Consider the following 72,089-nt stretch of genomic DNA (forward strand, 5'->3'; position numbering starts at 1 on the left):
GTGCCACACTGCCACTAAATGTCGAATCAGGCTAAAGTCGTGCTTCAAATGGCTCCCCCCCCTTTTGGGGCGATTTCAGTCAGGTTGAAAATCGCCCAGAAGTCTGTCATAGACTCCCATGTAAAATCTATTTTTTTCAAATTTCAGAGCCTTCAATACAATCTCTATGGGTGTCTGAGGGCTTGCACTTACGCGCTTTCGTCATACGTAACGTAACGTAACCATGAACGTAACTGAGAAAAGAGCGGATTGTGTCTTTGAAAGAAGTTCCTTTTTGTCGGCGAACAAATGAAGATAATAATTATAATTATAATTATAATAATATGCCATTTAGCAGACGCTTTTATCCAAAGCGACTTACAGTCATGCGTGCATACATGTTTGTGTATGGGTGGTCCCGGGTATCGAACCCACTACCTTGGCGTTACAAGCGCCGTGCTCTACCAGCTGAGCTACAGAGGACCACATAAATTGGCAACGAAACAATTAGGACCTCCCAGACCAAATTTAATAATTCAACAGGTTTCTACTAAAGGCGGAAAGTCCTACACCCGAGGATTTTCCAAAAATTGGTACGAACGGAAAAATAACATTGCCACTCAACTTGATGAGGGATACAGGCTAGCTGTCCGCCGCCACAACGATGAGGTTAGTGTTGATAATCACAAGTTTACTGGAGAACTGAGACCAAGTAGAGACTTTGGACAGGGTGGATATGGTATAATAAAGGCAGTTTATTCAGAGGTAAAGATATCTGGAATCGCGTGCACGGACCCGTTCGTCAAACTCTTAGGGAGCTATACATTAAGCCCCATTACTTACCATATCAGATAAGAGAAATTGCTGCAGCTACATATATTTTACATCCTGGCCCTACATAGCTCACTATTTGCATCACTTACCAAAATATTACATGTGGTCATATATGCTTGGAAAGTGGAGATGCCATAGAACGTCAAAAAAGTAAACATTGCTGGAGACACATTGCCGTTTTGGAGAAGACATCGCGTTTGCTAGCGAAGAGATTTGTTGTGGCAAATGAACTTGGGCTTGGAATTGCCAGGAACCTCACGATAAGATATATGCATCAGCATTGCGAGTCTCATGATTCTATACGTATTGCGATTCGATACTGTGATTTTATTGCGCACCATATGTCTGTTGCAGAGGGATCAGAAAGCCATGAGAACAAGTTTTGATCAGTCATGGAAATAAAAGTGCTGAAAACAAATTGGCTCCCAATGTGAAAAGATTGAGAACAAGCTATGAAGGAACAATAATGGTGTTTTGGTGCAGGTACAGCCAACTAGCGCTAAAATATTGCGATATTGTCAATACAGTATATCGTAAAGTATTAATTAAATTAATTAATTAATATGCCATTTAGCAGACGCTTTTATCCAAAGCGACTTACAGTCATGCGTGCATACATTTTTTTGTGTAAGTATCACTATGTAACTCGATTTCTTTCACCCCAATCCCTCAAATTAACGGTAAATAACTGAATTGTTTGCCCCACATTTAGCTAAGATGATTAGCTAGCCAGCTAAAATGTTTTATTTAGTTAGCAGTCGCATCTACAATAGTTTACTGTCAATAACATGTCTCCAAAAATGACGTGGTGTCTCCAATTGTGTTGACATTTTACAATTGCGATGCGCATCCATGAGTATCCACTTTCTGTAGCTCAGCTGGTAGAGCATGGCGCTTGTAACGCCAAGGTAGTGGGTTCGATCCCCGGGACCACCCATACACAAAAATGTATGCACGCATGACTGTAAGTCGCTTTGGATAAAAGCGTCTGCTAAATGGCATATTATTATTATTATTATTATTATTATTATCTGAAGAGAGCCCCGAAACATTGTGTGCAGACATTTTATGCAATAAATGAAGTAGGTTGAATCTAGTAGTTCTGATCTTCTGATTGGTCCTGATGAGTTGGGCGAGGTCCCCTCCAGGCTACTGTCACTGTTGCATTGGCTCTGAGTCGGGTTCTCTGTCTTCAAATGTTCAGCCTAAGAGAGGGGATTTTTGTGTGTGTGTGTGTGTGTGTTTAACAGTGATGATGTGTGTGTGTGTGTGTGTGTGTTTAACAGTGATGATGTGTGTGTGTGTGTGTTTGTGTGTGTGTGTGTGTGTGTGCCCTCAGAGCAAGAACTCGTGAGTTGGAAGAACTGAGAGGCCTATGGCGTGGGTGTTGTCCTTGGCCACCTGCTGACAAGGCTGACAAGATAGGACCCTTTTGTCCATTGTTATTGGATAGGAACAGAACTTATAACCAGCTCCTGACCTAAATAGATCTTAGCACAACATTTTACTCAACATATCATATTCCATATTCACTATAACAAATATATTTACTACGACATTAGCAAGAACCGCCACATCCTCAGCCGGCTAATCCAGTGTGTGAAGTTTTGCGGAGTGTTTGAGTTAGCTTTGCGAGGCAAAGATGAAACTGAGGGCTCCACCAACCCTGGTAAGCCAACACTTTTGAGATCAGTCAATAAATGCTTCTGGTATTGACTTATATGCTGCCCCTGTCTTCATGTTGTTGCTGGACATATCTTTTTTTAAATGTGTGTAGGTCACCTAAATCATCAGAAAAATTGCCCCCCCTGAGAATTTTTTCAGGAGCCGCCACTGAGTGGGACTATCATTTGTTTTTCAACAGGACAATGACCCAACACACCTCCAGGCTGTGTAAGGGCTATTTTACCAAGAAGGAGAGTGATGGAGTGCTGCATCAGATGACCTGGCCTCCACAATCCCCCGACCTCAACCCAATTGAGATGGTTTGGGATGAGTCGGACGGCAGAGTGAAGGAAAAGCAGCCAACAAGTGCTGAGCATATGTGGGGACTCCTTCAAGACTATTGGAAAAGCATTTCAGGTGAAGCTGGTTGAGAGAATGCCAAGAGAGTGCAAAGCTGTCATCAAGGCAAAGGGTGGCTATTTGAAGAATCTCAAATATAAAATAAATATATTTTGATTTGTTTAACACTTTTTTGGTTACTACATGATTCTACAATGTAGAAAATAGTAAAAACAAAGAAAAACCTTTGAGTACAGTGGGGGAAAAAAGTATTTAGTCAGCCACCAATTGTGCATGTTCTCCCACTTAAAAAGATGAGAGAGGCCTGTAATTTTCATCATAGGTACACGTCAACTATGACAGACAAATTGAGGGAAAAAAATCCTGAAAATCACATTGTAGGATTTTTTATGAATTTATTTGCAAATTATGGTGGAAAATAAGTATTTGGTCACCTACAAACAAGCAAGATTTCTGGCTCTCACAGACCTGTAACTTCTTCTTTAAGAGGCTCCTCTGTCCTCCACTCGTTACCTGTATTAATGGCACCTGTTTGAACTTGTTATCAGTATAAAAGACACCTGTCCACAACCTCAAACAGTCACACTCCAAACTCCACTATGGCCAAGACCAAAGAGCTGTCAAAGGACACCAGAAACAAAATTGTAGACCTGTACCAGGCTGGGAAGACTGAATCTGCAATAGGTAAGCAGCTTGGTTTGAAGAAATCAACTGTGGGAGCAATTATTAGGAAATGGAAGACATACAAGACCAATGATAATCTCCCTCGATCTCACCCCGTGGGGTCAAAATGATCACAAGAACGGTGAGCAAAAATCCCAGAACCACACGGGGGGACCTAGTGAATGACCTGCAGAGAGCTGGGACCAAAGTAACAAAGCCTACCATCAGTAACACACTACGCCGCCAGGGACTCAAATCCTGCAGTGCCAGACGTGTCCCCCTGCTTAAGCCAGTACATGTCCAGGCCCGTCTGAAGTTTGCTAGAGTGCATTTGGATGATCCAGAAGAGGATTGGGAGAATGTCATATGGTCAGATGAAACCAAAATAGAACTTTTTGGTAAAAACTCAACTCGTCGTGTTTGGAGGACAAAGAATGCTGAGTTGCATCCAAAGAACACCATACCTACTGTGAAGCATGGGGGTGGAAACATCATGCTTTGGGGCTGTTTTTCTGCAAAGGGACCAGGACGACTGATCCGTGTAAAGGAAAGAATGAATGGGGCCATGTATCGTGAGATTTTGAGTGAAAACCTCCTTCCATCAGCAAGGGCATTGAAGATGAAACGTGGCTGGGTCTTTCAGCATGACAATGATGCCAAACACACCGCCCGGGCAACGAAGGAGTGGCTTCGTAAGAAGCATTTCAAGGTCCTGGAGTGGCCTAGCCAGTCTCCAGATCTTGTTGAAAGTCCGTGTTGCCCAGCGACAGCCCCAAAACATCACTGCTCTAGAGGAGATATGCATGGAGGAATGGGCCAAAATACCAGCAACAGTGTGTGAAAACCTTGTGAAGACTTACAGAAAATGTTTGACCTGTGTCATTGCCAACAAAGGGTATATAACAAAGTATTGAGAAACTTTTGTTATTGACCAAATACTTATTTTCCACCATAATTTGCAAATAAATTCATTAAAAATCCTACAATGTGATTTTCTGGATTTTTTTTCCCTCATTTTGTCTGTCATAGTTGACGTGTACCTATGATGAAAATTACAGGCCTCTCTCATCTTTTTAAGTGGGAGAACTTGCACAATTGGTGGCTGACTAAATAGTTTTTCCCCACTGTAGGTGTGTCCAAACTTTTGACTGGTACTGTATATAAACATTTTGTTTTTTATTCAATGGTTCACGGTGCACTTTTTGCATAGACAATTATGCAACCACTTTTGTTCTTCAGCTATGTTGATGCAATGTTGCACATGTTTACATTCGAAAGAAGTTGTAATTCATTCAAATTGTTTGTCTCATTTAATGTACATTTTATTTCCTAAGTCGTAGAAGAGTATGTTTGTTACTACGCCGATAACGGACGATATCCATCCGGACCTTTGCCACCTAGGAAATTTGTGTCACTGGACCTTCTTAAAAAGTAGTTGAGTACCCCTGGTCTACAGCTTATCCTGAGGTATTCTAACTCAGGCAAGCAGAACCTCGAGACTTCCTTAATATTACAGATCAGGAGGGAATAAGCAGGAAATCTGGAAATCTGGGGGGGGGGGGGGGGGGTCGTGGAAGAGAAAGAAAGAGATAGTTGGGTCAGAAACCGACAGATGGAGAGATAGTGAGTGAGAGCGAATGGGTGTTTGTGGAGAGATGAGTGCCATCTGATTCGTTTAGAGAGCCTCTCCCTTTAACTACATACACTGGCAGCCTGGTACCCTGGCAGACTTGGGTTAAAATATTATTTGAAATCTTTCAAATACTTTTTGCATTTGCTTTAGCCTGCCCGGAGTCCCAGATGGGCAGAGTTTGCACATTTTCCAACCATTCCATTGGTTCCATTGTGTCAGGCATGCTCAATTAAGCCCAGCTGAAGTATTTGAAATGATTTCAACTAGTATTTGAACCCAGGCCTGCTGGCAGCCTGGCACCTGGGTTGGCGCGGAACGGAGCATGCCGTTGCTGGCCTACCAGGCGTGTGTGGGGGTTCGCTAGTCCCTGTTCAGTGCTGGCCTACCAGGCGTGTGTGGGGGTTCGCTAGTCCCTGTTCAGTGCTGGCCTACCAGGCGTGTGTGGGGGTTCGCTAGTCCCTGTTCAGTGCTGGCCTACCAGGCGTGTGTGGGGGTTCGCTAGTCCCTGTTCAGTGCTGGCCTACCAGGCGTGTGTGGGGGTTCGCTAGTCCCTGTTCAGTGCTGGCCTACCAGGCGTGTGTGGGGGTTCGCTAGTCCCTGTTCAGTGCTGGCCTACCAGGCGTGTGTGGGGGTTCGCTAGTCCCTGTTCAGTGCTGGCCTACCAGGCGTGTGTGGGGGTTCGCTAGTCCCTGTTCAGTGCTGGCCTACCAGGCGTGTGTGGGGGTTCGCTAGTCCCTGTTCAGTGCTGGCCTACCAGGCGTGTGTGGGGGTTCGCTAGTCCCTGTTCAGTGCTGGCCTACCAGGCGTGTGTGGGGGTTCGCTAGTCCCTGTTCAGTGCTGGCCTACCAGGCGTGCGTGGGGGTTCGCTAGTCCCTGTTCAGTGCTGGCCTACCAGGCGTGCGTGGGGGTTACGGTGGTAGTACAACTCCTTGTACTCGTCCATCCAGACCTCGGCAGCACGCACGCTGTTGGCCAGGGCCTTACTCCGCGAATAGGGGGCCTTCTTGGGGAAGACGTGGCCCACGTGGGAGCAGGGGTGGACCTCCAGGCTTCCCCCGCACTGCCAGATCTAAATAACAACAACAGCAACACGAGGACATGATTAGCTACACACCATGATTCAATCACGAAGCACAATGCAGCAGCTTTGTGTGTCTTTATAAAAAGGGGAGGTAGTTCTGTTGTTGTATGGCGGTTTTGTTTTCTTTCCCACAGGAAGTAACTGAAGGAAACATGAGATCTGTGCTGGTTTAGATTCTTCAAACTTTGCAACTTTATTGACTGCGGAACCTTTATTGACGGTGGTAACTTTTGGTTTCGAGTTCTTTCATGTGATTTTGATTAGGGAATAGAAAGGCCGATTTTGTTTATCTAAAACAGCACAGGGGTGACCTAGTTTTTCCCATATTTGGGGATTTATATCATGAAAGTGTAAACATTGCAGCCTTGTGTGAATCACCACATATTTCACAACAGTATGATGACCATCGGTTACTGGATTCCAGTGGGTTTTTAACTTATCACAGCAACATCAGGAAAAAAGCATGGATAAACAGCCCAGAGTTCAGCAAGCCCACATGTATCACTCTCACTCACACACACACACACTCACATTCTCTTTCTCACCTACACTCACCCTAAATGAGAACTCTAGGTTCTCTCCTCCCCACACCTCCATGCCTGTGTCATACGTGCCCAGGTAATGGAAATAGTTCTTACTGACAGCAAAAAGCCCACCAGCCATAGTAGGAGACCTGGGACCAAAACAGACACAGCAGATCTTGAAAACTTTTTCCATAATTATCAGAAATCATACAGCCTATGGTATGTATAACAATTGTTCATCTCTACATAATATGCATATCAAATTGTTAAAAGTACATCTTGAAAGTTAACTGAGGATTAGACTATTTTCCTCTCCGATACACTGAGGTTGTTAGGATACCACAGACCTGATGACATCGATGGCAGAGCGCCTGTTTCTAATATAGGGTACCACAGACCTGATGACATCAATGGCAGAGCGCCTGTTTCTAATATAGGATACCACCGACCTGATGACATCAATGGCAGAGCGCCTCTTTCTAATGTAGGATACCACAGACCTGATGACATCGATGGCAGAGCGCCTGTTTCTAATATAGGGTACCACAGACCTGATGACATCGATGGCAGAGCGCCTGTTTCTAATATAGGGTACCACAGACCTGATGACATCGATGGCAGAGCGCCTGTTTCTAATATAGGGTACCACAGACCTGATGACATCGATGGCAGAGCGCCTGTTTCTAATAAAGGGTACCACAGACCTGATGACATCGATGGCAGAGCGCCTGTTTCTAATGTAGGGTACCACAGACCTGATGACATCGATGGCAGAGCGCCTGCGTTTCTGCTCGTACTCTGGCACCGAGTGCCAGGTGAAGACCAGCCGCCAATCAAACCCTCCGATCTGGGGTTCCCCGGGGTTGCCTAGATACTGGAAGGTGTTCCAGTCGATGACATCAATGACGGGACACACCACAGCTGACGGCTCCTCCTTAATCCTGGGGCAGAGGGGTGATGAGAGGTGAGGAGGGAGAGAAAGGTCTCACAACAGGCCCCATTTGGAACAGGCCTTTGGAGGCTTGGGATTAGTGTGAAAGGGGATGGGTGGGGGAAATAGTTCACATAGCTACACATATCCAAATCTAGCTACAGCAGCATGATACATTCAACTGCAGAGTATAAGGAATGGAGGGAGGTACCACTTTACATGTGGAAACTAAGGTCCCACAACTAGACTGAAGAACAGTCCTCACCTGGCCCGCTACAGGATTTCTCACCTGTCGAGCAGGGGCTCCAGCCAGCCCTTGTGGCATTCACAGTGGCAGTCCAGGAAGGTCAGCACGTCGCCCGTGGCGATGGAGGCCCCCAGGAGCCTGGCCCGCACCAGGCCCTCCCTCTTCCTGGCCCGGATCAGATGCACCTTCTTCAAGCTGGAGATGTAGTTTTCTAACGGCTCCTTCAAATGAGCTGAGAGGGAACAAAAAGGGCTGTTGTTGACTCAGTTACACCAGCTCTGTCAGGAGGAATGGGCCAAAATTCACCCAACTTATTGTGGGAAGTTTGTGGAAGGCTACCCGAAACGTTTGACCCAAGTTAAACAAGTTAAAGGCAATGCTACTTAATACTAATTGAGTGTATGTAAACTTCTGACCCACTGGGAATGTGATGAAATAAATAAAAGCTGAAATAAGTAATTCTCTCTACTATTATTCTGACATTTCACATTCTTAAAATAAAGTGGTGATCCTAACTGACCTAAGACAGTGAATTTTTACTAGGATTAAATGTCAGGAATTGTGAAAAACTGAGTTTAAATGTATTTGGCTAAGGTGTATGTAAACTTCTGACTTCAACTGTATGTATGTATGTATATATATAGTAACCAAAGAAAGTGTCAAACAAATAAAAATATATTTTATATTTGAAATTCTACAAATAGCCACCCTTTGCCTTGATGACAGCTTTGCACACTCTTGGCATTCTCTCAACCAGCTTCACCTGGAATGCTTTTCAAACAGTCTTGAAGGAGTTCCCACATATGCTGAGCACTTGTTGGCTGCTTTTCCTTCACTCTGCCATCCAGTGTGCCTTGAATTCTAAATAAATCACAGACAAGCACCCCCCACACCATAACACCTCCTCCGCCATGCTTCACGGTGGGAACCACACATGCGGAGATCATCCGTTCACCCACACCGTGTCTCACAAATACACGGCGGTTGGAGCCAAAAATCTGAAATTTGGACTCATCAGACCAAAGGACAAATTTCCACCAGTCTAATGTCCATTGCTCGTGTTTCTTGGCCCAAGCAGGTCTCTTCTTCTTATTGGTGTCCTTTAGTAGTGTTTTTTTTGTTGTTGCAGCAATTCAACCATGGCCTGATTCACACAGTCCCCTCTGAACAGTTGATGTTGAGATGTGTCTGTGACTTGAACTCTATGAAGCATTTATTTGGGCTGCAATTGAGGCTGGTAACTATAATTAACGTATCCTCTGCAGCAGAGGTAACTCTGGGTCTTCCATTCCTGTGGTGGTCCTCATGAGAGCCAGTTTAATCATAGCGCTTGATGGTTTTTGCGACTGCACTTGAAGAAACTTTCAAAGTTCTTGAAATGTTCCGTATTGACTGTCCTTCATGTCTTAAAGTATTGATGGACTGTCATTTCTCTTTGCTTATTTGAGCTGTTCTTACCATAATATGGACTTGGTCTTTTACCAAATAGGGCTATCTTCTGTATACCCCCTCTACCTTGTCACAACACAACTGATTGGCTCAAAAGCATTAAGGAAAGAAATTCCACACATCTACTTTTAAGAAGGCACACCTGTTAATTGAAATGCATTACAGGTAGTCACCTGACTACCTCATGAAGCTGGTTGAGGGAATGCCAAGAGTGCGCAAAGCTGTCATCAAGGCAAAGGGTGGCTATTGTTTAACACTTTTTTGGCTACGACATGATTCCATGTGTGTTATTTCATAGTATTTCAAACTTTTGACTGGTAGTACATTATATATGATTGTACCTCTGTCACTATAGTCGTCCACCAGCACCACCTCTCGTAGCAGTATGTCGGGTGAGGTCTCCAGGACACTGTGGACAGTGCGTAGCAGCGTTGACCAGGCCTCATTGTAGAAGGCGATCACCACTGTGGTGGATGGCAATGACCTATAGTCATACTTCAGGTCCTTACAACTGGAGAAGTAGGGATAAAGAGTTCACTTGATATAAATCTGTAGCTAGCCTGATCCAAGACCTAGATATCCCCTTTCCATCATGCTTCTCCTTGTCACTCACTGTCATTGGCATGACGAGGAGTGGAATTATAGCACAAACAGATCTGTCACACTGGCTAATAGATCTGGGCCATTTTTCAAAAAGTGTCTAAGAGTAGGAAGAAAGAAAATCAGTTCTGTGTTTTTGGTCAATGTTGTTGGTTACCATTATGCTTGGACATCTGACTGAGATATGGCCGCAGGACTTTATTAACTCTTTGCACATGGCTCAACAGGCATCTAGTCATTTAATACATAATTCCTTGCGCTGTAGTAAACAAAAGAAACAGCTGTACGAGCTTTGTCAGTGACCTGACTTTATCCAACCTTACAAAATCAAGCACTGCCTTGCCTGTTATTTTGGCATTTAGAAATACTCAAAGGGGTTTGCCACAATGGGTTGATCGCGAGTATACAATAGGGCTAGGCTACTTCATATTCAGTCAGTCATATTTTAGAAAAGCTTTATCAAACACTCTTACGTCACAAGAGAATGTAGGGAAAATATCATAAACACCACACTCAAACTCACTGTCAACTTACAGAGGATTCCATTGTTCAGGTAGACTGCGGTGGAGAGATATCAGATCACTCACATAGGTATTAATCTGGTGTTTATTAATACTTTCCTCCTCTTGTTTCTTCTCCTCGCCGACGAGGTTCAATTTGACAGCTCTGCCCATTTCTCCCAAGGCATTTAAATCCAACGGCGGTTTGTCATAAACAGGCTTTTCAAACATTTCATTCGCAACATCTTGCTCAATGGGAACCTCTCTTCGACCTGTTCCAGGTATGTCACCGGTATTATGCCTGTTAAAAATAAAATATCCCACTATAGAAGCCCCTAAAAAGCAAACTATCAACTTCCACCGATTCCTTTGCCGGCAAAGTGCCATCGTGTCTCCCTTCCTACCTCGCGAGATGTGTTCATACCCCGTGGGCTACAACAGTACCATGGTGCACTGCACAACCAAACCAGATCCACCAAAATCACCATGAACTGGCTTCTGATGATAACTTTGCGCAATGTAAAAGTCACCCTATTTTACTTGATTCAACTTTTTATTTCAAAATGCTAAACTGGGTTGACCAAACAAGAGTCACATTTCTCAACTGTCTTTTTCTGTTATCCAGCGATTGGTTTACTTGGTCAAAGTTTATTGAAACATGTCTTTACCGGATTAGATTAGCTGTCTTGATGGATTATCACTAACACCCGGAGAAAAAAATCAAATCAAATCAAAGAGCCTTGTCCAGCGCTTCATTCTGTGCCAGTAGCACTAAATCCTAATCCATTTTGCGCAAACTACTTCTCTCTTCGCGACACTCGCAATAAACAACAATGTAGCCTACATTAACTATGTCACATTGTAGCTCTTTACCTGCAACCTACGCACACACTTCAACTGTTTCCGATTGCGTAAACGCGAGCCGCACAAAATCATTCACGTCGATACATTTGATAAGTTTTTCAGAAGTTTATCAGTCATTAATCTTTCTCCAGAGTCACGGGTTGTCGTACCAACAAACGACGCTCGTGCGAACAATGTATTTTGCGTTCCAGGCAACTTATTTTTTTTCGTTAAAGTTTAACAATTTTACAGCTGCTTCGTTTCGATTTCCTATACATAATTATGCAAATGCCATAAGCATTAAATTGACTACTTCCGGGTTGGCAACAAGTAGTAAAAAAAGTACAATATCACGTGACTGTAGTTTACACTGATGCCAAAGAGACTACTGATATTCTGTATTCTTGTATGAACAGCACTTGTGTTATTGAATATATGATTTAACATTTGTTTAACATTTACGGGTGCAACAAAGTCATCTTCATTGTGGACAAATATTCTAACATTATTTCTCTTAGCACTATTGAATGTCCCTTAGCCCTATATAGATATATAAAAAAAAGTCAAGTTTGAAGCAAACTTCTTTAAGCAAATTAAAATGATCAATAATTGAGGTAACTGTTCAGAGTCGGAAGGTAATTTGAGTGCCATACTGTTTGATTGAATACTCTTATTGTCAAAACAACAAAGAGACAAGGCAACCGGAGGTGTTGTAATAGACCATGGTACACTGAGCTTGTCTGTCTTACTTTCACTGGAGAAAAAAATACATTGGCCTGCATGAGGAAGTTTTCATTAAAAAAAAAAATAAGTCAACACTCATTTTGTAAGCCAACAGGTAAATGTATTATTTCTCTTCACCTATTAAAAATAAAACAATATGTAAAACCGAAATACTTTAAATGCAAATTAGATAGTCCATACACTCTTCTCAGACAGTAGTCTATGTAGGGGCGTTAGTGTCAAGAAGCCAACTAATATGGTACTACATCAACCTCAAGATAATTGGCTTTATTTCCATGGTGCTTATGACGCAATATCCCAAGGTGCTGTCCAGAGTAATGCACATGCTACAGCATTTCACAAGTGTAGTTTACATAATTTCTGCCAAGCAAAATGTATTTAGGCTTACACTTCACTGAGCCTGAAGATTATGCTACCATTTCACACAAAGCCATGGAGTAATTTGATTGGATAAGTAGTAAACACCTGAGGCTCTGGTCATGTCATGTACTAAAGAATGTTGGCAATCCTGATTGTTTTATTGCTCATGGTAAGGTTTAAAAAGCAGTTGGGGGGTACTAAGCTGATATATGGAATTGTTTTAAGATGGTCATACCATGGATCATTTAGCTATTTGATTTGGAATTTTAGGACCCCTTTAGGTATAAAAAAAATTACATATACTTTTTTGGGGGGTTAAATGATTGAATTTGGTATTTACTACTATAGCCCATAGAAACGCATTGAATAACACATTCATAAATGGCAAAAAAAAAACTGTCCAAAAAATCATCATAAGGAATGAGGTTTTGAAGTGTCTGTCCTATATCTACGACATATAAGAAAGCTCAGGAACTATTTTCGGTTTTTTTGGACACATATTTAAAGACTTATTTTTGTTGGCACAAAACTACCTCCATTCGTTTGTATGGGTTACCTTCAGAGGAGTCCAGTGACACTTCTGGGGGTCATAGAGCAAAATAGAGAACAGCATCATGTTCGTAAGATTCTCCCCTTTCCATAGTGGTCATAATAGCCAAACCGTTCGGACGCTACAGACGTTTTCGTGAGAAGATCGATTTTCGGGACATCTCGTAGTCTGACAAACACTGCTGTAGCTCAGCTACCTTTCACCGCAGATGCGGAAGGCCGACATAGGCGAATTGAGATACAGCCCATGCAAAAAACACATCTCTAGCACGGGTGCGTCAATAGACTCAAGGATTAAAAGGGCACCAATATTTACTGAACCTCAAAGGGCATCAATTCCCCCATTTGACATTGAGTGGTTCCTTCCATTGCTACTAGATGGTGCTAAAACAGTACATTTGGAAATACTTATAGTGAAGAAAACAGTGAAGTAAAGCATTTCTTACTTGCTTGTCAAACTTCACTGGAGTCTTGTGTCAGCGCTAAGAGAAACAAAACCAACTCCTTTGGATTCTTGTTTTAATGGTCATTGTTCAGTGAGTTAAAAGGCATTGATCTACAGCAATCCTCCAAAACACCAACTTGATTTTAACCCTTTAATTCTTCACTGGTACAAACAATAGTCACCACCACCTCGTGCTTATTAATCAGTACAGTAGTTCAAATACGCCACCTCCCATTCAGGTCCCTTTATACCAAGAAGTATCATATGAAGCTGGAGTCATTTTGAATGATCAACCAATCATTACAAATATTTGACATAAAAAAATGCCCTAGTGCAAAGGACCACAAAAATACTATTAGGAAAAACGGTGTGCTGCGGTAGAGCTGATTTCAATAATAAGCACTTCAATTGCAACAAACATGGAATCATTGTTATTAAGGCCTATTGGTCCTCGAATCCCAATCAAGGGAACCAGATACTTTAGGAAAAGTTTAGGTTTAGGAGAGAGTAAGAGCAGAGTGCAGGTGTTGATGTAAGTCTGTCAAAACATAACGACAAGGGAATCTGTTGTGTGGCAGGTTTAAGAGAATCAAGCCCTTGAGAGATCAACAATTGATGAATGATATAGTATGAATGCTACAGTAAGCAATGCCGTGACATGCTTTTGTTAGCCTCACCATTGCAGCTATCTATGGAAGAGAGCAGACAACATTGATGCAGACCAAGACCCATATGAGAATATCGGCACTATGAAAGTGAAATTAACATGTTTATGCTTTTATGTTAGGCACAGTAGATTATTTTTTTTTTTAAATATTAAAATAAGTGTAAAACAACCCTGACAAAAAAATAAAAAAACTTCCGTTTTTGGAGGCACATTGTAGACCCAGTAAATCGGCCTGTTAAAGAATGTTTTTGAATCCACAGCACAGTGAAGACTCCCAGACAACAATGTCAGACATCCCACCACCCTCAGGCAATGGAAAATTGCACTTAGCACAAGCTTAAGTGTTTCAAGTCTTGTTCGAATAGCCCAATTTCATCCTACTTTGAACAGTCTCCAAACAGAGAGACAGACACTGGTGAGTAGAACACATATAGCCTACTAGCGTGACAGGGTCCTCGTAACTCCAGATCACTTACACAACAAGATGGGGCTTGTATAATAAGTCTCATATGATACAAAGCTCTGGGACTTTTTCAGCTATCTCAAAGGGTTACATTTGAGTAACAAACCCCAGATTAACCACACATAGAAAAGAGTAATAATTTAGACCCCTAAACGAATCGTTTTAATTTAGTAAACTTTTTTCTTTTTTTTGACAACATTCAGTTATTTGTTGTGGTCTACCTGTAAAAAAAACAACACCAAAATATTCTATACAAAAACATTCTGTAGTGCAACAGTATTTGTTCGAATCTATGCTGATCCCATTGAATTCAATAACAAAACTCCCATGATGCCTGCTATTGATCCTCTTTGAAACCAGTATTTTAGAACTGATACCACTGGACAATCCTGGACCGTTCGTTCAAGCTTTCTTATTGTTTTTCAACAAAACTAGGGCATTCTGACAGACAGGCATAAATACTGTCACCTCAGGTGTGGACCCCATTTGGTTTGCAAAGGCACTTTAAATGAGGAAGTCTTGTGAAGTCTTCCCACAGGGAACAAGTAGGTAGTCTGTTGAGCGGCTTTGCTGGGTCCCTCTTAAAAAATCCTGTCTCTCAATCATCCACTGTGGAACTGTAATTGCACTTAGTTCAAAGGTCAATTAGGGTTAGGGTGAGGCTAGTTTCTCCCATCCTCAAACTTCCAGCGCTGGTGCTTGTCCCCAGGAGTGCACGTCCTCATCTGGATGTCCGTGCGCCCCTCGGCTGTGCGATAGGAAGTGACACACATGTCTGAGTGAGGGTGGTAGATCGTCCCGTCCTGAAGTGACAATAAAGAGACATCCAGGTAAGGCACTATAGCAACAGTTGAATATAGTCAATTTCTAACTGACAACTAAATGTAGTATGAAGACCACTTGTCGTGCGTTTACAAATTCGATCAGCCCAGTTGTGCATACTATGACAATTCTTTGTGTTTTTCTGTGAGTGCGTGCACGTGTGTGTACGAGTATTCCTCTGCTTACAGTGGGGAAAAAAGTATTTAGTCAGCCACCAATTGTGCAAGTTCTCCCACTTAAAAAGATGAGAGAGGCCTGTAATTTTCATCATAGGTACACGTCAACTATGACAGACAACTAATCCAGAAAAACACATTGTAGGATTTTTAATGAATTTATTTGCAAATTATGGTGGAAAATAAGTATTTGGTCACCTACAAACAAGCAAGATTTCTGGCTCTCACAGACCTGTAACTTCTTCTTTAAGAGGCTCCTCTGTCCTCCACTCGTTACCTGTATTAATGGCACCTGTTTGAACTTGTTATCAGTATAAAAGACACCTGTCCACAACCTCAAACAGTCACACTCCAAACTCCACTATGGCCAAGACCAAAGAGCTGTCAAAGGACACCAGAAACAAAATTGTAGACCTGCACCAGGCTGGGAAGACTGTATCTGCAATAGGTAAGCAGCTTGGTTTGAAGAAATCAACTGTGGGAGCAATTATTAGGAAATGGAAGACATACAAGACCACTGATAATCTCCCTCGATCTGGGGCTCCACGCAAGATCTCACCCCGTGGGGTCAAAATGATCACAAGAACGGTGAGCAAAAATCCCAGAACTACACGGGGGGACCTAGTGAATGACCTGCAGAGAGCTGGGACCAAAGTAACAAAGCCTACCATCAGTAACACACTACGCCGCCAGGGACTCAAATCCTGCAGTGCCAGACGTGTCCCCCTGGTTAAGCCAGTACATGTCCAGGCCCGTCTGAAGTTTGCTAGAGTGCATTTGGATGATCCAGAAGAGGATTGGGAGAATGTCATATGGTCAGATGAAACCAAAATAGAACTTTTTGGTAAAAACTCAACTCGTCGTGTTTGGAGGACAAAGAATGCCGAGTTGCATCCAAAGAACACCATACCTACTGTGAAGCATGGGGGTGGAAACATCATGCTTTGGGGCTGTTTTTCTGCAAAGGGACCAGGACGACTGATCCGTGTAAAGGAAAGAATGAATGGGGCCATGTATCGTGAGATTTTGAGTGAAAACCTCCTTCCATCAGCAAGGGCATTGAAGATGAAACGTGGCTGGGTCTTTCAGCATGACAATGATCCCAAACACACCGCCCGGGCAACGAAGGAGTGGCTTCGTAAGAAGCATTTCAAGGTCCTGGAGTGGCCTAGCCAGTCTCCAGATCTCAACCCCATAGAAAATCTTTGGAGGGAGTTGAAAGTCCGTGTTGCCCAGCGACAGCCCCAAAACATCACTGCTCTAGAGGAGATCTGCATGGAGGAATGGGCCAAAATACCAGCAACAGTGTGTGAAAACCTTGTGAAGACTTACAGAAAACGTTTGACCTGTGTCATTGCCAACAAAGGGTATATAACAAAGTATTGAGAAACTTTTGTTATTGACCAAATACTTATTTTCCACCATCATTTGCAAATAAATTCATTAAAAATCCTACAATGTGATTTTCTGGATTTTATTTTTTCATTTTGTCTGTCATAGTTGACGTGTACCTATGATGAAAATTACAGGCCTCTCTCATCTTTTTAAGTGGGAGAACTTGCACAATTGGTGGCTGACTAAATACTTTTTTCCCCACTGTACATGCATGTTTTTGCTTACATCTGCATCACTCACCTCTCTGAACTCCCAGATGATGGTGGGGGGTGTAGGGGTTCTGTCGTGGGGGCAGTGCTTCATCCCAATGTAAGTCTGTCCCTCGGGGACCTCGGCACACAGCTCCGTCACAGAGTTATAGCGGATCTCCTTATGGGTTGTGTACTCAAAGTACTAGAGGAAAGAGAGTGATGCATGGTTAAACTCTGCTTATCTGAATTATAGTAATCACTGTCCTCCTGGGGCATGGATGAATGTTTACTCTTGGCGCTTCTGTTTATCAAATCAGCAGCTCAGATCATTAGCATTCAACGGTTAAAAGAGATTTCACCATAAGAATCGCTTCCTTTTGAGAGAGAAATGGTTGGATCTCAGTCTAAAGTTCTCTCTCACTCACACACACACACACACCTTTCAGTAGCAGTGGACACCTGATGCGATGCATCAATGAGTAATCAGAGATATCGCCAGTGGAGATAGACTAGATAGGCAGAACCCGTTGTCTGACTGGACATAAAATATACATCCACACGGTCAGCAAGTCTTTTTGGTTATTAACTATCTAGAAACTAACTTAGCCATAAAAGTTATTTTTAAAAAAACTGTAGATTTAGGCCTAAAATATGCTTTAGGATACTTTGTACTAAACCAAAGTTGTAGATGTCTCAGCATCTCGCTTGACGCTGAATTCTAGATAGCTGAGGTGAGGTGGATATTCTCCAGTGGTCACCGGATATCGTTGACATTCAGAGTAACCACTCCGTCCGTCCCTCAGGGAGACGGGATCAGGGGGGTTGAGAGAGAGAGAGAGACAAACAGACAAGACGTGAAATTTTAATCACCTGGTTGCCGCCCTGCCCATGGCAACCGAAGAGGGAGATGTGCGCCCCCGTGGGACTGTGTTCCGGAGTGTTGTAGTCCAGGCACTCTGAATGGATCCCAGAGCTACGCACCTGTGATGAGGAGAATGATCCGGATTAGCATCATGAGATCAGATTAAAGGAGTCAAACAATTGTGCTTTTTACCATGCTCATTTCATATCTACAAGGAGGCCAAAGAGGTAGGACATAGGTGTTCATTTTGGTCCTGACATTTTATGCTGTTTTAATTTTTTGGAGTGCCCTGGTGCTTAAGATTTGGAATCAGCGCGAGAGAGCGAGAGAGACTCACCGCCCCGTGCCATCCCACCCTGTCCTCTGGTACATGCAGGTCAGGGTAGATGTTCTTCAGGTACCAGTCAAAGCTGTTACACTTCAGTCTCTCTCTGAGGACCACCCTCTCTGAGATGTCCCCATATGTCTCCTGTGGAAAAACATAACTTCATTTAACACGTGTATTTGAGTAGGGATAGATACACTTAAAACATTGACACCTTGAGTAAACAACATTGCACACTTTAGCGTGCGCCAATTTCCAGTGCTTCAAAAATTAGGCCCACACACAACTCTAAAGATAAACCAGAATAATAACCGGGGCGGCAGGTAGCCTAGCGGTTAAGAGCGTTGGGCTAGTAACCGAAGAGCAGACTGTGAAAAATCTGTCGATGTGCCCTTGAGCAAGGCACTTAACCCTAATTGCTCCCGTAAGTCGCTCTGTATAAGAGCGTCTGCTAAATGACAAAAATGTAAATGTAAATAGGCTCAATTTCACTGCAATGCAGCTCTGGTCAAATATGCCAATCCTAGGAGTGGTTTGATGTGATACACTAATACCACGATTGTACTGGGTGACAACATTAAGTAAACATGCAACTACATCCTGGTCCGTTAACTTGAAACTGTTTGAATCCTGGTTGGTGCATTGCTGTTGTGTCCTTAAGAAAAGTAATTGAAAATGATTTCCTGGATGACAGGTGTGAGCGTGATACCTGTTTAGTACTGACAGCAGTGTAGCTCCCCACCTTGAACAAACCAAAGGGATGGGAATTCAAAACACACGTTGGATTGTGTGACACTAAAGTTGGATTATGATGAACAACTGATGAACAACTGGGGTGTATTCATTAGGTCACACCGTAGTAAAACATTTTGCAACGGAAAAATGAAAACAACCGTTTCTTACTGAACAAAATTCAGGTAGGTTTTTTGTTTTCTGTTTCGTCCCGTTAGCTTCTGCTTGGTTCCTAGTGAAAACACACCTGGTTTGTTTCGACAAAAAAAAAAATACACGACTTTAAGTGGTTTACCAGAATAGACTGTGACCACATTTCCAACCAGGTACATCTGTATGCCTACATGTACATGACGCCCAAGTGAATTCAAACCTGCCAATCCCCTCTGGCACCCAGTCTCCAGCTCCCTTTGGGAGGGTACTTTATTGTTTGATTAAAGATCCCTGGTATTAATAATGTAATTTACTTCAGAAGTGAAACAAAGATGAACATGAGACTTTGGTATCAGGCAACACAAAGAAAGCCGAGCGGGATACACACACACCTCATCAACCACTGCTGAAACCTAGACAGGTGAAGCAACATCTCCATCCAAGTTACTCCATTACGATACAATATTAATCAAGTCTAGGGTGTTCCATCCTGGTAGAACTATTACAGCTCTAAAGGGCCAATCAGGAGTTGCTACATCCACTTTTTTGACTGTGAAATGAATGATATAGCAGGGTTCCCTAACTGGCAGTGGTTTTATTTGGCCCCCCCCAAGTTCTGAGCAAAAACTTTTAAGACATAAAAGACGTAAAAAACTGTAAAAACATCAGGAAATCATCTCCAAGTGATTTTAATTTAAGAAATCTGTTCCCAAGTATTCCCACGCCTAATAGAGAGACACATGATCGTATACAAATGCAAGAAAGGTTTGAAATTATTATGTTTTAGTCAAACATTATATCTGTTTGGGCTTCTTGTGGTCAATTTGCCAGCTACAAAAGTATTTTTTATTATGTTCCGGCCCCCCGACCGCTCAAGAAAAAATCATCCCGCGGTTGAATCTAGTTGATGATCCCTGATACAGTATATATATATATATATATAGCCATCGATTCTTGAAGAATATAACTTACAAATGCTTCATGAGCTTAGTTCAACTGTCATACCCCAAAATATAAGCTTGTTTCACTCCCATGTTTGTAAATAAAGTCAATGTAAACAAACACTATATAGCTTCAAAACATGGTTAAAACTATAATTTTGATATCATGGATGGTCAGTCCAAAGCGCTGTCTATGAATTTAAGAGTGGTTATAGTTCTCAAGCCCCATCCATCAGCGGTTTACCAAAACAAGTGTGGGGGTGGCGCTTTGTTATTTTTTGAACTCCGGATTGGCCCTTTAACTAAAGCATGCCCTACTTCTTAACACCTGTTGGGATTATGCCCATTACAATAAGTTCCTTTATGGCTTTATTACATTACAATAAGTTCCTTTATGGCTTTATTACATTACAATAAGTTCCTTTATGGCTTTATTACATTACAATAAGTTCCTTTATGGCTTTATTACATTACAATAAGTTCCTTTATGGCTTTATTACATTACAATAAGTTCCTTTATGGCTTTATTACATTACAATAAGTTCCTTTATGGCTTTATTACATTACAATAAGTTCCTTTATGGCTTTATTACATTACAATAAGTTCCTTTATGGCTTTATTACATTACAATAAGTTCCTTTATGGCTTTATTACATTACAATAAGTTCCTTTATGGCTTTATTACATTACAATAAGTTCCTTTTTGGCTTTATTACATTACAATAAGTTACTGTATCACTTTACAATAAGTGACTTTATCGCGTTATCACTTACAATACGTTACTTTGTTATTATTATTATTGGTATTTCTACAGCCTGATCTACAATCACTGCATCCTCCACTACTAGCTACCTCATATTGACTGTAAGTCGCTTTGGATAAAAGCGTCTGCTAAATGGCATATTATTATTATTATTATTATTATTATTATTATTATATTATTATTATACTGGTGTTTGGGAGAGTTGGCTGTAAAGTAACTTTGTGGTAGCCCCTACAACTCACTGAAGATACTGTACATCACACTGATCATATGACAATGGGGAGTAAGATACAATAAGATACACCATTTTATTGTAAAGCGTACTACAGTACTGTACCTTTCTGGCAGGGGGGTTTCTGTTGTAGAAGTGCTGTTTGTAGGTGTCCATCCACACCTCGGCAGCACGGACCGTGTTCTGGAGGAACTTGGGCCTGGCGTAGGGGGCTTTCTTTGGGAAGACGTGGCCCACGTGGGAGCAGGGGTGGATCTCCAGAGAACCTCCACACTGCCACACCTGGGGAGCAGGCAGAAATACAGCCGATATGACGCGTTATGCATCATATGATATTTCTGGCAAAAATCCAGACATGTTTTCAGCACTTTTATTCCATGACTGATCAAAACTCATTTTCTCATGCTCTCTCCTGTCTCTCTGCAGCAGACATATAGTGAGCAATACGTTTGGAACATCAAATCGCAACAAAAATCACAGTATCGAATTGTAATGCATATCGCATCGGTCCCTGGCAATTCCCAGCCGTACTTCCTAATAATTAAACTAGTGCCTAAATGTCCTCCACCCTATGAAATAGGATCCAAACTAGGATGTAAGTGGTGTGATAATGCAGGCAGAAACCAAGATGGACATTGTTTGTGAATAATCAACACTGCCACTCTTCTCTCTCCTCTCCCAGCTACTATGCAAATTACAGAGAATCCTAAATACAGTTTGTTTGGGGACATTTTCACTTATCAAATTTGAATATATTTCCTGCAGGACATTTGATTTAGGGTATCAATTGCATCTTATAATTGCTTGTTTTCCACTACAGCCAAGAAAACAGCTTGGGAGAGGGACAGGGTGCTACCTAGCTATTCGCTAATTACCTTTAGCGACATCCCTGAGTTACGCCTCAATTACACAACAAATTCTCTCATTGTAATGGATACTTAGCTCGAACCCTATTCATTCTCATCAAAACATACTAAATCATTTCATTCTTACTTACTCCTTTGTGTTCCCAAAACATAGTTGTAAAACAATTCACAATACATAAATTATGGATGGAGAGTCCCAGAGAGAGGCATTGTATTTCCACATACATAAATCATCATATAGGGTGATACCCCATCCATCTTTAGTTTTACACACAGACGCAAAGTCAAAACACCCGCACGCACACACACTCGGATCAAAAACATGAAATCTGTGCCAATAATGATTGACATGAGCTGAAAGGGACACCAACAACAAGGTAACCTTCATTATCTAAATGGGGATGCAGTGTCCGACGCCATCCGTCCATCTCACAGTCAGCAGACGAGACACCGTGATATATCACTCCACCATCAGCGCCTGCTGAAAACTAGGGTGCCATTTGGGACGCAAGTGTAGACTCTTCTAGGCGACACTCATGAATCAACTGGGGATAGCAGTCTGCCTATATCCATAACGGCAGTCTGCCTATATCCATAACGGCAGTCTGCCTATATCCATAACGGCAGTCTGCCTATATCCATAACGGCAGTCTGCCTATATCCATAACGGCAGTCTGCCTATACCCATAAAGGCAGTCTGCCTATATCAATTTTCTTCCAATTAAACTTATTAAAACCTTTTTGAGGCATAGAACATACACTATCAGTCAAAAGTTTGGACACACCTACTCATTCCAGGGGTTTTCTTTATTTTACTATTTTCTACATTGTAGAATAATAGTGAAGACATAAACTATGAAATAGCACATATGGAATCAAGTAGTAACCCAAAAAGTGTTAAACAAATAAAAAATATTTTATATTTGAGATTCTTCAAAGTAGCCACCCTTTGCCTTGATGACAGCTTTGCAAACTCTTGGCATTCTCTCAACCAGCTTCATGAGGTAGTCACCTGGAATGCTTTTCCAACAGTCTTGAAGGAGTTCCCACATATGATGAGCACTTGTTGGCTGCTTTTCCTTCACTCTGCGGTCCAACTCATCCCAAACCATCTCAATTGGGTTGAGGTCGGGTGATTGTGGAGTCCAGGTCATCTGATGCAGCACTCCATCACTCTCCTTCTTGGTCAAATAGCACTTACACAGCCTGGAGGTGTGTTGGGTCACTGTCCTGTTGAAAAACAAATTATAGTCCCACTAAGCACAAACCAGATGGGAGGACGTATCGCTGCAGAATGCTGTGGTAGCCATGCTGGTTAAGTGTGCCTTGAATTCTAAATAAATCACAGACAGTGTCACCAGCAAAGCACCCCCACACCATCACACCTCCTCCTCCATGCTTCATGGTGGGAACCACACATGCGGAGATCATCCGTTCAGCTTCTCTGCGTCTCACTAAGACACGGTGGTTGGAACCGAAAATCTCAAATTTGGACTCATCAGACCAAAGGACAGATTTCCACCAGTCTAATGTCCATTGCTCGTGTTTCTTGGCCCAAGCAAGTCTCTTCTTCTTATTGGTGTCCTTTAGTAGTGGTTTCTTTGCAGCAATTCGACCATGAAGGCCTGATTCATGCAGTCTCCTCTGAACAGTTAATGTTGAGATGTGTCTGTTACTTGAACTCTAATGAACTTATCCTCTGCAGCAGAGGTAACTCTGGGTCTTCTTTTCCTGTGGCAGTCGTCATGAGAGCCAGTTTCATCATAGTGCTTGATGGTTTTTGCGACTGCACTTGAAGAAACTTTCAATGTTCTTGAAATGTTCCGTATTGACTGACCTTTATGTCTTAAAGTAAAGATGGACTGTCGTTTCTCTTTGCTTATTTGAGCTGTTCTTGCCATAATATGGAATTGGTATTTTACCAAATAGGGCTATCTTCTGTATACCACCCCTACCTTGTTATAACACAACTGATTGGCTCAAAAGCATTAAGAAGGAAAGCAATTCAACAAATTAAAAACTTTTAACAAGGCACACCTGTTAATTGAAATGCATTCCCGGTGACTACCTCATGAAGCTGGTTGAAGAGTGTGCAAAGCTGTCATCAAGGCAAAGGGTGGCTATTTGAAGAATCTCTTGTTCAAATATTTTTTATTGAACACACACAAGAATGGTGTATAGGTATGAAAGACATGTGTACAGTTCTTATCTAAACATAAGAGAACAGACATGAACAACAAGACCCAGAGTTCTGGACACAAAACAAATATTACAAAACACGACATACAGAACAGGGACAGGTAGAAAGAAAAAGGGTAGATGTAACCCCCCCACTTATACCCCCCTTTATCCCCCCCCCAAGAAAAAGGGTAGATGTAATCCCCCCCCCTCCCTATCCCCCCCTATTCCACCCTATTCCCCTCCCGACTGCTCGAGTGTCGGGGCCAGCACACGCTGCCCAAAGGTAGATTACAATATGACAATTGAGAGTGCGTTAAAAGGTACAAATTCACAGCACCGACTGGTCCAGGTAAGAGAGGAAAGGCTGCCAGATTTGATCAAATGTTGATAATTTATTGTTCAGAATATATCTAATTCTTTCTAAGTGTACAGTTTTTGCCACTTCGCTGAGCCATAATTTGGTAGAGGGCGCTTCCCTCCTTTTCCAAAACAACAAGATTAATTTTTTTGCCGAAATGAGACTGTAAGAGATTAGTTGTTTTTGGGAGTTGGTTAATCCGTTTAGGGAATCGGACACTCCCAGGATTATCAGAAGCGGGTCTGGGTCTATTGAAGTCTCCAGAACTTCAGAGAGGACCCCAAATATTCCACACCAATAGCCATACAGACTAGAGCATAGGGCAAAGCAGTGGAGTAGTGTACCCTGCTCAGCCTGACATTTATCACACATAGGGGATGTATCAGGAAATATCCTATGCAGTTTAGTTTTGGAATAGTGTAATCTGTGTAATACCTTAAATTGTATGAGACGATGTCTGGAGTTAATGGAGCAGGTGTGGATATACTGCAAGCTATCCTCCCAGTCTGCCACCGAGATATTAGTCCCTAGTTCTTCCTCCCATTTTGCCTTAATGGCATCAGTAGAGGGTGCGCTAACAGATTGAAAAGCGTCATATAGACGAGATATCAGTTTGTCTGAGGTGGGGCATATTTTTATGCATCCGTCAAACATGGAAGGTTTGGCATTCTCAAATGTTGGGAGGTGTTTTCTAACATAGTCTCTAATTTGTAGGTATCTGAAAAAGTTACTTCTGGGAAGGTTATAAGTTTCCCTCAGCGCTTCAAAGGAAGCAAAGGTCCCTCCTATATATAAATCCCCTATGGTACTTATCCCCAATTCTCCCCATCGCTCAAAGGTGTTATCAAGGTTAGAGGGGGCAAAGGAGGGATTCCTGGCAACAGGGAGCATGAATGATATTGGTCTAAGCTCAAAGTGGACTTTAATTTGCTTCCAGATTCGGACTGTGCTATGTATAATAGGATTGTTATGGTAAAGTGACATCTCCAGATTGACAGGTGACAAAATCACGGCACCAATAGAGAAGGGGTGACACTCCTCCCGCTACATGCGAAGCCAGCTGGATGGCGGGGTTGCGTCATCCAGCAAAAACGTAACAGCGCGGAGGTTAGCGGCCCAATAGTAAAATATAAAATTTGGGAGAGACAATCCTCCTTCCATCTTGGATTTACATAGGTGTTTTTTACCTATCCTGTGTGTTTTATAATCCCAGATGAAAGGATTGATAATAGAGTCCAGTTGTTTATGAAATGATTTAGGTATGAATACTGGGATGTTCTGGTATAGGTAGAGCAGTTGTGGGAGGAAGACCATTTTAATGGCATTAATTCTTCCGAGCAGAGAAATTGGGAGAGTTCTCCAAAACTGTATGTTTGCCTTGAGATTTTGCATCAGAGAAGGGAAATTCTCTTTAAATAGTAAGGAGTATTGTTTGGTAACTACAATTCCAAGGTAGATAAATTTTTCTGAAGATAACTTAACTGGAAGATGTTCTAGCCAGGAGGTGTTTTGCAACCGTATGGGCATTAATTCACTCTTGTTCCAATTTATTCTGTATCCCGAGAAGGTACCAAACAAATTAATCACCTCAAGAATAGCTGGAATACTAGCTTGGGGTTCTGTTACATAGAGGAGAATATCATCTGCGTATAAGGAAATCTTATTTAGAGTATCTTTAGTATTATAGCCGTGTATTGCTGAATGAGATCTGATCGCTTGAGCGAGAGGTTCAATAATTAGGGCGAAGAGCATAGGCGACAGCGCACAACCCTGCCTTGTCCCTCTGTGAAGGTTAAATCGGGGCGACATTGATTGGTTAGTGAGTATTCTCGCACAGGGGTTCCTATATAAAAGCTGGATCCAATTTATGAACCCATCTCCAATATTAAATTTCTGTAGGACCTTGAATAGATAGGGCCACTCAACTTGGTCAAAGGCCTTTTCGGCGTCAAGAGATATAACGGCAAGGTCCACGTTAGGTAACCTCTGAGAATACATAATGTTGAAGAGGCGCCTGAGATTGAAGAATGAGTTTCTATTAGGGATAAAGCCGGTCTGGTCCGAATGGACCAATTTGCCAATTAAAGTGCTAAGCCTGTTAGCCAGAGTTTTTGCTAAAATCTTTTGGTCTGTATTAAGGAGGGATATTGGTCTGTATGACCCTACCTCTTCCGGATCTTTACCCTTCTTATGTATAGCTGTAATAAACGCCTCATCCAAAGTAGATGGGAGAGCTCCATCCTCATTGGCCCGAACCAACATTTTGTGCAGGTAGGGAGATAGCATGTTGCTGAATGTTTTATAGAATTCACCAGGGTATCCATCTGGGCCTGGGGTCTTGCCACTCTTTAGAGATTTAATTGTTTCTCTAATTTCTTCAAGAGATATTTCCTTATTCAGGAAGTTAGAGTCTTCCTGGTTCAGGGCAGGAAGATTACAGTCCTCCAAAAAGTTTTGCATAATTAAGGGGTGGGGATCCGCTTTAGATGTATATAGAGTCTCATAAAACTGACGGAATCTGTCATTGATGTCTTTGGGGGAGGAGAGTAATTCCCCAGATGCAGATTTAACTTTGTGAATCATTCGGTCACTCACGTTTTTTCGAAGTTGTCTGGCGAGTAATTTGTGTGGTTTGTCACCAAACTCAAAATATTTTTGCTTGGCATAGAGAAAAGATTTAGCAATTTTAGCCGAGAGGATCTGATTGTATTTAAATTTTAAAGACGTAATTTGTTTATGTTTCTCCATAGATGGATGTCTAGCATTCTCCCTATCCAGTAAGTGAATTTGTCCCTCCAGTTCTACCAATTTTTTTCTGTTTTGCCTACTCCTGGCAGTCTGAAAGGAGATGATAGAGCCTCTCAAATAAGCCTTCAGCGTTTCCCACAATAATGCTGGGGAAGTCTCTGTGTTGTCGTTGGTATCAAAGAAAAATGTAATTTGGTCTTTAAGATGTTCACAGAATGTTGGTTCTGTGAGGAGCTGAGGATTCAACCTCCAGACCCTCTCGTTTGGTACAATGTCATCCAATCTCAGGGAGAAGGTGAGTGGACTGTGGTCAGAGATTATAATATCATGATATCTCACATTACAGGTATAGGGGAGTAGTTTAGCATCAACCAAAAAGTAGTCAATTCGAGTATATACATTGTGAACATGAGAGTAAAAGGAGTATTCCCTACCCGTAGGATTAGAGATCCTCCATATATCAAATAAGTTAGAATTTTTTATGTAGGTATTCAAGAATTCGCTTGAATAGGAGGTAGGGGTTCGCCGGGTAGAGGATCTATCCAAATATTGGTCTAGTACACAGTTAAGGTCCCCTCCAATGACCAGATTAGTATGGGAGATATCTGGAATCAGGGCAAGGACTCTTTTGAAAAAAGAGGGGTTATCAATGTTTGGCCCATAGATATTTAGTAGAGTTACAGAAGTAGAATGGATCTCTCCTATTACGATCACATAACGACCCTCTTTATCCACAATAGTGGTTTTATGTAGAAAGGGAATTCCTTTCCGTACCAGAATCGCTGTGCCTCTCGTTTTGGCAGAGAAGTTAGAGTGATACACTTGTCCCACCCACTTACATTTAAGTCTGTTATGAGATTTGTTTTTCAGATGGGTTTCTTGCAAAAATATAATATCAGACGAAAGTGCTTTCAAGTGGGCTAGGACCCTGCCTCTCTTAATTGGTTCGTTTAAACCCTTGACATTCCAGGAAGTGAATGTAAGTCCCGCCCTCCTCTCATTTGTAGTTCCTATGGTGGCCTGCATAACATGTAACTCACTAAAAAGGTAAGAAAGCGCACCAAACCATCACGATCAGCATATGTAGCACCTACACCCGAGCAGTATCCAACCCACCCCTCCCCCCCGCAAGCACCTTTACTCTCCACCCTGTTCCCCTACTTTCCCCAACCTTTACCCCCCCCATCCACCCACATTTAACAGGCATACACACATAGGACAGAAAAAAATATGAAAATAAAAATAACAAACACATTGTCTGGCCGATGCCAAAAAAGCACGGCGCGACCTCGAACAAGAGGTAAAACACAAATAAAATCCCAACTATGCGCTCACCTCTCACTATCCTAGAACTTCTACTAACATATGAACTGAGGAGGCTCCCGCACTTAGTGTTCAATTAGCATCTAATAAACCTAAACAGAATAAGTTGCAACTTAAACATATTGCGCACTTAAGGTTCATCTTGGGTCAATCCCTGAGATAAGCAAGATGTGTCATCACAAGATTCTATTGCTAAGCAATACCGGTCTAAACATAAACCATCAGTAACCGACATAGACAGCAGGACAGTTACATATTGTGGGTTAGGAGAAGGGAACAAGGATTTTGATAAATTGAACGTACCCCCCAATCAAAAAAATAACAATGTAAATAAAAATGTAAAAAAATTAAAAATGTAAAAATAATAATAATCATAAATTATTTTCAAATAATTAAAAAAAATTGTGATTTATATATACATATGTGCACACATATACACATCCACACACACACACACACACACACATACATACGCATACCTACATACATACATACGTATATACATACGTATATATATATATATATACATACGTATATATATATATATATATATATATACATACGTATATATATATATATATATACATACGTATATATATATATATATATATATATATATATATATATATATATATATACATACGTATATATATATATATATATACATACGTATATATATATATATATACATACGTATATATATATATATATATACATACGTATATATATATATATATATATACATACGTATATATATATATATATATATACGTATATATATATATATATATATATATATATATATATATATATATATACGTATATATATATATATATATATATATATATATATATATATATATATATATATATATATATATATATATATATATATATATATACGCACACACACACATATACACACGTATACACGCACACATACATACACACAAAAAAATATATACATATAAAATAAATATTCTTAAATATATACAGATACATACACACGCATACACACATACATCCATACACACACATCTACGTACACAAACATGCATACCCCAGAATAATAATCTATACAATTTAAAATATACACATACATAATACTAAAATGCTAAGAGAAAATAATAATAAAGTACAAATAATTATTATTATATGTACGCACAGGAATAATGTAAGAATTGAAAAATAAATAACGAAACAAAACAAAACAAAAATGGGGGAATATAAGTATATCCATCCGAAAGTGTCAATGATCCGGCCTGGAAGGCCTCCCAAACAGGCATCGCTCTAAACCCAGTCGGAATGAAAGTGAAATTAACGTTAAGTGAGAGCTCTGACCGCCCTCCATTGGTCAGCCCATCGCATTACATGTTCGGTAGCCCTTGCTGAGACCGTTTAATACGGTTTCACCAGTTATGGTATGGTATGGTATGGATTCGAGTCCGTGAGCAGACCTTAACACACAATGACAAGGCACTCTAACCTGTACGGGGGATTGGTGTATATTCCCGGACAAACTTCTCTGCGTCCAGAACCGAGGAGAGCCAGATCTTCTCCCCGGAAGGCGGGGTAATTCTTAGTCTTGCAGGGAAGAGCAAGGCTGGGCGAAGATGGAGTTTGTAGAGTTTGGTCATGACATCTCTGTAGCCAGCGCGGTGCTTTGCCACATCGGGCGCATAGTCCTCATAGACACGAAAGGGGTGCCCTTTATGTAACAGGTTGCCCCTCATTCGAGCCTCGCGCAGGATAAGATCCTTGGTCTTGAAACTGTGACAACAGATGATTACTGGGCGAGGACGCTGGCCCGGTCCAGGCACTGGGACAAGGGCGCGATGTGCACGGTCCAGTAGGGGATCCGACGCCAAAACATCCGGTCCCATTGCATCCTTCAGTAGCTTGGCGAAGAAGTCGGTGGGGCGAGAGCCCGCCTCCACCCCTTCTGCCAGACCCACAACGCGAAGGTTATGACGCCTGGATCTGCCCTCCAGGTCGACCACTTTCATAGAAAGCCTCTGCACATTATCCTGCAATGACGTGCATAGCTTCTCTAACTCGTCGATCCTACCAGCGCCGAATTCAGAAGCCTTCTCAAGGTCCACAATACTCTGGCCCTGCGAAGCGACCGTTCGAATGGTGCTCTCGATTTTAGTGTCCAGTTCAGCAATAGTAGCCTTAAGATCCTCCGCTATAGCAACACGTAGTTCTCCCAAAGCCCGGGTAAGTTCTGTAAGTGTCACGTTGTTACCTGTGCCTTCCGCCATGTTTGTCTCGTTGTTTGGTGGGGAGTAGGCCTCTGATGTGGATTTATTGTCCTTTGGTCGCTTATTACTAGGCATTTTCACATAGAAAGTTACAATATTGTATTAGAAAGAAAAGGTTGTTGTAACAAGTGCAATAAAGTAAGTTAGGTTAGATTATTTCGCAAAAAAGTTGCGGGAGCCTCTCACACACAGCCGTTCACTCCAACATGCTAGCTCCGCCCCCCTATTTGAAGAATCTCAACTATAAAATATATTTTGATTTGTTTAACACTTTTTTGGTTACTACATGATTGTTATTCCATAGTTTTGACGTCTTCACTATTATTCTACAATGTAGAAAATAGTAAAAAATAAAGAAAAACCCTGGAATGAGTAGGTGTGTCCAAACTTTTGACTGCCACTTTCAAGGAGCGGGACTCTAACCCGGACGCTTATAAGAAATCCCGCTATGCCCTCTGACGAACCATCAAACAGGCAAAGAGTCAATACAGGACAAAGATTGAATCGTACTACACCGGCTCTGACGCTCGTCGGATGTGGCAGGGCTTGAAAACTATTACAGATAACAAAGGGAAGCACAGCCGCGAGCAACCCAGTGACACAAGCCTACCAGAGGAGCTAAATCACTTCTATGCTCGCTTCGAGGCAAGCAACACTGAAGCATGATGAGAGCACCAGCTGTTCTGGATGACTATGTGATCACGCTCTCCGTAGCCGATGTGAGTAAGACTTTTAAGCAGGTCAACATTCACAAGGCCGCAGGGCCAGACGGATTACCAGGACGTGTACTCCGAGCATGTGCTGACCAATTGGCAAGTGTCTTCACTGACAGTTTCAACATGTCCCTGACTTGAGTCTGTAATACCAACATGTTTCAAGCAGACCACCATAGTCCCTGTGCCCAAGGACACTAAGATAACCTGCCTAAATGACTACCGACCCGTAGCACTCACGTCTGTAGCCATGAAGTGCTTTGAAAGGCTGGTCATGGCTCACATCAACACCATTATCCCAGAAACCCTAGACCCACTCCAATTTGCATACCGCCCAAACAGATCCACAGATGATGCAATCTCTATTGCACTCAACACTGCCCTTTCCCACCTGGACAAGAGGAACACCTACGTGAGAATGCTATTCATTGACTACAGCTCAGCGTTCAACACCATAGTGCCCTCAAAGCTCATCACTAAGCTAAGGATCCTGGGACTAAACACCTCCCTCTGCAACTGGATCCTGGACTTCCTGACGGGCCGCCCCCAGGTGGTAAGGGTAGGTAACAACACATCTGCCACGCTGATCCTCAACACGGGGTGCCCTCAGGGGTGTGTGCTCAGTCCCCTCCTGTACTCCCTGTTCACCCATGACTGCATGGCCAGGCACGACTCCAACACCATCATTAAGTTTGCCGACGACACAACAGTGGCCTGATCACCGATAACGATGAGACAGCCTATAGGGAAGAGGTCAGAGACCTGGCTGTGTGGTGCCAGGATAACAACCTCTCCCTCAACGTGATCAAGACAAAGGAGATGATTGTGGACTACAGGAAGAAAAAAAAAGGACTGAGCACGCCCCCATTCTCATTGATGGGGCTGTAGTGGAACAGGTTGAGAGCTTCAAATTCCTTGGTGTCCACATCACCAACAAATTATCATGGTCCAAGCACACCAAGACAGTCGTTCCCCCTCAGACAAAGCCTATTCCCCCTCAGGAGACTGAAAACATTTGGCATGGGTCCTCAGATCCTCAAAAAGTTCTACAGCTGCACCATCGAGAGCATCCTGACCGGTTGCATCACCGCCTGGTATGGCAACTGCTCGGCCTCCGACCGCAAGGCACTACAGAGGGTAGTGCGTACGGCCCAGTACATCACTGGGGCTAAGCTTCCTGCCATCCAGGACCTCTATACCAGGCAGTGTCCAGCCACACTAGTCATAGACTGTTCTCTTTGCTACTGCACGGCAAGAGGTACCAGAGCGCCAAGTCTAGGTCCAAAAGGCTTCTCAACAGCTTCTATCCCCAAGCCACAAGACTCCTGAACAGCTAATCATGGCTACCCGGACTATTTGCATTGCCCCCCCACCCCGTCCCCCTTTTTTACTCTGCTGCTACCTTTTTGGAGCATGGATCATTGACATTTTAAAAACCATTTTGAGACAAAGATCAGAATATATGTGGGTGTTCTTTCTGCATTAGATTAGTCTGTTTTTTTTACCAAGTACCTGAGAAATAGTTTAATTGTGCCAACTGCAAATGCTACTGGCACTGAGATGTTGACACCATATTGAAAGAGTGGTTGCTTCCCAATTGGCTTCATATTCCCTATTCCCTTAGGGCCCATAGGGGTCTGGTCAAAAGTAGTGCACTATAAAGGGAATAGGTGCCATTTGGGACACAGCCAATTTAGCACTCACCCTGAAGGACAGCTCCAGGTTCTCTCCTCCCCACACCTCCATGCCCATGTCGTATGTGCCCAGGTACTCAAAGTAGGCCTTGCTCACAGCAAACAGTCCACCAGCCATTGTAGGAGACCTGAGAGAGAGAGAAAGCATAGTGGAACATGGAGGTCAGTACAGTGTGCAGTTAACAGTCAGAGGCCATATTAGAATACTTTTAAATGAAATCTATTTTCTCACTTTCTTGAGGTAATCACTTATTTGTATGTGATTAGACCAAACTTAATAAGTGATTAGACCTTATTCAAGGAATGAAGGAGAAGCTGAGATGCATTTCAAAACATTTTAAACTAGGCCAGAAAGGAGAGTATTTGGGATCCTATAAAACTATCACTTTTACAAAACAACCTCTCTTCAAAATATCTCTCTATTTCATTTCCTCCTAAGAGGAGAGCCAGAGGTTATGTCCCAAAAGGCACCCTATTCCTTATATAGTGCACTACTACAGGGCCATAGGGCTCTGGTCAAAAGTAGTGCACCAAATAGAGAAAAGGGTGTTGTTTGAGATGGGCCCAGAAATCCCATATGGAAAGAAACTGATGACCATAGTATTACTGACCTGATGGGTTCGGTGCGGGACTTGCGTTTCTTGCGGTCGACCTCAGGGAGGGAGTGCCACTGGAAGGTCAGCCTCCAGTCGAAGCCTCCGATCATGGGCTCATCTGTCTGCATGTAGAACTCAAACGTGTTCCAGTCTATGGTGTCGATCACCGGACACACGATGGTGGTCTCATTCTCTCCAATCCTGGATATATGGTGTAAGAAACGACACTCACTGAAAGTCCCTGGAAGGTTTTCATGATGAGACAATCCCTCATTTACATGTGATGAAAGTCATAACCATGTGCCACTATACTTGACCAGGAATGCCAATAGGCCAATCAACACTAGTCTGTTTTTATTGCCTCCAGAATGTCTTGTTGCTATGCAACCCTAATGACCAGTCCCATCCCATTCATAGAGTATTGAATCTGTAATTGAAATCAAATTGTCAATATGGTGGCTAAGTGACAAACACACCTCTCCAAGAGCGGCTCGATCCAGCCGGGGACACACTCGCAATGACAGTCCAGGAAAGTCAGTACGTCCCCCGTGGCATAGGTGGCGCCGATGAGCCTCGCCCTGACCAGCCCCTCCCTCTTGTTGGTGCGGATGAGGCGGACACGCTCCCAGTTACTGATGTACTGCTCCAGCTGAGACTGCAGATAGACTGGGTTTCACACAGAGAGATAGATGGTCAAGGATTCTCTCACACACACACACACACACACACAGTACTTCTAAAACCTCATAATGGATAGTATGGGAAGGGCATACATCCTTACTTGGCAACTGTTTTCAAAGTTTATTCGCAGCGTGCACAGGATACAACAGGTGTAAAACAGTACAATGAAATTCTTACTTGAGAGCTCTTTCCCAACAGTGTAGTGATAATAATACAGACAACAATAGAAAATAAAAAGGTCTTATCTTTGCACACTGACAGACCAACAAGCTCAATTATTAAAATCACAGTGGAAGAGACCATCAGTAGTGTTGAAGAGAACGCTTTCCTCTCTCATTTTTCATCAGTCTCTTGTATATTACAGTTGTGGTTGAGAATGACGTGGCATTTTACATCCTGACTGGTCTAAGAGGGCGGTGGAGAGTCAATTCTGTAATATGTGGTCATTTGACACAAAGAGACAGCAGCTTTCATGTCGGAGCATAGAATTTGAATGAAAAGAACAGACATTCCCCATTCAGGTCAATTATGTCATAATGGGTGGACTGGTGGCCATTTTGAATCATTTTGCTCAATATATTTCTCTGTGTCTGAGAAAGCCATTTGTCCTATTCACTGACAGATACATAGAGACCTATTATATAACTGATCATCCTGTTCTGTATTACCATCAACTTTGGGGAGAAACGCAATGCCTGACAAATATTAGCTAGGTATTCATAGTATATTTTAAGCTTTATTTTACTCTCTAACGTTTGTGTTTTCTTGGCATAAAAGATTGTTCATATAAAAACTAAGTTTATTAACCAGATGTTCCCAAATTAAAATATGTTCCATGATGTTTCACAAAATTGACAACTAAAAAGCACGAACTGACGCAAATCCCCAAATGTTTGTAGAGGTGCTGACTAGGCTAACAGAACAGTAAACTGTGTAATAATTACTTTATTTATTATCCCCAAAAATAGACAACGACAAAAAAGGTCTACATGCTCCATCTCACCTCGGTCACTAAAGTCGTCTATGAGGATGATCTCCTTCAGCAGGACAGCGGGCGTGCTCTCCAGAACACTGTGGATGGTCCTGAGCAGGGTGGACCAGGCCTCGTTGTAGAACGCTATGATCACCGACGTGGTCGGCAGATGGCGGTAGTCAAACTTCTTAGCTCTGCATCTGTACTCAAATGAAAGAGAGAGACATTGTTGTTGTTTATTGGGATTGCTTTTAGCCTATTAAAAGGCTAATCTTTCAAAGTCCCTAAATAAATGTCAAGATTAAGGGATAGGTAACAATTTAAGCAATAAAGAGAAACATAACATAACCCCTCCTATAGATGGATATTATTCTTATTAGTGAAATAAACTATTTTTAGAAAAATAAAAAGTATTATACATAATGATGGGGATACTAATCCCGATATAGGCTGACTGCAAGACAGACCACACAATCAGTCACTCTCTTTGGAGCAGTGTACATGTGACAGTTTACTTGAGAGTTGCTTTGGTCAGTGCAGGAGAGGAGCATTTGGTCTCATTCCTGTGGGGAGTAGTGGAAACGACAAGAAACAGAAATATGAGGGGAAAGAAATCACACCGACGTCCCACATGCCTGAGCCGTTCTCACGGAGAGACCAGAGGACAACATGCCTGAGCCGTTCTCACGGAGAGACCAGAGGACAACATGCCTGAGCAGTTCTCACGGAGAGACCAGAGGACAACATGCCTGAGCAGTTCTCACGGAGACCAGAGGACAACATGCCTGAGCCGTTCTCATGGAGACCAGAGGACAACATGCCTGAGCCGTTCTCATGGAGACCAGAGGACAACATGCCTGAGCAGTTCTCACGGAGACCAGGGGACAACATGCCTGAGCCGTTCTCACGGAGACCAGAGGACAACATGCCTGAGCCGTTCTCATGGAGACCAGAGGACAACATGCCTGAGCCGTTCTCATGGAGAGACCAGAGGACAACATGCCTGAGCCGTTCTCATGGAGAGACCAGAGGACAACATGCCTGAGCCGTTCTCATGGAGAGACCAGAGGACAACATGCCTGAGCCGTTCTCATGGAGAGACCAGAGGACAACATGCCTGAGCCGTTCTCATGGAGAGACCAGAGGACAACATGCCTGAGCCGTTCTCACGGAGACCAGAGGACAACATGCCTGAGCAGTTCTCACGGAGAGACCAGAGGACAACATGCCTGAGCCGTTCTCACGGAGAGACCAGAGGACAACATGCCTGAGCCGTTCTCAAGGAGAGACCAGAGGACAACATGCCTGAGCCGTTCTCACGGAGAGACCAGAGGACAACATGCCTGAGCCGTTCTCACGGAGAGACCAGAGGACAACATGCCTGAGCAGTTCTCACGGAGAGACCAGAGGACAACATGCCTGAGCAGTTCTCACGGAGAGACCAGAGGAGTAAGTAATTCAAACTCAAGCAGAACAGCGTCTTTTATGGAAAACAGATGAAAAGTAACAAAAACACGAGCTTGTATTCAACCAGAGCGATAATGGTGTGTGTGTTTGTGTGTGTAGTAGCTTGATAATGGACAAGTAGTAACCTGTTTTGTTGCCGATCTTTATGCAAGCAACGGTAGGCTTCACAATAAAGGTCAACAGCACAGTAGGTAGGTAACAAATCTGCTACATTCCAAGCAATTTACATGCCTCACAAGAAGATTAAAGTCTCTGTTATGTGATTGGCCCGATCTCAACTTACACTGTGTGTGTTACTAATTGACGTCATGCTTGCCTTGCACAAAAGTTGGGAGTTGGGTGATTGTATTTGAAGTTAGGATTTGGCTTTAAACGTTTATTTGAGCATTCAACATTTGGGCTAAAATTCTTTTTCAGCTGGGACCCTTTTTTTTCTCTCACAAATCTAATGACACAACCTTAAAATCAGTCCATTTAGATTTTTACATCAACAAATAACCTTAAAATCATAACATTTTCATAAAAATGAAAAGAAACCAATAAATACATTTACTCAATAATATTGTATTTTTCAAATGATCTTGCTCAAAAACGTTAGTATATTATCCCATAAAAAAATCTGCACTCTTAATTATTTGTTCCTAAAAAAATTTTCAGAATGTTTGCGAAAATAACCTGATTTTATGTGAGGGGTAATATTATAATACATTATCACATGGGGGTTGAGCTGCCACCATCATCGAGCATCACTTCCGCTGTGAACAGCTGGGAAGATGAAACACAGATGGAGAATTTTTATTGAGGCAATCAATCAAAGTTCAGTCCTCTAGCGTAATGAATACCGTACCTTTTAAAGTGAGTCAGGGCAGTTAGGGAAGTTCCCCATTCATCCCTTACAGCTAGCGGTACAGTTAATATCTCTGTCTGCATGACACCAAGTTAGCCAAGTCTAATTCAGCTTCATAACACAGATTTGTCTATTTAAGTAGCCATTAGTAAAAGTTGTATGTTTCTGCAATCAGCCTCACTGGACCTGTACAATAAGATGTGGTTACTGGTCTAAACTACTAGTCCAGATGGATTGTATTGCCAGGGGGGGTCTCTGTGTGTGCACTGGGAAAATCTCAATAGCATACTCCTCGCATCCTCTCTCCTTGCCTCGTTCTCAAAAACCCATTGGAGGAGAAGGTCAGAGGGGAGGGACATCTGGCTTTCTCATCCAATGGGTTTTGAGAAGGAGATGAGGAGAGAGGACACGAGGAGTATGCTATTGAGATGTTCCCACTGTGTGAATATGAAGATCATTTGCCTACTCACTCCTTCATCCTGTTGTCCTGGATGTGTCGGTGCAGGGAGATCTTATCACTGACAAAGATATTAATAGCGTATCTCTCCACGCTGTCCTCCTCCTGCTTCTTCTCCTCCGGGCTGAGGTTTAGCCTGGTGGCCTTTCCCCACTCCCCGGGAGCGTTGGCGTCCGCCGGCGCCTTCACGTACACAGGCCTGGCCAGCTGCTCGCTCCCCTGTTCCTCCACGGGGGATAAGTGCCTGACCAGCAGGCTGCGGCCCCCTCCGTCCTCCCCTCCATCGGTCCCTGTGGAGGAGAAGGAACGGGCCAGGAGCAGGTAACCCAGCCACAGCACCCACAGCAGGAAGAAGGTCTTTGCTAGGAGGCCCAGCTTCCTGGAGCAACGCACCCTCATCGCCCCCAGCAACCACTAGAGTGGAATCTCACCAGCTGCCACTCAAGAGTGCCCAGGCCACACAGCTCTGTGGAAAACACAAACAAACAACAGGGAGGGCTGAGAAAATGTTTAGGTCCAGTTTGAAGTTTGGCCTATGATGAAAGTATTAAGACACCTTGAGTTGAGTTATAAGTCAATCCATGACAGACTTGATAGACTTGAACCATTACAGTGAACAGTTAGGGCTACACCCCCTACAACAGATGGAACAGGAAAGTGCGAGCAACCACAGGTGAAGTCAATCAAAAATCAATCTGGTTTATTACAAGTTGCAACAGGGAGACACCTCCAGCACAGAAGCAGAGAAAATGTCTAACTGCCTCTTGGAGACAGGCCCTTTATATCGTAATAAAAGCACCAAATGTACTCTAAAAACACCAGCCGAGAGGCTCGTAGGAAGTCCAAAACAAACCGCTGTGAACGTCATCAATACAACAGGGAATAATCAGTGTGTCCTCAGTCCTTGTATCTCTAGTCTGGCGTCAATCACTATCAACAGATATGAGAATAAACCATAACAAGTCTTGTGACCTTCAACCTGCACCTTGAGCGTCACAAATAGAACACTGGAAATGATGTGTGTTACAGAAACTCCAAACACGCTAAACATTGTGTTGATCACTCTAAATTAAATGTAAAAATGTTGCAATATTAAATATTCCCATTAGAACAGCTGAATAGTAGTGTTTATAACACGTTTCATGCAGAGCTGTTGATAAGAAATATATTGAGAGATTAAAATTCTCACTCAGAGCGTTCCACATGACAAGGAGATTTGATTAAGCACAAAACGCTTAAAGGCTAATTATTTTATGCTAATTTTATTCCACTCAGCGGCAGCGCTAATGCTCGACAGAGACGTCTGTTTACGGCTAAATGAAAAAACACTGCTAATGATGCCGCTCAAATTGACTAAACTGATGACAATCATCATCATCCAATATCAATAATGACAAACTCAGGGCTGGGCTAGACGCGAGCTGAAATGAAATACAAATAGCAAAGATGGATCACTGTACTGCGGATTTAATTATATAGGCTACTCTGTGGTGGTGAAATAATTGAACTTAATCAAATCCAACATTTTATACAGGAGGCATTGCACATTGCACACCCTAAAATATTGTATTTAGAACCTAAAAGGGTTATTTGCTGTCCCCATGGGAGAACAATTGAATACATTTTCACAGAGGATTCTATATGGAATCTAAAAGTGTTCTTCAAATAATTATCCCATAAGGACAGCAGGGGAACCCTTCTAGAACCCTTTTTTTCTAAGAGTGTACTAAATAGCCAAGATTCTCTGAGATGATACGTTCAGGCAACAGTCTAAGCCAGAGGTTGTTCTACTGTTCTCCTAGTGTTAACACACAGGCTTAGAGTCAGACTTCTTCTAGTGTTAACACACAGGCTTAGAGTCAGACTTCTTCTAGTGTTAACACACAGGCTTAGAGTCAGACTTCTTCTAGTGTTAACACACAGGCTTAGATACAGACTTCTTCTAGTGTTAACACACAGGCTTAGATACAGACTTCTTCTAGTGTTAACACACAGGCTTAGAGTCAGACTTCTTCTAGTGTTAACACACAGGCTTAGATACAGACTTCTTCTAGTGTTAACACACAGGCTTAGAGTCAGACTTCTTCTAGTGTTAACACACAGGCTTAGAGTCAGACTTCTTCTAGTGTTAACACACAGGCTTAGATACAGACTTCTTCTAGTGTTAACACACAGGCTTAGATACAGACTTCTTCTAGTGTTAACACACAGGCTTAGATACAGACTTATTCTAGTGTTAACACACAGGCTTAGAGTCAGACTTCTTCTAGTGTTAACACACAGGCTTAGAGTCAGACTTATTCTAGTGTTAACACACAGGCTTAGAGTCAGACTTCTTCTAGTGTTAACACACAGGCTTAGAGTCAGACTTCTTCTAGTGTTAACACACAGGCTTAGATACAGACTTATTCTAGTGTTAACACACAGGCTTAGAGTCAGACTTCTTCTAGTGTTAACACACAGGCTTAGATACAGACTTATTCTAGTGTTAACACACAGGCTTAGAGTCAGACTTCTTCTAGTGTTAACACACAGGCTTAGAGTCAGACTTCTTCTAGTGTTAACACACAGGCTTAGAGTCAGACTTCTTCTAGTGTTAACACAAAGGCTTAGATACAGACTTCTTCTAGTGTTAACACACAGGCTTAGAGTCAGACTTCTTCTAGTGTTAACACACAGGCTTAGATACAGACAGTTCAGCTCAAAAGACAAGCAGACCAGAGGCAAACCAAAGAGGGCAGACACTGCTAAAACAGTCTCCATCATCACTGCTGACATTGAGTGTAACCGCAGCATTAATATTTCAGCAGGGAGCGATACTCACTACAGCAGCAGTGACTGACAGACTGAGGCTTTGGAAAGTAACTTTGATCCACTCTGTGCCTTTCCACTGCGAAGATACACCCGATGATGTGTTCTGTCCCCACACACTCCAGCTTCCTACTGTACCATTGAGATTTTTCCATCATCAAGACTACACCGCTTTACTATCATCAATTTAACTCTGGAAAAAAAATCAGGCAATGATCATGACAGGGAAATTCTGAGGATGCCGGCGAGGATGTTACCCTAAAATTATTTATTTATGCGCCCTATATAGGATGTATATACGCACAATGCAACATAAAACTTTGTTTGTCAGATTCATGTCTGAGGAGACTTTGTATGATGTGTGCTGCAGAATTGTTGAGTCACTAAGCTTGAATCTCCATCTCAGTCCTTCAAAGCGTTACCAGGCCATGCCTCTTTCACACTCAATGCTCTGTTCACTGGCCAAGGGACTCAGAGGCCTGGGGTTACAAAATGGAGAACGCCACTAAACAAAACCTCCTTTATATTAGCCATCCATCACACCTTGCTCCCCACTAAATCTGATAGCCCTTGGTGGGGCTGGAGAGGGAGGGATTTGGACCAGCAGGCTTACGGTGAATTTCTGCCTCTTCTTTGGGGTAAGACTGTGTGAGCTCTGCAGAATCCAAAACAAGTAGGCCTAAGTCACCAGCTACAGGAGGCTTTGGGTCCATCGCTGGCTGGCTACACTGCCCCGTTGCTACAGTACCACTAATCTAGATGCCACCTGATCTAGCATTTTCTGTCAGAGGGGGGTTTTAAAAAGGGAGTCTGGACAGCCCTAGCAGTGTTTAATCTTATAAAAAAGGTCTGACTGACGACAGAGCAGATGGCTGCTTTACTGTTGTTATAGCAGGCTATAGAGACTAGAGTTTAGCTATAGCCATCTGAAGAAGGATTTACATCCAGCCATGATCATGTGTTACTTTGTGTGGTGGAGTAGAGAGAACTTGCATTTCAGCCGAACACTGCACCTTGCCTTCAATGACCTGTAATACTAAATGCACTATACTGCATTTGCACTGCATGGGCTACACCTCTGCAAAACACCTGTATATGCACTGCAGGCCTATACACAGTGCTGTGAAAAACTAAGAATATAACTTTGTTCAACAAATAAATGAAATAAGTATAAATTGTTTGTGTTATTTGTACACTCAGGTTCCCTTTATCTAATATTAGGTTTTGGTTGAAGATCTGACAACATTCAGTATCAAAAATATGCAAAAGTAGAGAAAATCAGAAAGAGGGCAAATACTTTTGATACTGAATGTTAAATCCGATCTTCAACCAAAACCTAATATTAGATAAAGGGAAACTGAGTGAACAAATAACAACAATTACATACTTATTTAATTTGTTTCATAAACAAAGTTATGCAACACCAAATGCCCCTGTGTGAAAAAGTAATTGCCCCCTTACACTCAATAACTGGTTGTGCCGCCTTTAGCTACAACGACTCCAACCAAACGCTTCTTGTAGTTGTTGATCAGTCTCTCACGTCACTGTGAAGGAATTTTGTCCCACTCTTTGCAGAACTACTTTAACTGGTTGCAGTCATTGTAGCTAAAGGTGGCACAACCAGTTATTGAGTGTAAGTGGGCAATTACTTTTTCACACAGGGGAATTGGGTATTGCATAACATTGTTCAACAAATAAATGAAATAAGTATAAATTGTTTGTGTTATTTGTAAACTCAGGTTCCCTTTATCTAATATTAGGTTTTGGTTGAAGATCTGATAACATTCAGTATCAAAAATATGCAAAAGTAGAGAAAATCAGAAAGGGGGCAAATACTTTTTCACAGCGTATACGCGTCACGGCAGCATCTCTCTCTCTGCATACAGTTGCGGACAAATATATTGTCACCCTTGCACTTTTCTTAAATAAATCCATATTTCTTCTAAAATAAGTTGAAACTGAAAAACACCTTCGGTCTCCACACCTTATTGGATTTTCAACATTGCAGAACCAATTTTATTTTTGAAAAAGTTAAGTTCCCATTTTTTATTTAGAAAATAAAGACAAATGGCATGGACAAAATGATTGGCACCCCGAAACTAGTAGGTCTACTTGGTTGCATAGCCTTTGGCCAAGATAACTGCAGACAACTGCTTCTTGTAGCCATCAATGAGCTTGCTGCACCTTTCTACTGGCAATTTGTTAAACTAATCAGCAGCAAACTGTTCTAATTCTTCAATGTTTGAGGGGTGCCCTCCACCAACTGCTGTTTACAAATCTTGCCAGATCAAATCGTATTGGTCACATACAAATCAAATCAAATTTTATTGGTCACATGCGCCGAATACAACAGGTGCAGACATTACAGTGAAATGCTTACTTACAGCCCTTAACCAACAGTGCATTTATTTTAAACAAAAAAAAGTAAGAATAAAACAACAACAAAAAAAGTGTTGAGAAAAAAAGAGCAGAAGTAAAATAAAGTGACAGTAGGGAGGCTATATATACAGGGGGGTACCGTTGCAGAGTCAATGTGCGGGGGCACCGGCTAGTTGAGGTAGTTGAGGTAATATGTACATGTGGGTAGAGTTAAAGTGACTATGCATAAATACTTAACAGAGTAGCAGCAGCGTAAAAAGGATGGGGTGGGGGGGCAGTGCAAATAGTCCGGGTAGCCATGATTAGCTGTTCAGGAGTCTTATGGCTTGGGGGTAGAAGCTATTGAGAAGTCTTTTGGACCTAGACTTGGCACTCCGGTACCGCTTGCCGTGCGGTAGCAGAGAGAACAGTCTATGACTAGGGTGGCTGGAGTCTTTGACAATTTTGAGGGCCTTCCTCTGACACCGCCTGGTATAGAGGTCCTGGATGGCAGGAAGCTTTGCCCCAGTGATGTACTGGGCCGTACGCACTACCCTCTGTAGTGCCTTGCGGTCAGAGGCCAAGCAGTTGCCATACCAGGCGGTGATGCAACCAGTCAGGATGCTCTCGATGGTGCAGCTGTAGAATTTTTTGAGGATCTGAGGACCCATGCCAAATCGTTTTAGTCACCTGAGGGGGAATAGGCTTTGTCGTGCCCTCTTCACGACTGTCTTGGTGTGTTTGGACCATGATAGTTCGTTGGTGATGTGGACACCAAGGAACTTGAAGCTCTCAACCTGTTCCACTACAGCCCCTACACGTGACTCGTTTCAAGAAACTAGGCGTATTTCGTACGGCACTACTTCACAGGATTGGCATTTGAACGTAAACATTAATTTTTTACCAAAATGCATTTTTTTGCAGAAATGCCTTCTGGAACATGTGATCTTTCGTGTGCCTTAATAACAAACTTGTATTCCATCCATAAATACAAATAAAATTGTTACATTACGAGCCTAGTTGGTTTAGCCATGGAAAGACAGGAACCTTCCCGTTAGCCATGATTGGCTGAGATAATGGATGGGCTGAACATGCCGGAAGATGAGTTTGGATTTGTCTGCCATGTAGCATGCTTCTGTTTATAACGTGAGCTGCTCAGTATGTTGATAGTCCTTTCTACCATGCCGTTTTTGAAATATATAACGTTAGCCATCGAAAACTACAAAAGTTTTGGTACTTTTCTCAACAACATTTAAAAAAAACGATTTAACTAGGCAAATCAGTTAAGAACAAATTCTTATTTACAATGACGGCCTACCCCGGCCTCCCCTAACCCAGACGACGCTGGGCCAATTGTGGGCTGCCCTATGGGACTCCCGATCACGGCCGGTATCGAACCAGGGTCTGCAGTGACAAATCTAGCACTGAGATGCAGTGCCTTAATGCCCTGAATTTAGCAGGCGCCATCGACAGATCAGTTGGAAAAAGTGATTTGTTATTTTCTGCACGCCACGGTCAGTGTAAACCGGAGTGACTTGACACAACGCTGGCCAAACAAGATGTAGCTACAAACAAAACAGAGTTAAATGGTTCCAGTCTGCCGTGAAGCGTTCATCCATGTATAAGGGTAAGAGTCTAGCTACATTTTCAGATATTATACGTTTCTAATTTTGCAGAATGTCATTTTCATTGCAAGTTAAAAGCGTACTGTTCGCTAACTAACGTTACGTGTATGATCTGTGTAGTAATATTATTCTAATCAGAAAACCATTTGCATTCTTAGTTATAGCCTAATGTTAGCTAGCTAACATGGAACCTGGTTGGTTAGCTTTAGCTACCTGCAGATTCATACTACAGCTATGACAATGTTTGTATTGGTTGGTAGTAGTATGAGTTGGGATTATGCTGGTTCATTGTTTAGCGAGCTAGCTAGCTACATGTCTAAACAAAACACTTCGCCAGAGGATTACATGACCCATCAAGTTAGCCAGGTGTGTCTGGGGGTGATTATGGCCATTTATTGTATTTCATGAACATGTGTACATGTCTAGACAATAGTGACCCACCCACTTAGCTAGATGTGGCTGGGGGTTGGTTATAGCATTTCCTACACATGACCCATCAATTTAGTGTGTCAATCAAGTGTGTCAGGTAAGCGTCATCTAATAATTATAAAATATTTTTATCTGGACACTTTCTGTTTTTGATATTGCTATATATATAGTGTGTGTTTACCAGAGACGGTAATGTGAAGAACAACATGACCTGCAGCAAAGTCAGATTAGGATATAGACCAAGGACTAGATAGTGCATTTTTACCTGGAGTTTTTCCTTATTGTAGGCTACTACTTTCACCACTTTTAGTCTTATAATAATATAATATAATATGCCATTTAGCAGACGCTTTTATCCAAAGCGACTTACAGTCATAAAAATCTTTGGTTGTTTACTAAACTAATTACTCTGTTTAGCAAATGGCCTCACGTGAATCCTTAAAGAGATGGGTGAGGCTAAGGCTTAAGAGGGTGTGAACTATGCTGAATGGGTGTAGACAAAGAAAAGCTCTCCAGTAGGTGTACCAAAACATTCAAGGACCATTTTCTGAAAAGTGGGGTTACAAGGTTATCAACTTTCAAAGCAGAATTACTTTCCCATTGTTATTCAACTGCAGTGTATGAAACACAATTTTCTAGATCTGAGTCTCTACTTTTATCCAATGTAAAAAACACAATTTCAAATGTTGCTACATAAGACTGAATCGAGGCGGTCGGTCACATATTTAGCAGATGTTATTGCGGGTGTAGCGAAATGCTTGTGTTCCTAGCTCCAACAGTGCAGTAATATCTAACAATACACACAAATGTTATGGATAGGTTATGGATGTGATTCAGATCTGGACTCCTCCCTGACCACTCCAGAACAGTCCAGCGTTTCTTCTTCAAACATTCCAGGGTGCTTTTGATGTGCGTTTGGGTTTGTTGTCCTGATGGAAGACCCACAACCTTCAATAGAGACACCGTTTTTGGACACTGGGTTGAACATTGGAATCCAAAACACCTGATAATCTGCTGATTTTATGATGCACATTCAAGGCCCCCAGCACCACAGGCATCAAAACAACATCACAGTATTATCAAGCATCCCCATGTATGATTTTAGGGAGGGTATTCCTTTAATTGAATACGTAATTTGGTCTGCGCTATGTGGCCCCCGCTGCAAAGACTGTCTATCTCTATACACATATCTACACCCATATATCTACATACACAAATCTACACACATATATATACAGTGAGGAAAAAAAGTATTTGATCCCCTGCTGATTTTGTACGTTTGCCCACTGACAAAGAAATGATCAGTCTATAATTTTAATAGTAGGTTTAATTGAACAGTGAGAGACAGAATAACTACAACAAAATCCAGAAAAAAGCATGTCAAATATTATAAATTGATTTGCATTTTAATGTGGGAAATAAGTATTTGACCCCCTCTCAATCAGAACGATTTCTGGCTCCCAGGTGTCTTTTATACAGGTAACGAGCTGAGATTAGGAGCACACTCTTAAAGGGAGTGCTCCTAATCTCAGCTTGTTACTGTATAAAAGACACCTGTCCACAGAAGCAATCAATCAATCAGATTCAAACTCTCCACCATGGCCAAGACCAAAGAGCTCTCCAAGGATGTCAGGGACAAGATTGTAGACCTACAAAAGGCTGGAATGGGCTACAAGACCATCGCCAAGCAGCTTGGTGAGAAGGTGACAACAGTTGGTGCGATTATTCACAAATGGAAGAAACACAAAATAACTATCAATCTCCCTCGTCCTGGGGCTCCATGCAAGATCTCACCTCGTGGAGTTGCAATGATCATGAGAACGGTGAGGAATCAACCCAGAACTACACGGGAGGATCTTGTCAATGATCTCAAGGCAGCTGGGACCATAGTCACCAAGAAAACAATTGGTAACACACTACGCCGTGAAGGACTTAAATCCTGCAGCGTCCGCAAGGTCCCCCTGCTCAAGAAAGCACATATACATGCCCGTCTGAAGTTTGCCAATGAACATCTGAATGATTCAGAGGAGAACTGGGTGAAAGTGTTGTGGTCTGATGAGACCAAATTGGAGCTCTTTGGCATCAACTCAACTCGCCGTGTTTGGAGGAGGAGGAATGCTGCCTATGACCCCAAGAACACCATCTGCACCGTCAAACATGGAGGTGGAAACATTATGCCTTGCAGGTGTTTTTCTGCTAAGGGGACAGGACAACTTTACCGCATCAAAGGGACGATGGATGGGGCCATGTACCGTCAAATCTTGGGTGAGAACCTCCTTCCCTCAGCCAGGGCATTGAAAATGGGTCGTGGATGGGTATTCCAGCATGCCAATGACCCAAAACACACAGCCAAGGCAACAAAGGAGTGGCTCAAGAAGAAGCACATTAAGGTCCTGGAGTGGCCTAGCCAGTCTCCAGATCTTAATCCCATAGAAAATCTGTGGAGGGAGCTGAAGGTTCGAGTTGCCAAACGTCAGCCTCAAAACCTTAATGACTTGAAGAAGATCTGCAAAGAGGAGTGGGACAAAATCCCTCCTGAGATGTGTGCAAACCTGGTGGCCAACTACAAGAAACGTCTGACCTCTGTGATTGCCAACAAGGGTTTTGCCACCAAGTACTAAGTCATGTTTTGCAGAGGGGTCAAATACTTATTTCCCTCATTAAAATGCAAATCAATTTATAACATTTTTGACATGCGTTTTTCTGGATTTTTTTGTTGTTATTCTGTCTCTCACTGTTCAAATAAACCTATCATTAAAATTATAGACTGATCATTTCTTTGTCAGTGGGCAAACGTACAAAATCAGCAGGGGGTCAAATACTTTTTTTCCCCTCACTGTACATACACATACATCTACACACATACATATCTATACACATATATCAACACCCATAACTATATACAGTGCATTCGGAAAGTATTCACACCCCTTGACTTTCTCCACATTTTGTTACGTTACAGCCTTATTCTATAATTGATTAAATAAATATAAAAATCTTAATCTACACACAATACCCCATAATGACAAAGCGAAAACAGATTTGCAGAATTTTTGGCAAATGTATATATATATATATAAAAAAAATTACTTACAGAAGTATTCAGACACTATGAGACTAAATTGAGATCAGGTGCATCCTGTTTCAATTGATCATCCTTGAGATGTTTCTACAACTAAATTGGAGTCCACCTGTGGTAAATTCAATTGATTGGACATGATTTGGAAAGGCACACACCTGTCATGTCAGAGCAAAAACCAAGCCATGAGTCGAAGGAATTGTCCCTACAGCTCCGAGAGAGGATTGTGTCGAGGCAAAGATCTGGGGAAGGGTACCAAACAATTTCTGCAGAATTAAAGGTCCCCAAGAACACAGTGGCCTCCATCATTCTTAAATGGAAGAAGTTTGGAACCACCAAGACTCTTCCTAGAGCTAGCCGCCCGGCCAAACTGAGCAATCGGGGGAGAAGGGTCTTGGTCAGGGAGGTGACAAAGAACCCGATGGTCACTCTGACAAAGCTACAGAGTTCCTCTGTGGAGATGGGAGAACCTTCCAGAAGGACAACCATCTCTGCAGCACTCCACCAATCAGGCCTTTATGGTAGAGTGGCCAGGCCACTCCTCAGTAAAAGGCACGACAGCCCGCTTGGAGTTTGCCAAAAGGCACCTAAAGGACTCTCAGACCATGAGAAACAAGACTCTCTGGTCTGATTGAACAGTTTGTCCTGAATGACAAGCGTCACGACTGCAGGAATCCTGGCACCATCCCTACGTTGTAGCATGGTGGTGGCAGCATCATGCTGTGGGGATGTTTTCAGCGGCAGGGACTGGGAGACTAGTCAAGATCGAGGGAAAGATGAACGGAGCAAAGTACAGAGAGATCCTTGATGAAAACCTGCTCCAGAGCACTCAGGACCTCAGACTTGGGCGAAGGTTCACCTTCCAAAGGACAACCACCCTAAGCACACAGCCAAGACAACGCAGTAGTGGCTTCGGGACAAGTCTCTGAATATCCTTGAGTGGCCCAGCCAGAGCCCGGACTTGAACCCTATTTAACATCTCTGGAGAGACCAGAAAATAGCTGTGCAGCGACGCTCCCCATCCAACCTGACAGAGCTTGAGAGGATCTGCAGATAATATTGGGAGAAACTCCCCAAATTCAGGTGTACCAAGCTTGTAGTGACATATCCAAGAAGACTTGAGGCTGTAATCGCTGCCAAAGGTGCTTCAGCAAAGTACTGAGTAAAGGGTCTGAATACCTACTCATTCCAGGTTTATTTTTTATTTTGTACTATTTTCTGCATTGTAGAATAATAGTGAAGACATCAAAACTATTAAATAACACATATGGAATCATTTAGTAACCAAAAAAAGTGTTAAACAAATCAAAATATATTTTATATTTGAGATTCTTCAAAGTAGCCACCCTTTGCCTTCATGACAGCTTTGCACACTCTTGGCATTCTCTCAACCAGCTTCATGAGGTAGTCACCTGGAATGCATTTCAATTAACAGGTGTGCCTTTTTAAAAGTTAATTTGTGGAATTTCTTTACTTCTTAATGCGATTGAGCCAATCAGTTGTGTTGTGACAAGGTAGGGGTGGTATACAGAAGATAGCCCTTTTTCGTAAAAGACCAAGTCCATATTATGGCAAGAACAGCTCAAATAAGCAAAGAGAAATGACAGTCCATCATTACTTTAAGACATGAAGGTCAGTCAATCCGGAAAATGTCAAGAACTTTGAAAGTTTCTTCAAGTGCAGTAGCAAAAAACATCAAGCGCTATGACCCAAAACACACCTCCAGGCTGTGTAAGGGCTATTTGACCAAGAAGGAGAGTGATGGTGCTGCATCAGATGACCTGGCCTCCACAATCCCCCGACCTCAACCCAATTGAGATGGTTTGGGACTCCCGAGTAGTGCAGTGGTCTAAGGCTACTACATGATTCCATATGTGTTATTTCATTGTTTTGATGTCTTCACTATTCTACAATGTAGAAAATACCACAAAAAAAGAAAAACCCTTGAATGAGTGGGTGTGTCCAAACTTTTGACTGGTACTGTATATATACACACATATATATATATATATATATATATATATATATATATAAATGTATATTTCTGCTGAGACATGCTTTTAAATGGATAGTCGTTGGCTCAATGACTGGAAGTCTATTGGAACTGCTAGCACGTCATTGTTCTAACACTAGTAGCAATGCACTCTCCCCCCCCCTACCCTTGCTACCACTGCTGAAAAAAATCCTAGGGGAAACACATTGTCACTGGAATGTATTTGGCAGTTATTCTAAAAGCGGTTATGTTAGTATAGACATGGGAGCGTTGCCAATGTCTTCATCTGCAACAGAAGAGGAAGAAAAACACCTGACACTGACAAAGATCTACAGTCAATCTACAAGAGTGTTATTAAAGTACAAACATGGAACAGGGCTGCCACTTTCGCTGTGACATCCATCTCAGAGACCAGTCAAACAAAAGTTGCACTGACAACACTCACTGTAACTCAGAACATTTGTGTGAGTACATTTTATCTGTGTCGCTGAATGGTACACCGCAGATAGTTAAATAAAGGTTAAATAAATACAATAAAATAAAATAAATGAACAGCTGGCCAACATGAAATATGAGGGCCAATATGTGAGCGTTTACTCGCTGTTAACATTCGGTCCTCTGTAGCTCAGCTGGTAGAGCACGGCGCTTGTAACGCCAAGGTAGTGGGTTCGATCCCCGGGACCACCCATACACAAAAATGTATGCACGCATGACTAAGTCGCTTTGGATAAAAGCGTCTGCTAAATGGCATATAATTATAATTAATAATTAATAATAAAAACCTCTTACAAAATAGGTGCTAGTACAATTCTGTATTCTACTATGATGGTGTCCGTCTCACTGAATGGTGTACGTTGAAGTTTCCCTTCCAGACGCTGATCTTGGGTCAGTTTGGCATTTCCATCAGTAATAGTTAAGGTTGGAATTGGGGGAGGGGATGCTGATCCTAGATCTGTACCTACAGCTGGCCAGCTTGAACTACTAGAGTCAACAGGCCTATACTCCCTGTAAACATTCAGCACTGAAAAAGCTCTCGACGACAAAAACAACTCTTCAGTTATTTCACTGAGCGTAAACACTATAGTAAGACCAACCGGCCGACCATATGAAACTGGATCAGGAGGTTGATAAATAAAGTTAGGCTATAACATGTCTTCCACATACCTCCTTTACACTGACAAACATTTTCTATAGCCTACAGTGAAAGCTTGTAGTTCAGGTTTACTTTCTCTTTAATGGACTTGATGCATCTTGTCCGATGTTAGCCCACACTGTCAAATGAAAATAGCTGATGTCTCCTTGTATGTTGACAGATTTAGTTTCAAAGACTTTGGGGGAATTTAGGGAAAGTGCTTGTTTTCCCTGATGTTTAGGTTGTGGTTGTGGTCTGGGTGCAGTGGAGTGAGCAGAAGTGGGTGTGTCAGTAAATGGCTAAAGATCCATCTACATTTCTACATCTTCAGCATTAGGCCTACATTTTCTTCCAACAGAGTGCAAATAAATCATAGCTAGTTCGTTGAACTTGACAGGCTTCAATTATAGACATTATCACTGTAATGCAAATATGCCGAGAATGGTGAAACTGCAGTCTAGAGATCACCTTCAGTTTAGAGAAGATGAGGTGTACTGTGAGTGTGAGCTAAAATAACTCCTAGATGGGACTGTGAAGGGTTTAAAAGCATTGCACCTTTAGAATGAACATGTATCCATGTTAAATCTGGGAATAAAAACTCTAGCTAAAACCAATGCATGTTGTTGTTACCAACTGTTTGTTACAAAATAACAGTAGTATAAGTTATTTGCATGGACTGACATGGGTTAGCTATTATTAGGTTCGCCTAACTCAGCTGTCGATACAGACAACAAAGTTAGCTTGTTATTAAATCTCAGATATTGAGTCTCTTTGATTAGATTACTAACTAGTTAGCTAGTTAGCTAAGGTTAGTTTGTTACTGACCTGGAGCTGGCTGACCGTGGTTTGAAACCTTCGGGAACAAGATATTTACATCCAACATAAACTTGCTAACATTAACAAGCCACGTTTAGCAAGAACACAAAGTTCCTGTAGCAAAATAACAAGCAATCTTAGCTAGCTACTGTAGCTAGCTAACCTGCTTGGTAGTTAGCTAACTCTGGTCCAGGGCGACCAGAGCTGATCTATGTATTAGCTTGCTAGCCAGATTACACCTGATTAGCCACGTGTAGACATTAACTTCATTCTTACTTTATTAGCTAGTCCACTACATTCCGTGTTCCTGGAAGCTGCTCGGCGTTTTGTCTCCGACTCAACCTCTGGCTTGCATCTGTCTAGCTCGAGCTCAGACTGCAGCTTTCAACACAACCACATCCTCTTCACGTTGATGATGTCTCGAGCGCTGGCTAGCTGGGGCTGTCACTTTTCCCTTCTGGAATATAGCTTGCCAGCTCTTGTTTTCACTCGATTTCAAAGGAATTCTTGAAGCAGTGTAATAAATTGGACTACATGTATGCGTACTCGTACTAAAAATATTTCTGACCTTGAAACCTCTTGTTATTCACGAAATTCAGGTTTGCTGATTGAACAAGTGTAGATGGTTGGTCATCAGGAAGTTTGCCAATGTGGCGATTTGATCTGAATAAACCACGTGACCAAAGCATTGCGGAAAAAGAATATTAAAGACAGTATACCATTTTATACAATGTTCCAAAATTAACAAGGATGTTTCACTTGTAACACTTTTTCCAATGTCACAAATAATAAAATAATAACAATGTGTGTGTGTGTGTTCGACTTTATGTGACGCTTTACCAGTTAATCCCTACCTCTTTAACCTCGATATGATAGATTCTATCCACACTCTAAAAAGTTACGTTTCCTGGAGGATCCTTTAGGGGTTCTTCAAATTGAAACTGTGGGGGAACCCCTATAAATTCTTCGAATAACTCTTTAAAAGGGTTCTTCAAAGAACCCCTTTCAATCGATCCTCAAGTAACCTTTTGAAGAACCTTTTGGGTTTAATTTCTGAACTACTCCCCCCTCCCCTATTATTATTAGTAGTAGTAGTAATACTCATAACAATAACAACAATAACACAATATTTTAGTTGTCAGTGTTTATTAGGATTTTAGTGGCAAAGCAGAATAAAACAATCAAGATATAAGGTAAACTCCCTGCAGAGCCCCAAGTCCAATGGGTATATCCTCTGGCGTGTTGATGTTAATGGATTGATGTTCTCCGTATCCATAGCCAGAATGATTTTGCAGTGCATGGTGATCGAACAGGTTTTCTGTTATATTTTTAGAGTGCATGGAATGAGGTGTGGTTACAGGTTAGAGAGCATGCATTGTTCAATGAGATTTTCATGAGTCCCAGTCTGAACTCTTAATATATCTTTGTCTGGGCGTATGTTTGAAAATATATGATATTGTCAGTTGTGGAAAAAGTACCCAATTGTCATACTTGAGTAAAAGTGACTCAAGTAAAAGTGAAAGCCACCCAGTAAAATACTACTTGAGGAAAAGTCTAAAAGTATTTGGTTTTAAATATACTTAAGTATCAAAAATAAATGTAATCGCTAAAATGTACTTAAGTATCAAAAGTAAAAGTATAAATCATTTCAAATTCCTTATATTAAGCAAACCAGACGGCACGATTTTCTTCTTTTTTTTATTGACGGATAGCCAGTGGTAGACTCCAACATTTAGACATAATTTACAAACGAGGCATGTGTGTTTAATGAGTCCGCCAGATCAGAGGCAGTAGGGATGACCAGGGTAAGTGTTCTCTTGATAAGTGCGTTTTTTTTGACAATTTTACTGTGCTGCTAAGCATTTAAAATGTAACGAGTACTTTTGGGTGTCAGGGAAAATGTATGGAGTAAAAAGTACAATATTTTCTTAAGGAATGTAGTGAAGTAAAAGTAAAAGTTGTCAAAAATATAAATAGTAAAGTAAAGTACAGATACCCCAAAAAACTACTTAAACAATACTTTAAAGTATTTTTACTTAACTACTTTACACCACTGGGGGGGTAATATTTGTATTTGTAATCATTATGGATCCCCATTAGCTGCTGCCAAGGAAGCAGCTACTCTTCCTGGGGTCCAGCAAAACTAAGGCACTTATACAATTTTAAAAACATTACAATACATTCACAGATTTCACAGCACACTGTGTGCCCTCAGGCCCCTACTCCACTACTACCACATAGCTACAATACAAAATCCATGTGTGCGTGTGTGTATAGAGCGTATGTTATCGTGTGTGTGTATGCATGTATGTTTGTGTTGCTTCACAGTCCCCACTGTTCCATAAGGTGTATTTGTATCTGTTTTTTTAAATCTGATTTTACTGCTTGCATCAGTTACTTGATGTGGAATAGAGTTACTGTGGTCATGGCTCTATGTAGTACTGTGCGCCTCCCATAGTCTGTTCTGGACTTTGGGACTGTGAAGAGACCTCTTGTGTCTTGTGGGGTATGCATGGGTGTCATATTACTTCAACAGCATTTAACATGAGATCCTCTCTAAGCTTTACAGGAATGTGGTTCTGAATATAATCAGCAACACCTCATTGGCATTTCTGTATTTTCTGTAAATGTTATAACCTTGTATTGCTACTACTGTATCATCAAAGGTATTATCTAAGTGAGTTTCAGAGATAGTCAGAATATGAATGTCATCTGTCACTAGCAAATTATTGATTTCATGAACCTTGTTTCTTAAGCTACATATGTTAACGTTGGCTATTCTGTGCACTTTTAGCCTACTTATGGGAATAAACAAAAGGTCCATATGTGCAGAAACATAAAAGAAAGTGAAAAAAAAACCTTAAATTTAGCTGGGAATGGAGTAGTTAACTGCATTGAACCTTTGGACCGTAACTGTTTGGCCTTTGAGTTTATAACCGTTGGTCAAAGGAATGCCCCAAGGAACATGATATTTGCAAAGATTTCTTTCACATCCTACAGACCGTTGTAAATTAACTGGATTAACTGGACTTCAACCCCACCGAGTTCGTTACAAAGGGCAGCGCAGGTGTGGTGGATATCAACAGTATACTATAGACTACTCTTTGTACACTGACTCCATAGGCATCGCAATGTTAACTAAGGTATGGCATGAGAAAAAGTGAAAACGTTTACAAATTTGTACAGGTTCCTTTTATCCAGAGAGCTCTCAGTCAGTTTAAGTTTACATTTATTTGCCAAATAAATACATTGGAGTAAAAGGAGAGGAACTATAATATGAATTTGACTTGAGAACATTTGTGGCCACATGCCAGTTCAGGACTACAGCTATTGAGGAAGACTGAAGCTAGATCACTGAAACTCTAAACACTGAAAATATGGAAGGAATTCAATTCCAATAGATAAAATTCACGATATGTCAGCCGGCTATTGGGAAAAGGGTTTTGTGTGAAACATTTAAGTGCCGTCTCATTTCACAGTGTCAAGACAACGTTGCTTATGTTGGATCAATACCAACACATGACTTAAAACAGGTTTTAGGTTTCAATCTGAAATGACAGGGTGTTGAATAAGTTATGGGCTAAAGTTATTAATTCAATGCAGGGACTAGCACTGATAAGATAAGAAATGTGATATTGGAATGTTGTCAATATGTGACGCAAATGCAGAAGATATTCAATGAAACCAGTTATGATGTTTGAAAATAACTCTCAAGTTAAATAATTCACAAAACGGAGAATCGTGTGTCACAGTGTAATAACATAATTGTAATTTCCCGTAATAGAAAACAGGTGTGGCCCATACTCTCACTATTTGAAACAAATGACAGCTACATATTGCCAAAGAAAATTATTATTGTTTAACATCTGGGCCTGTCTGCATATGCTATGCACAGTTGCACACAATTCACCCTTCCCTCTCAGCATATTTGACTTGGGTTGGGTTGGTGTCTTTTCCTCTAGGGGTCCTGTTCATACCGGACCAGGCCCGGCTGGGCAGCAGTGTGCCAGGCTGCCAACCACCATTGTTTGGCAGACACCTGTGGCTATTGGTAGCCTGCCAGGGAACATTTCTTTCCCCTTTTTCCTTCTCGCTTTCTCTTTCTCTCTTTCTCTCTTTCTCCTTCCCTCTCTTTCTCCTTCTCTTTTTCCCGTTGAAAACAATTGACACATAAGACTGTACCAGCCGGAACTAGAGGGATCCTGTTTCCCTGATACGATCTGAGATCTCAAGCGACTGAAGAAAAGGGATTCTTGTACAGTCTTATGTTTCAACCATTCCTGAATTCAAATACTTAATTAGTTGAATTGAATTGTACAAGTTTGCTTACCCATGTTTTCCTAGATAAATACAAATGTTCATTCAATTCATTAATTAGAATTAAACAGTCTTTTAAAAATGGTATTACAGTGTGTTGACAACTATGGTATCACTGTGAGATCCTATGACACGACAGTGGCAGGCCCACATACAAAGACCAACAATTTGTGCTCATTCTATGAAGGACTGTGATGAAGGACAGATAAAGTTGATTCAGGTCCTAATCTGTAAATAATATATTCCAACAATAAATTAATAATTAAAGATGCAAACTATGTTTAAACAGGCCAGAATGACTTTTCTTCTGATTGGCCTGATTAAGCCTATTAGCCTACACTACGCTGTCTGACTCTAGCATTGCATTGTAATCTGGAGGGTCGTTTCAGGTCAAACACAGTTCAAGATCAACACTTCTCTCATCTTGGGACCTTCAAGTGGATTTTTAAGTATTGAATATGAAACACTCTATAATAGACTAGTCGTTATGTATTGTTTGGTGGTAAATCACTTAGCAAAGTGTACAATGCCATCTAGTGGCTATGTTATATTATACATTATATTACACTTTCTCTGGCGCGACAATTGTCAGATCTGGGAGGTCAGGTCACAAAGTAGTAAACTCATCGGACATTTTTATTGACGCAGAGTGTGCTTGCTTCTTCTTACTCTTATACCACCTTCATGCATCTCAGCAGACATGTCGGGTGTGCCGTAGATTCCACAGAGGAAACTTCACCAGAGCAAGCCAAGGACATCTCCTCAAATCCCATCCGTAAACATGTTCACTTCTTCTATCTGCAATGTATATGTCTCAGTGGTGGCCGGTGGGCGGAGATGTATGAGGACGGGCTCATTGTAATGGTTGGAATTAATGGAACCATATCAAACACATAGTTTCCATGTGTTTGATGTGTTTGATACCTTTCCATTAATTCTATGCCAGCCATTACAATAAGCCCTTCCTCCTATATCTCTGCCCACCATCCACCACTGGTACGTAGAGCATTGTTCAAGGATATGCCATTTATGGAAAGGAGAGCCAACTGAATTGGCAGAAAACTGCAAGTACAACCCAAAACCATGGAGTGTCACTGTTGCATTTCAACAACATCAAGGGCGGCAGGTAGCCCAGCAGTTAGAGCGTTGCAAAAGGTCACTGGTTCCAATACCCGAGCTGACAAGGTGAAAAATCTGTCTATGTGCCCTTGAGCAAGGCACTCAATCCACATTTTTGCTCTAGGGGTGCCTTACTACGACCCTGTAAAACAACACATTTCACTGCACCTATCAGGTATATGTGACAATAAAACATCTATCCCCAATAACTAAATTTTCAAGTGGACCTCACTTAACTGGCATGGTGATGTAATTACTACAGTGTCCTGAACACTGCACTTGCTGTTCATTTGGTTTGGCCATGCAATAAATCACAGTGAATAGAGGTCTATGGGAAGGACCCGGATCCTTAATTGAGATGGATTCTGGCCCACATTCCAGACCTGGGTTCAAATACGATTTGAAATCTTTCAAATACTTTAAGCGTTTGCTTTAGCCTGCCTGGAGCGCCAATTATATTGATTCCATGAAGCCATGGAAGCTCAATCAAGCCATGATTAGGTATTTTAAATGATTTCAGAAAGTATTTTAACCCATGTCTGACGTATTCAAACTCCTCTCCTTATGAGGTTCAGACATTAGAAAGGAGTTGTAAGGGTGAGGTCTGTGGAACATGTGACATATTAACCAGTGTTGTGGTTGCAGTACAGTACTGCATCATCTGTAATTGATGAAAATATACTCTGACATGTCCATTTGGGAGAGCGAGGGTCTGAGGGTACTCAGGTAATGAGTCACTCACTGGGCCAACCAAGGACAAAAGACTGGTCAAAAACCCCATTAGTGTGTTCACTCATTGACAATCCACAAAGCATCTCAAAGTAGGAGTCCTGATCTAGGATCTGACCATGTAATCTTATTCATTATGATCTGAAAGGCTAAACTGATCCTAGATCAGCACTCCTACTCTGAGATGCTTTGTGGATACGTGGCCAGGACTGGCAAGGTTTGTCAATGAGTGAACACACTAATGGGGTTTTTGACCAGTCTTTTGACCTTGGTTGGCCCAGTGAGTGACTCATTACCTGAGTACCCTCAGACCCTCGCTCTCCCAAATGGACATGTCAGAGTATATTTTCATCAATTACAGATGATGCTGTACTGTACTGCAACCACAACACTGGTTAATATTTCAAATGTTCCACAGACCTCCCTCTGAGAGACAGAGAGACGGCACTCATCTTTTTTCTGCGGTACGTGAGTGATAGAGAGAGAGAGAAAGAGAGAGAGAGAGAGAGAGAGAGAGAGAGAGAGAGAGTGAGAGAGAGAGAGAGAGAGAGAGAGAGAGAGAGAGAGAGAGAGTGAGAGAGAGAGAGAGAGAGAGAGGGAGAGAGGGAGAGAGAGAGAGAGAGAGAGAGAGAGAGAGAGAGAGAGAGAGAGTGAGTGAGTGAGTGAGTGAGTGAGTGAGTGAGTGAGTGAGTGAGTGAGTGAGTGAGTGAGAGAGAGAGAGAGAGTGAGAGAGAGAGAGAGTGAGACAGAGTCACAAACAGTGAGACAGTTACCTGAAATGTGTTAAAATAGATTATTTGTTTTATTATAATAAAATATTGAGACAACATTGAGTTTCCTGCTTGTCATTGGGAGAGGTAGAGAGGTCACAACAAGGACGTGTCTCTCACCCTCCAGGCTGACTCTGTGCCAGGGGCTGCTGCTACTGTGTGCTGTGGTGGTGAGTGACCGTGCCAAGGTTACAAGAGGCAGGGTGCCATCCGCTGTTTATGCAGCCAAAGCAGACCTGAGCCGGAACCTGAGTCCTCTAAGTGATACTGTGTGAAAGAGAAGTGCTTCGTCCCAAATAGCCCACTCAGCACCCTCTTTGCTCCACTCCATTTCATTCCAGCCACAGGGACCGCTGGGAGCCTCTGTAAAACAAACCTCCTCCATGACACACACACACACCACCCCATGTCCTTAAACCCCCAAAACATCAATTTCACACACACATACTCTCTCCAAAATCTCCCTCCCTTCGCTTGCATCAAACTCCCCAAGGCTCTCCTCCCGTTGTCCCGGCAACACATCGGTCTGTGAGAGGCAACAGTCTGTGAGCTGTTTGTGTCGCTTACGAGACAAAAAGGGGGTAGGAGGACAGAGGGAGGTGTGAAGCTTGTTGTGGGCAAGCTGCTAAAGCAGACTGTGCCTCAAATAAAGTTCTAAGTAAGAATCCGTTGGATGAAAGGCAGGCAGGCTTTTCTCTTTTGAGGTGGGATCTGGTGGGATCTGTGCAGAGATGTGAGAGCTAGTTGTATTGCTGCCCACAACTGTCTCTTTCTCAATTGCATTTGACAGATTCTGCTGGCGGGCTTGAGAGCTTTTGAAGTGGTACTTAGACCCGAAGAACTGGCACACATATGGTAAAGAGGCATTAGTGCATTTTGAATACATTTTAGTTAAACTACACTCCTATCATTGAGCGATCATCACAAAGGATATCCAACTGAGAATTGCACAGATTCTGCCAATAAAAGTCTGTCATTTATTGTCACGCCCTGGCCTATAGAACTCTAGCTAGTTTGGTCAGGGTGTGAATATTCTAGGTTTGTATTTCTATGTTTGGCCGGGTGTGGTTCCCAATCAGAGGCAGCTGTCGCTCGTTGTCTCTGATTGGGGATCATACTTAGGCAGCCAGTTTTCCTGCCTGTGTTGTGGGATCTTGTTGTGTTCCTGTTTAGGCTTGTGTGTTAGCCCTTTGGACCGTCACGGTTATTTTTGGTTACTGTGTCGTGTGTTTATTAGTTAAATAAACATGAACGCCTTTCACGCTGCACCTTGGTCCGACCCGTCTCTTAACGTACGTGACATTTATTTTCCATCAGTAAGACATGGCTTGAAAAAAGAACTACATAACATGGTAGGCCTACAAGTGTTTGGTCATTCCACAAAAGGATTCTGAATACAAAATGGAGATATATAGAGAACTATTTATCTCTTTGCTTGTTGTAGGTCTGTACCCATTAAGGCGTTGGTGAGGCATTAGGAAAGGCTAACTATGTTCATGGAATGCAGTTTTTCTCTTTTATAGCTACAGCCTCTGTAGAAACTGAAAATCTTCTAAGGGAATTGTGGCGGTTGGAAGGGTCAAGCCAATCAGATAACTCCCACTCAATTCGTGCAAATATGTACAAAAAGTATTTCAGCAGATTTTGTGTGTTTTTTTGTGTGGCTTAATTCATGTGAAAATACACACATTTTTTGTGTGGCTTAATTCGTAGGAAAATACATTTTTGGGGGGCAAACAAACAAAAAAAAAGTTATTGGAGAAATGCATTTTGGGCAATGGTGTTCTACACTGCCTTTTTTTGAGTCCCACATTTATTTATATTTTTTAAAAAACGTTAACAATCCGATATTGTTAATCAACCAGGTTGTCACCAAAATACTTATAATATAACAGTAGCCTTACGTTTTATTTATTATTAATGCCAATGCTGTTTTCTATGCTTGTTTTTGCTTAATACTTTGGTGATATGTCGGGTTTTATGAGGGTTGCCAGATAGGCATAAAAAAAAACACGTATTTGTCTGTTCTTTTGTGTGGTATTGATTAAGGTATTTGATTGGGTAATGGGGATACATTTTCACGATGGGAAATTAATTGATAAATAAATGTGGGGAAACAGAACACCTGCAAAACAAATCTGTTTGGTTTAAATTCCCCTGGTGTAACTACAACGAGTCTGGACTATGATCAATTAAGCCATATCAATGCAGTTAAACAGGTAAATGTAAGATAATGAATTATGTTGGCTTACACTTATGGCACTTCTAAGGCCGTTTCATGATGATTATTACGCTCGTGTCAATCATGTTATATATTTAGGCTATTGTAACAAGGCATATGCCAGCATTGTAATCCTACTGCCTCTTCCCATGGCAACGGCCATTAGAGCTCACTTTGCCACGTATGAGCCCTGGTTAGAGTCCCTGTTGCAGCTTTCACTTTCTTCCGCTGCATTGGTTGTAGCGTTGGGATCACATCCAGCTCACTTCTAGTTATGTGATCTAGTGGGAAGCAGTCTGTTTTTCAACATTGTTTTGGGTGCAATTACATTGATATATCTAGTGAATGATGGATAAGCAACAATAGGTGTGACAGAAGTAGTCACTACAGGTGTGATCAAGCCTTACATAAAAGTTGCCTGAAGCGGAATGGAAAGTGCTATGCCCTGACCAGTTATTCAGAAGAAAATCTTCTGTGACTGTCTAATTTACATAAGTTAACTTACCAGTGAGGACCCAAAACAAACACATTCTACACATTTACAAACTACCTGTTTAAAGTGTTATCACAACCATGGTGTTCTTTTGTTACTGAAGCTTATATATCAAATAACCTGACAATGATCCACATCATATGGGTAGACAAATAATGTAAGTGTGTTATGCAGCAAAACACAACTATCCTTTTTTTAGGATGCAAACCAGTAATATGAATCACTGTTGATCCATCCTGTTCTGATCTAATGATGTAGGGTTTTCTACGGCCTAGAATCAAAGCCTTTCCCAGTCATGAAGGACAAAGCTAGGCCCCTCTTGGTTCTCATTGGTGAAGACTGAACTCAAGTTAGAGATTATGTGTCAGACTCTCCTATACCCCTTTGCCCTACATGTTATACCCCAGAGGTTGTAAATAAAACCTTTTTAAGGTAATATAACCTGGATCATTATTATAGGGCTGTGAAACCCATAGCCAAATGGCTTCAGACTGAGCATTTCACACTGGAAATTGCTGCAGACATTGAACATAACTTAGGGTTGGGGTATTTAATTCATTTCAGACTCTTCTATGCCACTATTCTTAACATCTTACATTTTAGTAATTTAGCAGACGCTCTTATCCAGAGCAACTTACAGTTAGTGAGTGCATGCATATTTTTTTTTTTTTCATACTAGCCCCCCATGGGAAACGAACCCACAACCCTGGCATTGCAAGTGCCATGCTCTACCAACTGAGCTACAGGGGACTATACCCTATAGGTTGTAATTAAACCCTTTTTAAGGTGATATAACGTGTATCATTATTATAGGGCTGTGAAACCCATAACCAAATGGCTTCAGACTGAGCATTTCTCACCATTTATTTACGGAGTGCAATTTCCGTTTTATAACAGGTACTGTGGAAATACAGAATATAATAAAAAATGCCAAATATACCAAAAGCTAAATCAAGCAGAGATTTACGACTATTCAACCATGTTGATCATTACTGAAACATGCAAACTACAAACTGTGACGACCCTCCCACTCTGTCTGCCGTATTCTCTCTTTGCTCTTGTTTCCTTATTAGGATGCCGGTGGGCGGAGTTGGGAGGGTCGTCAGCTACATGGGAAACACCTGGGCCGGGTGTGTCCCAGCATAAATGGACCTCTTCCACATTCATGGAGGAGACTCTCTCCAGGCAGATACTTTGACTTTGGTTGTGGTATTTTTTGTGGCTTTTTGGTTGTTTGCTTTGGCACCTCTCAACACCTTTCCATATTATATTTATGCATGCAAACATTCACTTACATTACTGATTACACACACCATTGTTATTTGATTTAGTTTACTTTAGTTAATAAATATATACTTTGAGTATTCCTTGTCTCCACGTGTCTCCCTTTTGTTACGAACTTGAGCCGGTTCGTGACAAGTGGGGGCTCGTCCGGGATCTTGAACTGGTTGTGTTTGGGAGAACGTGGAGTTAATGTCCAGTTCTGTAGGGTCTTTCTTTGTACATTTTGTTAGTTTGTTTGAGTTTGATAGGCCCAGTATTGGTTGCCTTTGGGTTGTGTACTGCGTTGGAGAGAGTACATTGGTTAGTTTCCAGGCCCTGCCCAGCCTGGAAACTCTTGCTCTACTCGCTGTTGGGACATCGGTCGGAGGTGAGTACAATTGGCTGTGTACCTCAGTGGGAGATTGGGTAGGGTAGTGACATTTGCTACCCGGAGCTATAGCTTTTTCCCCTGATAGGCTTAGTGACGTGTTTTGTTTTGGGATACGTTGGGCATGGTTAAATGTTTGTTATTTTTGTGTGGTGTCTGTGGACTGAGCAGTTGTCTCGGGGGCACATCCGTGGCTTGGGGGAATCTACCAGCGTGCTGGGGGGTTTAATTCCTTGCCAGCGGGCTACAGTGCGTAATTACCCACCGCGAATCTGCACAAAGACTAGGGTTGAGTTATTGTAGGTTTTGGGGAAGCTCCATATCCCATCTCTCTTCTGTGGTGCTCAGTGTGATTGTCATTTCTCTTGTGTCTGGTGTGCTCAGCAGAGGGGTTGAGCGTGATTGTTATGATATATCTACATTTTTGTTTTTGTTTTTTCCTGATTATGGCATCTAATGTAGACGAGTTCATTCGCTTTCCATCAGAAGAACTGTTAGAATTATGTACTAAAGAACAGCTGTTGAAGGTTGCTGAACACTACAAGGTTGAAATTAGTGATAAACGTCTAAAAAAATTATATTAGGTTAATATTGAAGGCCAATTTGATGGAGAGTGGTATTCTGGATGTTACCACTGGGGCAGCCTCTGCTGAGGACACGTTGTCTCCCCGATATGTTACAATGACCACTCCATCGGTTAGTCATAGTAGTCTTCTTTTTGAACAGCAGAAAGAACTGCTTCTGTTACAGCTAGAGCATGGACAAAATGGACAACAAGCTAAAATGGAGCATGAACAAGCTAAAATGGAGCATGAACAAGCTAAAATGGAGCATGAACAAGCTAAAATGGAGCATGAACAAGCTAAAATGGAGCATGAACAAGCTAAAATGGAGCATGAACAAGCTAAAATGGAGCATGATCGTGTAAAATATGAAAGAGAATTGGAATTTAAACAGGATATGGAGCGTGCTAAAATCAAGCTGCAACAAGAGCGACTAGAGTTGGTTAGGGAAGGAAAGCTCTCAGGGGAGAGTTTGCTCTGGGAAGGTGATCCAGAGTTACCTAGGGGTCGTTCCTCTTTTGGTCGTAATCCAGACACATTTGATATTGTTGGGAATTTACGGTTGTTGCCCCAGTTTAATGAAAAGGACCCGGAGACATTATTTTCGTTGTTTGAGCGTGTTGCTAACGCTAGGAGTTGGCCTGATTCTGATCGCACTTTGATGTTGCAGTGTGTGCTGACTGGTAAAGCGCAAGAAGCATATTCAGCTCTTAGTGTAGCCGACAGTGTTAGTTATGATAAGGTTAAAACGGCTGTGTTACAGAGTTACGAATTGGTCCCTGAGGCTTACCGCCAACGATTTAGAACTTTAAAAAGGGATGATCAGCAGACTCATGTTGAGTTTGCGCGAATATTATCTTCACAATTTAATCGCTGGTGTTCCGCCTCTGCAGTTATGACTTTCCAAGGGCTGTGTGATCTGATTATGTTAGAACAATTTAAGGACACAATCCCTGATCGTATAGCGACGTACATTAACGAACGAAAAATAAAGACTGTCGCTGAAGCTGCGGTTTTGGCAGCTGAATATGTGTTGACTCACAAAAATGTTTTTGCAGAACTCCGTATTCGGAGTGAGTGGGGGCGTTCGCAGGGATTTGGGCCTCGCTCGCCGAGATACTTCGGTTTCTGGGCAGAGTTTCATTCAACTAGGGTTGAGCCTGATACCCGTGGTAAAACTGACTTTGGTCAAGAGTGTCACTACTGTCAAGAATTAGGTCATTGGAAAAATGAATGTCCGATTCTTAGGTCTAGGGGTAAATTCAGTACAGGTGCTTATGGTAAATCGAGGCCTACAGCGTTAGCAGCGCCTGTTCCACATCAGTTCACTCCTGACGCATTGTCTCATGCCCAGAGCCATGTGAAAGGCTATATTGATCCCGACTATTTACCTTTCGTTACGGAGGGTTTTGTGTCTATGTTAGGAAGTAAGAACCTAGTGCCAGTAAAGATCCTAAGAGACACAGGTGCCTCTGAATCATTTGTGTTGGAATCTGTGTTACCCTTCTCTGCAGAGACTGATTCGGGGAATAGTGTTCTAATTAGGGGAATAGGTTTGAACACTCTGTCAGTTCCATTGCATAAACTGATGTTGGATTGTGGCCTGGTGAAAGGTGAGGTTGTTGTGGGGGTGCGTCCTTCATTGCCTATTGAGGGTATTGACGTGATCCTTGTAAATAACTTGGCTGGGGAGCGTGTGTGGCCTATCGTGTTTCCATCTTTAGTGGTTTCCACTAAGCCTTCAATTGTAGGGATTCCTGATGAGAGGCGCAGAATTTCCCAGAGGTGTTCTCTGCGTGTGCAGTGACGCGTTCTATGATCCATGACGACCTGGATGCAAACACTCACTTACACTACTGATTACTGATTACACACACCATTGTTATTTGATTTAGTTTACTTTAGTTAATAAATATATACTCTGAGTATTCCTTGTCTCCACGTGTCTCCCTTTTGTTACGAACTTGAGCCGGTTCGTGACAAAACATTTAACCAGTTAAAGATAATGAATACATGACAACTAGATACAAATGTTTTATTACAAATAATTCATACAAAAGTCAAGCATTGGCTATAACATGAGTCCAAACAAAGTGAGGGTGTGGATACACTACCATTCCAAAGTTTGGGGTCACTTAGAAAGTTTTCGAAAGAAAAGCAATTTGTTTGTCCATTAAAATAACATCAAATTGATCAGAAATACAGTGTAGACATTGTTAATGTTGTAAATGGCTGTTGTAGCTGGAGATGGATGATTTTTAACGGAATATCTACATAGGCGTACAGAGGCCCATTATCAGCAACCATCAGTCCTGTGTTCCAATGGCACGTTGTGTTTGCTAATCCAGGTTTATCATTTTAAAAGGCTAATTGATCATTAGAAAACCCTTTTGCAATTATGTTAGCACTGCTGAAAACTGTTGTGCTGATAAAAGAAGCAATAAAACTGGCCTTCTTGAGACTAGTTGAGTATCTGGAGCATCAGCAATTTTGGGTTCGATTACAGGCTCAAAATGGCCAGAAACAAATAACTTTCTTCTGAAACTCGTCAGTCTATTCTTGTTCTGAGAAATGAACTGAAGATCTCGTACAATGCTGTGTACAACTCCCTTCACAGAACAGCGCAAATTGGCTCTAACAAGAATAGAAAGAGGAGTGGGAGGTCCTGGTGCACAACTGAGCAAGAGGACAAATATATTAATGTCTAGTTTGAGAAACAGGCGCCTCACAGGTCCTCAACTGGCAGCTTCATTAAATAGTACCCGCAAAACACCAGTCTCAATGTCACGATCGTCTAAAGGAGGAGACCAATGCGCAGCGTTGCGAGTGAACATGATGACTTTAATAAGAAAAGCACGTCAATACAAAACAAAAGAACGAAAGTGAAGTCCACAGTACAACGACTGAAACACGGAACAAAAACCCACAACCCACATACGAACACAGACAGTTTAAATATGGCTCCCAATCAGAGATAACGAGCCGACAGCTGACACTCGTTACCTCCGATTGGGAGTCACACACTACAACAATCAAGAACCTAGAAATAGACACACAGAACTCCCAACCTAGAAATAAACGTGACAGACATGCAAACATACAAAATCACCCAAAACCCAACAAAACAACATACACCCTGGCTCAAATACACAAGTCCTGGAGCCAGAGTGTGACAGTACCCCCCCCTAAAGGTGCGAACTCCGGGCGCACCAGCATACAGTCTCGGGGAGGGTCTGGGTGGGCGTCTGTCCACGGTGGCGGTTCTGCCCCTGGTCGTGGTCCCCATCCCACCTTAGTCACCACCCGCTTCCCTAGCCTCCTCCACATTACCACCCCCCAACTACACCCCACTGGGTTAAGGGGCGGCACCGGACTAAGGGGCAGCACCGGACTACGGGGCAGTACCGGACTAAGGGGCAGTACCGGACTAAGGGGCAGTACCAGGCTGAATGGCGGATACTGGCTGGACGGCTCTGGTGGCTCCTGGCTGGTCAGCTCTGGCGGATCCTGGCTGGACGGCTCTGGCGGATCCCGGCTGGACGGCTCTGGCGGATCCCGGCTGGACGGCTCTGGCGGATCCCGGCTGGACAGCTCTGGCGGATCCCGGCTGGACGGCTCTGGCGGATCCCGGCTGGACGGCTCTGGCGGGTCCCGGCTGGACGGCTCTGGCGGATCCCGGTTGGACGGCTCTGGCGGATCCTGGCTGGACGGCTCTGGCGGATCCTGGCTGGACGACGGATCTGGCTGCTCATGGCTGGCTGACGGATCTGGCTGCTCATGGCTGGCTGAAGGCTCTGGCTGATCCCGTCTGGCGGAAGGCTCTGGCTGCTCCTGTCTGGCGGAAGGCTCTGGCTGATCCGGTCTGACGGAAGGCTCTGGCTGCTCCTGTCTGGCGGAAGGCTCTGGCTGATCCTGTCTGGCGGAAGGCTCTGGCTGATCCTGTCTGGCGGAAGGCTCTGGCTGATCCTGTCTGGCGGAAGGCTCTGGCTGATCCTGTCTGGCGGAAGGCTCTGACTGATCCTGTCTGGCGGAAGGCTCTGGCTGATCCTGTCTGGCGGAAGGCTCTGGCTGATCCTGTCTGGCGGAAGGCTCTGACTGATCCTGTCTGGCGGAAGGCTCTGGCTGATCCTGTCTGGCGGAGAGCTCTAGCGGCTCCGGTCTGGCGGACGGCTCTGAAGGCTCATGGCAGACGGGCGGCTTTGCAGGCTCAGTACAGACGGGCAGTTCAGACGGCGTTGGGCAGACGGACAGTTCAGACGGCGTTGGGCAGACGGGCAGTTCAGACGGCGTTGGGCAGACGGGCAGTTCAGACGGCGTTGGGCAGACGGGCAGTTCAGACGGCGTTGGGCAGACGGGCAGTTCAGGCGCCGTTGGGCAGACGGGCAGTTCAGGCGCCGTTGGGCAGACGGGCAGTTCAGACGGCGTTGGGCAGACGGGCAGTTCAGACGGCGTTGGGCAGACGGCAGACTCTGGCTGTCTGAGGCGCATCGTAGGCCTGGTGCGTGGTGCCGGAACAGGAGGTACCGGGCTGAGGACACGCATCTCAGGGCTAGTGCGGGGAGAAGCAACAGGGCATGCTGGACCCTGGGGACGCACCGTAGGCCTGATGCGTGGTGCCGGAACTGGAGGTACCGGGCTGAGGACACGCATCTCAGGGCTAGTGCGGGGAGAAGCAACAGGGCATGCTGGACCCTGGGGACGCACCGTAGGCCTGATGCGTGGTGCCGGAACTGGAGGTACCGGGCTGAGGACACGCATCTCAGGGCTAGTGCGGAGAGAAGCAACAGGGCATGCTGGACCCTGGGAACGCACCGTAGGCCTGATGCGTGGTGCCGGAACTGGAGGTACCGGGCTGAGGACACGCATCTCAGGGCTAGTGCGGGGAGCAGCAACAGGCCGGGCTGGGCTGGCGACGCACACCGTAGGCTTCGTACGTGGCGCAGGAACAGGCCGGGCTGGGCTGGCGACGCACACCGTAGGGTTAGTGCGTGAAGCAGGAACAGGCCGGGCTGGGCTGGCGACGCACACCGTAGGTTCTGTGCGTGGAGCAGGAACAGGCCGGGCTGGGCTGGCGACGCACACCGTAGGTTCTGTGCGTGGAGCAGGAACAGGCCGGGCTGGGCTGGCGACGCACACCGTGGGCTTGATGCGTGGAGTAGGAACAGGCCGGTCCGTACTGGGAACACACACCACTGGCCTTAACTGGGGATCAGGAACGGGCCGGACCGGACTGGTAACACACATCAGTCTCTCACGCCGTGCCGCAACAACTTCCCTTCCCCTACTCGCCAATGGCTCCCGTAATCCGATAGCCTTCTCTCCACGTCTACCTGTGGCAGCCTCCTGCTGCCCAGCTGCCCAAGCCATGTGCCCCCCCCAAAAAATTTATTGGGGTTGCCTCTCGTCCACGGGCTTCCAGCCTCGCCTCCGTGCTGCCTCCTCATACCACCTCCTCTCGGCTTTGGCTGCCTCCAGCTCTTCACGAGGGCGGCGATATTCTCCCGGTTGTGCCCAAGGACCCTCTCCAGCCAGTATCTCCTCCCATGTCCATGAATCCTTTACAGGAGTCCATAAATCCTGTGTAGGTAGGTCCTGTTGCCGCTTGACACGCTGCTTGGTCTTTTTGTGGTGGGTTTTTCTGTCACGATCGTCTAAAGGAGGAGACCAATGCGCAGCGTTGCGAGTGAACATGATGACTTTAATAAGAAAAGCACGTCAATACAAAACAAAAGAACGAAAGTGAAGTCCACAGTACAACGACTGAAACACGGAACAAAAACCCACAACCCACATACGAACACAGACAGTTTAAATATGGCTCCCAATCAGAGATAACGAGCCGACAGCTGACACTCGTTACCTCCGATTGGGAGTCACACACTACAACAATCAAGAACCTAGAAATAGACACACAGAACTCCCAACCTAGAAATAAACGTGACAGACATGCAAACATACAAAATCACCCAAAACCCAACAAAACAACATACACCCTGGCTCAAATACACAAGTCCTGGAGCCAGAGTGTGACACTCAACGTCAACAGTGAAGAGGCGACTCTGGGATGCTGACCTTCTAGGCAGAGTTGCAAAGAAAAAGCCATATCTCAGACTGGCCAATAAAAAGAAAAGATTAAGATGGGCATATTTGCACGAATTGAGTGTGAGATTGTGTTGGATATTACAGCGTATGGTACTAGAGGAACATTCTATCTGAAGTCAAGCGCTGTTTCTCTCTCTCGTCCTCGCACACCAGGGAGCACATAGTCAAAAAGCCAGCTGGATGAGTCACGGCCGGTTGCGGTGGCGCGGAAAGTGGAAGTGCGCACGCTCTGATCTCTCGACCCTGTGGAGCCGGAGCCTCCTGACTCCTTCTGTTTGCACCTGATAACACTGCTGGAATTGTTCCTACCGCTACCCTCCCTCGTCGCAATTCTCAAAACGCTGGGACAATAAGATAGTTCAAGGCAAGCGCTCACTGAAGTGCTTTCATAGTCGCTGGCCTCCTAAATAGGTCTACATCCTCTGCCCACTGGCAAATATCTGTGTGGGCTGTGATTTTCACTCCCTCGACCAGGCAGTCTGCAAGTGCATGATTGCAAAGCTTTTTTTTTGTGTCTCACATTTCCAGTCTGATCCTCCCAAACACATAACACTGAAACAGCTCAACCCATTGCATATTACCATTTTACAGCATCTCTAAATCTTCCCAGTATGCATTATTATTTTCCCCTCATTTGTGAGGGAGGCTGTGGCAGCATTTGGGTTGGAAGATGACGATCCAAATCCCTACTGCTGAATATATTTGGAGCCTCTCATTTGGTTCCTGACAGATGGGCATGTGGCTTCATTGAAGAAAGCATGCAACACCAAACTGCTACATTTGACAGCATATCAAATTCATATCTTATTTTCTCTCAACATTCCCTCTCCTTGACAAGAAAAACAAGCCATTCATTTCACAATCACTGATCTATTAATGTGACACCATTTTACTGTATCTTCCATCTCATCATAGAAGAAGCCTTACAGAAAATAGCCTACATTACCCCAGGCATTTGGCAGCATTAGTATTTCAGCATCTTCTTCTCCCCTCAGTATTGTCAGTCGACATTTCAGTGTTACCTACCTTTGGCCACAAATGCAGGTCACGTCCAAAATGGCACCCTATTCCCTATATACTACTTGCTAGTGACAGTGGGGGCAGGGGCCGATCTGGCCCCGGAGACTGAACGTGAAAACCTGCCGCTGTCAGCAGTACAGTCTGCAGTGTTGCAGCAGCAGCCGTCACAATGGGTCACCTTGTGTCTTAGCGACCTGTCCCCATAACTCAGCACTCAGCTCAACTCCTCCGGTGGAGGGAGGGAGCCTGAGGGGCCACTGTCATCCCCTCGCATACCCTATCGCCCCTGGGCCCCTCCACCGGAAAAGTGGCAATGATTGGAACTGAAACCTTGTAGGAGAGAGCGAGGGGCCAAAGTATCCGCTGGGAAATGAGTAAGGACATTTATTTGGATTCTAGTCGTAGTGGTTTTCCTCTCTGTTAAGAGATGGTGACAGTTGTTCAAACATGATATTTTAAAGTTAAGTTCCTACGCACATACATTTTGTTTGTGCAATATCAAATGTATCACCCCCAAAAATACCAAAACAGATTTGCTCTTTGCCCTATTGAGAATCTGTTT

The 72,089-nt window shown here is 42.8% G+C and overlaps 2 protein-coding genes across 4 annotated transcripts in view; both read right to left on the minus strand.

Moving 5' to 3' along the window:
• Window positions 1-11,608, minus strand: part of LOC311121233 (polypeptide N-acetylgalactosaminyltransferase 12-like) — a 23,962-nt gene extending 12,354 nt beyond the window's left edge. The window contains exons 1-6 of one of the 2 annotated variants that reach the window (XM_084157937.1): window positions 10,501-11,604; window positions 9,708-9,877; window positions 7,960-8,149; window positions 7,495-7,680; window positions 6,771-6,888; window positions 6,027-6,203 (exon numbers count right to left, since the gene is read on the minus strand). In XM_084157937.1, the coding sequence (XP_084014063.1) occupies window positions 6,027-6,203; window positions 6,771-6,888; window positions 7,495-7,680; window positions 7,960-8,149; window positions 9,708-9,877; window positions 10,501-10,853 (1,194 nt within the window). In that variant the 5' untranslated portion in view covers window positions 10,854-11,604. Of the gene's footprint in view, window positions 1-6,026; window positions 6,204-6,770; window positions 6,889-7,086; window positions 7,681-7,959; window positions 8,150-9,707; window positions 9,878-10,500 lie in introns of both variants that reach the window. The other variant, XM_084157936.1, reaches the window with a different exon arrangement.
• Window positions 11,609-13,465: 1,857 nt separating this feature from the next.
• Window positions 13,466-53,207, minus strand: LOC311110352 (polypeptide N-acetylgalactosaminyltransferase 4-like). Of its 2 annotated transcripts, none has more exons than XM_084152999.1 (11): window positions 52,819-53,207; window positions 38,313-38,765; window positions 35,559-35,728; window positions 34,351-34,540; window positions 33,890-34,075; window positions 33,289-33,406; window positions 21,237-21,413; window positions 18,321-18,452; window positions 17,992-18,102; window positions 17,171-17,323; window positions 13,466-15,340 (listed from the first exon to the last, which is right to left on the minus strand). In XM_084152999.1, the coding sequence occupies exons 2-11, from the start codon at window positions 38,696-38,698 to the stop codon at window positions 15,200-15,202; spliced, it is 1,764 nt and encodes a 587-aa protein (XP_084009125.1). In that variant the 5' UTR covers window positions 38,699-38,765; window positions 52,819-53,207; the 3' UTR covers window positions 13,466-15,199. The 2 variants fall into 2 exon arrangements, with proteins under 2 accessions (XP_084009125.1, XP_084009126.1); XM_084153000.1 differs by having other exon boundaries at window positions 53,111-53,192.
• Window positions 53,208-72,089: the final 18,882 nt, after the last annotated feature.

Source organism: Coregonus lavaretus, assembly GCF_964263955.1.
Source record: "Coregonus lavaretus genome assembly, chromosome: 3".
NCBI lineage: Eukaryota > Metazoa > Chordata > Actinopteri > Salmoniformes > Salmonidae > Coregonus > Coregonus lavaretus.

Bases quoted from the DNA above. Each gene is read 5' to 3' on its own strand.
- LOC311110352 (XM_084152999.1), bottom strand. From the start codon at position 38,698: ATGAGGGTGCGTTGCTCCAGGAAGCTGGGCCTCCTAGCAAAGACCTTC. The intron at 18,103-18,320 runs GTGAGTCTCTCT...TCCTCATCACAG, and splicing joins GGGTGGGATGGCACGGGGCG to GTGCGTAGCTCTGGGATCCA. The intron at 15,341-17,170 runs GTGAGTGATGCA...TTGTCACTTCAG, and splicing joins TCATCTGGGAGTTCAGAGAG to GACGGGACGATCTACCACCC.